The following is a 62,754-nucleotide window of genomic DNA, read 5'->3' as shown; positions in this document are numbered from 1 at the left end:
TTCCTACTCTAAGAAGGCACCAAAGTTAGGCTAAATTCAGGACGCTAGAGCACGTTTGGAAACCACAAATAAAGAAGTAAAGTTTCAATACTAGTAATTCAAATATTTGGGGCTAACACCTAAAGAAAACAATGTGAAAGGATGGCTAATCAGTAGCTGTATGAAATTTCTTAGTGCAATGAGTACACTGCTCTTACCCTAACAGATATTGTTTGTGATTTTCATGTTTGAAATTAAGATTAAAAGAGGCCAGGTTGTTTGTTATTGCATCCTTCTGCGGACAGTGTTGTTATTATTTGTGAATTTGTGGCTGCATTTGTGCCAGCAAAGATTCTGCCGCAATAGAAAATGTTAACCGTCGTAATGCTTTTCCTTTACGCTTTCTTGTTTTTCATCTATCATGGCAATGGAGTCAGCGGAGCTCTTCCGATTAGAGTATGCATGAGGGAGAGAGGTGAACTGGTAATGTCGGATGCGTGCATAGGAGGAGGTGGGCAGCTATTTGGGACAAATTTGTCACTCGATTCCAAAGCGAACTGTTTCGATGCCGCTGATAAAAAAACAAATTCCTACCATGGCGAGACGTAAAAAAAAACGATGCAAACTTTTCTGATATCACTAGTAACCAATCAAATGACCATGAATCCAACGCATAAAGTGATCATAAAAATTCAAATAATCCATTAAGGCTACGACTGGGAAACACTTTCTAACATGTCATTTCACAGAGGTTCATACCAATAGACGCATGCTTAGATATCATTGATGAGAAATTCGTACAAATAGCCATTTCTTTTATAAGCATCAAATATGCTTGAAAATAATGCTTTTTAAATATGTTTACTTCGTTCAATAATTATTTAGCAAATTTATTGCTTTTAAATATTGGATACATAGTTTTTAACTTCAATCATTATGATATATTGGTTTCAAATATTATTATATGTTTAAATAGTGGATGGTTTTATATATAAGTTTAAAGGTATTGTCTATAATTAAATTTTTAGAATTTTAGTAATGATACATCATAAGGCATTTTTGCAATAATTATTTAGGTGAGGAGTGTTTTTATTTAAAATGATATTTGATTAGTTATAAAAATAGGTATTTTTTTAACCTCACTTAATAGGTATTGTGTAAAAGTGAAAGTTAACTCCTTATTAATGGTACATTTGTCTTAACGTGTTTGCTCTAAAATCATGATATGAATCAGGTTATGATATATTTAATAGGTATTGTGTAAAAGTGAAAGTTAACTCCTTATTAATGGTACATTTGTCTTAACATGTTTTCTCTTAAATCATGATATGAATCTGTTTATATCGGTGGTTTGCAAAATTACGAGTGTTTATTATTTATTTAGTTGGTGTATTTATTTTAAAATAAAGTTTTTATAATTTTATGTTAATTATTTATCCACATCTATATTAATAGAAATGTGGTTGATAAACAATAATAAACATAATTAATATTAATATTAATAATATCAATAATATCAATAATAATAACAAGTTAAAATAATTTAAGAATTTAATAATAATACATATATTAAACACAATAATTAAAATATTTAAAAAATATTATAAAAAATAATTGAACACAATTTCATAAAACAAACATGAAATTAAATAAAACATATTAACAAAAATTAATAATCTAAATATATAACATTATTTATCATAGAAAAATATGATAAAATAAACAACTAAATTAACAATGAAATATTAATAATATAAATTAATAGCCGAAATATAAATACAAAACCATAACATTAAGGAATGTGAAATGTTGCTAATTAAAAATAAAAAATAATATCGCTAATTAAAAATCTAAAATAATGTTCGTAAAGTATTGAAAATGTAAAATATTTTTATTCAGAATACTATTAATATAATAGAAGATAAAATAAATTAATATAATAAAAGATAAAATAGTTTAAATTAAAGAAATGAAATTTTAATATAATTACAAGAAAATAATCTTAGAAAAAAAACAATATAAATAGAATTATTGAATAGTAAGTATAGCCATAGGAAAAACTAAATACATTGAAGAGAACATAAATTTTGACATCAACAACAATTGTTGTCAATCACTAACAAGCATTGATGATAATTAAGAAATGACGATTCTGAGAATCTCGGTCACAATGCAACAAAGAAATGAGATGAGATTTTAAACATTAAAGGACCAATGACAACAATGCAAAGTTTACTAACATTGAAAGAAATAATAATAACAATTGTGACACATTTGACAACAAAATTCAACTCTCAAAACTCAACCACAGCATAATCATTTGATAGCAGCCTTTTCAAAGACACACCCAACGCATTAGCAAAAGCAACACCAATTCAAATCAACAGGATAATGATCATGATAATTCATGCTTTCAAACCAATCCCTTCTCGTCTTCCTCCCTCATTCTCTTTGGTGCAAATGATATAAATTTCGAACATCTGATTTCATTCCACTCACAACATGTATATTCTCATCGACAAAATCAGGATGGAAGCCATGTCCTATATCAAACCTTGCACGAATAAAGGTAACAAAACTAATGGATTTCGTAATAGAATTAATTGCTCTGATGTAATAATTACCATCATTGTTCTCCATATCTGTGAATCATTGACAAAAACATACAATTAAAATCAGTACATTGAAAGAAAACAAATTAACAGAAAGAAAACTATTCATTTATGATTTTGGTTATTTCATATTCAAACATAAATATAAAAGGACTCAAAGAACGAGAGAAAAACGAAAACAACTATAATTCAAGAAAACAAAAAATAATTTCTCTGAAATAGTCAATTTACTTAGAAAAGAATTCTTGAACAGTAAACTATATTGAAGATAAATACCCCAAAAATTATACTGACTTTAGTCGCTCCTCCTCTTTCTTTCTAGGTGTAACATATGCATTATCTTTCATTTTTGCTTAACGTTGAAAAGAAAAAGGTGGTGAAATACGTAAACCATCTATTGTTTTCACTCTCGATATAGCTATAAATGTCAAACCATGCCTTTGTCTGTCTCCAATATCTACAATGGCTCGTTGCAAAGTCGTCCCCTTTGATTTGTGTATTGTCAACGCCCATTCCATTTTCAAAGACATTTGCCTCATATTCCCCTTAAGAACAGGTGAAATGGGTACAAGAATTGGAAAATCCTTATAAAATGGAATACCACAATACTTTTCAAACATAACTATAACAAATTATGGAAGTTGTGGTGGCTTTGAACTAGGCGCAAAGAAAATATTTTCAATATACTCAAGTGCACCATTAACAAGACTAGCTTCAACCCACAAATTACATGTTAACATAACACACTCTCCACGACATAACAATACTTCACACTCCAATATATCATCATCACTATCACTTATTTTTGTTCTTCTACAACTTTCTGCAACACATCTCGCAATAGGAGAATTTAATGCTTTAAGAATTTTCCGATTGTGAAAATTGACCAGATTATTCATTGCAAATAAATGAACATAAGAATCAAACAAAATCCTTTTCTGTTGATCCAAGCAACTATCAACACGGGTCATAAGAAAATCCCAATCAACAAGAGAAGGCTCTGCATTTCTAATATTGGTTTAAATATTACAAAAATATGCTTGTCTCAGATCATCTCCTTGCTACCTATAAATTTTGTCCAGAACCACTACAATGTTAAAGATTTCCCACAAAACATTCCCAACTATTCTACCTACATACAAGGTTTTATCCTAAACAAGAGACAGTTGGGCAAGGTCACCCACAAGAATGATGGACTTACCACCAAAAGGACAGTCCTTCTTTTCAAGAAGGCTTCTCACAAACAAAAATCTATTTGTATGAATAGACTTGGACCTATGAAGTTCATCTCATCAATCAATATATATCGAGCATGCCTCATTTCCTCTTGGAACACTGCCGAAGCCTACCCACACAGTGGCTTCATATATTTTATAGGAATTTTTAAAACACAATGTATTGTTTTCCCACGTATGTTAAAAGAAAAAATACCAGTTGGAGAAAGAAATAACAATGGACTTTTAACATTCGTTGTTGCACTAGAAAGAGAATAAGAAATACACCCAATGAGAGAAGACTTCCCTGTTCCAACAGTACCTTGAATAATCATTTTCAAAGCGCGATCATGTTCACCATTAGAAAAGTGTTAAAAAATAATTTCAAAAGAAACTAGTTGTTTTTCTGATAGAGAAAAAGGCGAAAAATATGTGTCCATAACGAACTCAAAATTCAAAACACCTACAAAGTGCGCATATTTTACAAAGTTGAACCCTTCTAAAAAATCATTTGACACCATCATTTCCTACCAATTATAATCAAAATCAAAGTCCCTTCTACTAATATTATCAAGGTCTGAAATGTTTACAAAGATTGGAGGAACTAACTGCGAAAAACCTGCCGCTCTTCAAAATCTCGATCAACATTTTTTTCATGTATAAACGGCTCCACATACTCTTCATCGCATTCATTTGGAAAAGGGCATTGATCAACATGCCACACACGATATCTCCAATTTCTCCAACTCTCAACAATACTTTTAGTAGACAACCCAATATCTGAACCAACGTTATGAAATGTCTTGTATAAAAGAAACTCACTCCAACAAAAAATTTCAAACTCTTCCGACCTCTCATTAGGAATAGCATAAAACCATGGCCAAACACGATTGATAGCATGCTTATCATGTGGCCTCCATTTGTCTTGCCTACGCTTCTCCTCAAAACTCCATGATCTTGTTGTTTCTATCAAGCATAAGTGTTCCAAACAAAAAAAGTCAAATTGATAAACCTGAATGAAATTGTTTCCACACAAAACTTCATCACAATGTAGTGAAACCCTTTGGTAGAATTTCTTGCAAGCATTCAACGAGAATAATTTCCAACAACATAAAACAAGAGGAAATTTTAGCAACAAATGACATGTCCCTTGAGCTCCAACGTCACACTCAACAAGCATCTCAACAAGGAACCTTCTATACGCAGATAATACAGGAGCCTCAGACCCACTCTCACCAGCAGCTCTGGTCAACATTTCATGATAACTTTAAGATCTTCTCTCTACCTTCAAAGCATATTTTGCAATATACTTTAAAACCTGATGTCGAGAACGAACTAGCTGACAATCAACATTTTCTCAACACATTGTTAAAATATCAACATTGTGAGCATTTAAACAGTCATCATTTCGTGTTGGTTCATATTTTTTCTCCGTTTTTCATCTATCGATAATGTTGATTCCACACGAACCTCCCATGGAGCATGATAGCGACATGAAAGAACATACCCTATTTTACATAAAAAGGAATCAACAATGCATTTTATATGCCTTTGCCCGTGATTAACTAAATGCTCATAATGTTCTTTTGCATTGCAAGAGAAAATTGTTTAGTATTCAAAAGACATGGATAATCATTTAAATTTTGAGGGATCATGACATTTCAACGATGTATGTCACTTAGATTCCATGCTGTAACATATTTGTCAAAGTATCACTTTGCTACACCAACAACAGTCGCATCAGACCAATCCAATGTTTCAACATATGGTGCTTTAGGCCACCAAAAAAAATTGTTTATATGGGCGAAACCTCTATGCTACCACCCGTACCTAAAGAGGTTGAAAATATCCAATTAAAATATAATAAGAAATCATAAGAACATACATTTTCCTTCAAATAATTGAAAAATTATCGAAAAGGAAGAACAACAAACCTATACCAAAAGTCTCTAGCACCAAGATATCTCTGCAAGACTATGTCACAGAAATATTGAATCTGTGTTGCATGTACATAGAAACTATATGCGAGTTTCAAATAACATTTTGAATCTTTCTGCCATGCTCACTTTGTCGATGAAAATATCTTCTTGAAGGCATAGCTCTATGAAAATCAGGCCACTTTGTGTCAGTTTCACTCAATGAAAAAAAACAAAGTAGGGAAACCCAAATGGTTGATCATATCAGTTAATTCAAAATGACACTTTGTCTAATAATCTTTGTACCCCTAAGACAAGATCTAAAATACATTAATTTCTCAGGCAACTTATTATTTGGAAAATCATAAAATTGTTGACACAACTCCTGAACAATTACAAACACATTTTCATGAATATTTTTCTTCAAAAACAATGAAGTTGTTCCCTGACTACGATGTCACATAATCATATTCAACAAGAAATATTGAAATCGAGGATGACTTCCAAATATTTGATCATAAAATCTCAATAGATGCAAACCATATTCATGCATCTAAACATTAAAAATTCGATGATGCAACCAATCAACATCACCTGTAAGTAATAAAGTGGGGAACACCATCTCTAATAGTCCTTCAATATTATATTCATTAATGGGAGATGTACCAATATTTGGCCAATCTATTGGTTCAATGGATGTGTTATTTTCATTCTCAATAAATCTTCTAATTCGATCAGCTTCTCGGGATTCATTAGGTAAGCAAGAAATAAAAGATGATGGGTGACAGTGCAAAAAATTAACCCCATCTGTTTCAATCTCTACATCCATCTTAGGTATATCATCAACATGACTATTGACATATTGTAAATTGCTAGAATCATTAGTAGGTCTTTTCGGGAGAGAAGCAACTAAATCCATGTCAATTTACACATCCATGTAGTACCTTTTCATTTCAATTTTATAATGCAATGCATCCATCACGTGTTGTCTCTTCACATAGCATTCATAGTATTGACATTGAACACCTTTCCTTCATACAATAAAAAAAATATAGTTCTTCAACACATCATGGAAGCTTCTTTGCAATTGAAGAAATATATTATGGAAAACATATCATGTGGCCTTTGTATTTATATTGACCACCAAGATCATGCTTCGCTTGCAATATTGGATTTACCCTCTTAAACTTGTTACGAAACTCTTAGAACCTCAGGCTGCTCACCTGGATCCATGTTGTTAAAGTGAGAAAATCGATGAGCACCTTTCTCATACTTACATATTTTACAAATTGGCCCCTCATGCAATTTGAAAATGTCTATACCAAGATAACATTCATTACATAAATGGCACATATGCACAACAGCCAAACTATTAATCCTCGACTGAAATTTTTTATGCATATCAACCATTTGTTCGCTAAAATGATATCGAACACTTTTATTTTCTATACGAAACACACTTCTAGCTTGGTGATCATGCGAAACAACTCGTGGAACTGGATTATTGGTTTTATCATTTATTTCCATAACAAAATGGGAAAGCATTCTTCTATATACATTACACTTGACCAAATTCTTCTTGGAAGAAAGAAAATAACGTTTGTAAGAATGAAATATCTAAAAAACAAATCAAATTTGTTAATGAAATAAAAGCAATCTACATTTTCTTCATTTTTGCATTATCTACGTACAAGTGGTCGAACGGATATTGCTTGTTCTTCTTGTAAATTTGTTTGTTGACCATTATTCACCTCAACATAATTCTGCAGAAAAACATAAAAAAAGGCATTCGTAAAACAATATAAATTTAACATTAACAACCACTAAACCTTTGAAAATAAATATGCATTAAGAGCCTGTGCTCCGCCAATAGGAAAATTATTCTGACATTCTTCGGCTTCAACAATATTCTCTGTAGAGCTACATCGAAAAATATTGGTTTTAACATTTCCCATAGACCAACCCAAATTACCAACCATTCTATCAAGCATATTGCTACCACCAAAAACATCATAGGAAACAACTTCTTCCATGGAATCAAAGTACCTATCTCCTATTATGATATTTGTTTCACCATTTCCATAGCCCCCTAGGTTCTCATATCTATCAAGGGTCCCTATGTAAACACAATTTTCCAAAACATACAACATCTAAGAAGTTATATGGAAGAAGACCAAAATTTCGAGAGAATTAACAACAAACCAAAGAAAAATGCAAACAAAATTTTCTCCTACGTACAGACAAAATTTTATAAACTTACGATCAATCTTATTGTACATTTCATTATTTCTTGAAATTTGACAAGTTGGTTGTCGACACTCGCATTCAGGAAAAAATAAAGGTTTGACTACTTCCGAATCTATTTTCTGGTTAGTAATGACTTTGACAATGTTCTGAAAAAACAATACAAGAAAACAAAGAATAGTAAAAATTTCAGATGTGGAAGAAAAGAAAATGAAAAGGAAAAAAAAATTGAACTCCCTACATTGTTCCAACAAACACATTACATACAGATTCAGCCAGGGTAGTTATATTAACAATATAGTCGCTACCAAGAAACAACTAACCCTCTTAGCCAACACAGTCTCCCAAATTTCCAACCATTTTAAGAAATTCTTCATTCATATAGTTCTTATCAACTCCAAAAATGACATTTCTTTCATTGTTTTCACAGAAAATACCATTGTTGTTCATATGAAGACTCTCTTTGGAAACACAATATTCCAAAAAAAAAAGAGAAAAGTTAGTAAACCTTCAAAAAGTATAAGTTCTTTAAAATCATAAACATGAAATGAAACAACCATCAAAAAAAATTTCACTACAGAAAACCACAGCTCTTTTCATACTTACGACTTATAGGTCCTCCTTCTTCATCATTTGCTAAAGCTCTTTAATTTCATTGATACACAACTCTTTTCCGTGCTTTAATGACTTACTTATTCTTTTGATATTGTTTTCATTAGTATTCACTTAATCGTTGTTGTGTGACAGCAGAGGGAGGTGTTTTCACACCACTCTTGCTTCTAATTTCACTCATCATTTCTATGATAAAGTTAAAGCTAGTTCAAAATTTGTTTCACATTTCTGTTTGATGCTAATACATACTCTTCAATCTTGAAATAACTAAAAACTAACAAAAGTGTAGAGAAGAAATATTGGAGAAATTATGTTTCCCACGACAAACTTGGAACACATGCAAAAATGTTCCCCTTACACATAATCGATACAATAACAAGTTGAAGAAATTAAAAACAAAGAAATACGAACCGCATTCGAATTTTTCCATACGTATGTCGTCAATATAACTTCAAAATGTGAATTACAATGATGCTAAAAAATATTTAAAAACCTATAAAAGGTCTTCTGTATTATCAAAAAACAAACATGTTCAAGACTAAAATGTTAAATGCATACATCCACACATATTGCACCTATGTGAAGAATACAATCTGCATTATGAATAACCAAAAATACATTTCCATTTTCAATGACATTATCAAAATCCTCCACCATTTGTAGATACAACCATGAGGTTATCTCCTTAATATATGTTCAAAATGTGAATTGCAATGATGTTCAAAAAAATATTTAAAAACATTAAACATACATAAAGTGTTCAGTAATATATATAAAAGAACATGTGCATGCCTCCAACGCTAATTGAACACATCCACAAGTAGTGGAGGTATGTCAATAATAGAATCTGCATTAGGAATCGGTGAAAAAAGATTTCCATTTTCTATCACATCATCAAATTGTTCAACTATTTGTAGTTTGAAGCATGATGCTTCAAACACGAACAATCCATGAACAATTGTTGTTTTGCACAGTCCACTCAATAAATCATACAACTTTAACTGTACACCAGACCAACCAAGCATAGGGATTTTTTCTCCAACTATGTGCAATTATACGTAACCTACACATTTAGTATTTATATCCAAATATACATATTGAAGAAATGACCATCTATGTCCCCAATAATCTTCAAAAATTCCAAATTTTGCTCTTTCGATAGTCGACCAAATTCATTTTTTTTATCTTTTCAAGTGACCAAATAGACATGCCACCATTATTAACAACACAAACAAGTTGATTCTTGTATAACCATAATGACATAAATCATATGTCAACAATAGGAACAAACGAGTAACCCCAATTATTTTTGTTCAATTCCAACCAGTGGATAGTGTAACCATAAGTAGGGTAATCTTCATAATCTTTGTCTAGATATAACCAAGAAAAATTTCTTCAAATAATATAGCCTCCTTTGGTGGAGTTACACCACCGTATGGAAGCTCCGTCCTCTTTCAAACATCGTCAACACTACTGCAAATGAGAAAAAGTGAGTCCATGTTTTCACAAACATTTTTCAAAAACATCCATTCATTATTTCATGGACTGTATTTTTGAAATAAATAGAAGAAGCCTCGCTCCCCAACACTATGAAATCCAACATTTATAAACGTCTTCATAAAAGGGTTGACAATGAAATAGTTTTTTATGCAAACAAATTCCAGGCATGCTGAAGAGAATCATTGATCCCATTATACATTCAATTTTGTATGCAGAATGAAGAAAATGAAACACCATATTTGACAAGTGACCACTATTTTTAAGTTATGATGCTAGGAAGAAATCATTGGGAAAATGAGTGGAGAAAGAAATAAATCCTAACTCTTTCTCACGACATCAATCAAAAGTCACAAGAAAAAACAGGTTTTCCAAAACAAGACATCATTGTCTACAAACCAACTTAAATTTCATCAACACAAAAAAGAAGCCAATGAAAGAGAATCTCAATAATGTCAAAGGGGGGAAATTTCTAAATAGCAGTATCCATTCCAAAAGAAACAACCGTTGTTGGAAAAAAATGAAAACTTCCCTTGTGTACTGCAAAGAAAAAAAGAAAAACGTTAAATGACAATAGCAACAACATTCATTGACTATTTTAATATAAAAATCAATTAGGAAAACAATCCATTTTCATCATTACTTGGTTTCTATATAATCCAATATTAGACTAAACAAAATAGCGCAACTTAAAAATCCAAAATTATTCAAATTTATAACCACTGTGCAAGAACCATTGTTTCAAACATTTTGTCAAAGATGGGTGTTGACAAGGTTAATCCTCTTTGTGGATAGAGGTGATCCCTCTAGCCCAATGAGTGGGTCTAGCAATTGAAGTGACAATCAACTAGACATCTTCGTAGATTATAATTGAAAAGAAGAATGAGAGAGATGACCTATCTCACTCTGATGCTATTCTGATTTCCTTTGTGGAGATCCTTGAACCGCTTGTGTCATGGACTTGTTCCTGCTTCTTTCAGTTCTTATGTTCCTGCACAAGTGACCAAGAGACAACAAACCATGCCAAAACTAATAGAAAATCCAATAATAACTTAGTTGATCAAGGACTACCAAGCCAATACATATATGAACATAATAGTAATTTAGATGAACACATGGTGCATAACCTTTTTAATATAATATTAAAATTGAGATTAACAATAAATTTATATTTGTGAAAGAGAAACTTTGTAATTTATTTCTTATACATTGCCATTTTGTTTCTTATACAATCTCAATTATTAAAACGCTATTGCTTTTACATAAGTATTTTAAATTTTTATATTAAAATAATAAATTTAATTATAAACATTTAGATTAATCATAAACTTTATAGTATTCAACTTTAATATAAATAATTGTTTTCATTTCATTGTACTGCTTAGTTATATGAATAAAACAAAACACTAATTTTAATTTTAATTTTATTATTTTAACTTGCTCAAGCTCTTTTGCCTCTTTGTTATTTTTATTATTTTAAAGTCAAAATTATTTTTCTTAAGAAACATTGATTTAGCATGTAATAAAGTGTATATATAATCTTAATTTTTTTTTAAATAATTATGAATTTATAGTATTTTTTTCCCAATTGGAATTATTGATGATCACTAATTGAACTTTAAATGTCACAAAGTTACACGTAGTTATCATTAAAAAAATAGTCTTTCTTAGAAGGTATAGTTACAAAGTTTTTATGTTTATCTCAAGGTTATGATAAATTCAATATAGTTACAATGTTTTATGATTATATGAAACTTATGATACCACTTGTAACATCTAAACCATCTGACATTAAAAAAAATTATTTTACTACACCTACTTGTTAATTCACGTTAACTCTTGGTAAGATCTTTTGCCACCTATTCATACATTTATTTCATTTATGGCATTACATAAATGTTTAATGGAAATATTACAATGTGATTTGATTTCATTCAGAAACATTAGACCCCTCCATGTGGCAGGATTCGATGCACCATGACAACATTTAACAGGATGGATGGCTCTCAAGACTACCCTTACGCTCTCTAGGTGTAACCCATTAGGTATGACACACAATAGCCATCCTACGCTTGATCCACCTCCAAGGAATCTGACAGCTCAGGTGCTCCAGTGCATGAATACACCTACTTGTTAATCCATGCTAACTCTTGGTAAGATCTTATGTCACCTATTCATACATTTATTTCATTTGTGGAATTACATAAATGTTTAATGGAAATATTACAATGTGATTTTATTTCATTCACAAGCCTTGGATCCCTCCCTGTGGTAGGATTCGATGCACCACAAAAACATTTAATAGGATGGATGGTTCTTGAGACCACCCTTATGCTATTCAGGTGTAACCCATTAGGTCTGACACACAAAATCCATCCTACAGTTGATCTACCTCCAAGGAATCTGATGGCTCGGGCACTCCAGTGCATAGTTAAGGTAACTACCGAAGGGTGAAAGGGTGAGCATGGTAATTTGTTGCTTCATTGTGTCGAGAAGGAAGCTCTTCAACTCCCTTCCACCTCTACCTCCTGCAATCACATCTTAGTCTATGTGCTACCACAGTCATCCACAGGTGTTCTTTTAATGGTCCTCCTTCAAGTTTCCTTGATTGCCGACACCGCTCACCATGTTGTCCTTGAGGTATACTCTGCGAAGGGTTACTCTCGATTCCTTTTCCCACCGCAACATCTCCAGCTTACCCATGAAGGGCGGCTACAACTTCGATGGGTTAGGGATTTGTTTGCTTGAGACGGTGCCTTCCTTGGTGGCTACCTTTCTCACAACAAGTTCAGGTAAGGGTATTTTCCTTTACTGTATCGAAGTTACATATTTACTATCATTTCATTTTTCATGAAACACTTGACCCATGTTACACTTTGTGGCAAGTAGCTCAGTTTCTCTCCTTGTTGTTGGTCATGGAGGACAATGACGGGTTTTGATAGTGACCAAACTCGAGGGTCTACCAGGTTGGTTTCTGGCTAAACTACCCTTAGAAGTGTTAAGAGAATTCCTCTGGTCTTCGGCTAAGAAATGTTATCGCTAGATTCGAAGTGCTTGGCTCATTCTGGAACCCTCTTCTCTATGTTGGTTGTTTTATTAAATTATATGTAACTCAACTTTAAGTTTTAGATAAAATTAATTTGCTCCTAGTTACAGGTCATGGTCTATTCCAAGTTATAATATGGTATAGTTTTGTGGAAAGAACCCTTGTTAACTATGAAAACAATATATGTCTCTGTATGTTATGGGTTCATATAGTCTGCAATTAATAGTTTTGTAATTTTGATGGAAATTGTTTTCACTCTGCTAATCTCCTTTTTCAAGTTAGGATACCCATATTGGAATAATGTTTTTCTTAACAGTTAAAGTGGCAGGTTCTTGAATTCTTATTTTATACTTGTAAAAGGAATTATCTGTAGCCCTACAGGAAGGGTGTGATTTAATTGTTGCACAATTTTTACAGGAAACTTAAATCTTGTTGTGATAAAAGAAGAAGCCATATTATTATGTGATGTCTAACTCAGCTAGAAGTTTTGTGCTTACTGTATGAAATAGTAAATCATGCAAAATTACTTTGCTATGAATTATTTACTGCCTCAAACTAAATACTGTGTGAAACTTTGCTCATTTCAGCAAAGAGAAAAGTAAGGAACAGGAAAAACCTCATCATATGTAAAATGAAATAATATAATGAAAATAACAACTAAAGGAAAGTGAAAGGTTCTTCTCTTTTGAAATTCTTTATTGTTTGTTGATTACTAAAAGAAAACAAGAGAATTAACTAAGTAGTGGATGGGATATTACTTCACTTTTTGCGAGTGCAAACATGTCACGGTATAGGTTAATGTGAGAGAACGACATTAGGCCGTTGCAGTCGAAGACTTACTTATTGTAGGGTCTCAGAAGAGGGAACCCTCGTCCATTAATGGAGAAAAGGGTCGGCATTCTAGTAATCAGTATAGAAAACAAAAACTATAAGAATAACTCGTAGAGAAAGGTTCATGCAACTAATTCTGCTACCTAGGTTAGTTAGATGCCAAGCTATTGCAGTAGCCTCCCAACAATCCAAGGTCAGAGACCAATTCTACGTGTGAGATAAGCCTTTAAAAAAGTTGACAAATTAAATGGTGCACCATTAAGCCACAGTTATCATAAGTGTCATATAAACATAAAAAAATTGTCACTATATAGAAGTTACTTTGTAACTTTGTAACTATATTTCCACAGGCGAGGGCGCCTCCTGGCTAGCTTCGGCACTCCAGGTGTGGTACTTGTGTAAACTCCTGCTCACAGTAAGGGGTTCTTAATTTTCGGCTTCTCGTTAATGGAAGCAGCAGGGATACAGACATTATGGTTTGGTTTTTAATGTTTTCTAATTATTATATTTTTAAAGGCTTATGTAAGATCCACTGAGACTCCTAATTACAATTTGGAGATGGTTCTTCTGTGAAGAAACCAGTTCTTTCATTTGCACTAATATTGTTATTCTGTGAAAATATTATTATATTCATGCGCACATAATGTTTATGGTTTGTTATTTTGAATATATGTATACTTTTCTTTAAATTTTTATAATTCGTTGCTTGAATTCTTTGCATTCGGGGTTCCTTTAGTTAGGACCATCGTGGAGAGTCGAAGGTATTTGACCGACACTGTTAGCTTACCCGAGTTATTTTATAGACTTTCAAACATGACTTATCTTTGAAAATATACATATACCTCATCATAAATTACTAACCAATTATTTTATATGTTTTTTTTAATAATAACAAAATGTTAATTCACATTAACAACTAGTGCACTAAAGAGCTAGTCTTATCTTATAGAGTTAGTCGTTATAGCATACTATAGCCTCAATCCACTTAGGCATGACCCTCAATCATTCCTACATGTAGGAATCACCCTCTTCACCTCAAAGCACGAGTTCCTACAACACCTGCCCATCACCACATGTCAGAGATAGGAGAGGAATCCTACAGAAGGGAAGCCTTGCCGAGCAGAACCAGTAAGAGCTAGAAGCACTCTAATCAAAACCCTAGTGCATTGCAGGAAGTGCTTTAGTGGATGCATTATTTTACGGCGAATAAGAATGGACATTATCGTTTTGATTTAGTTTACTATTATAATTTACAACACTTGTTATAATCATTACCGTTCAACTATTCAACTATTTCTGTATCTAATCTTGTGTTATATCTTTAATTAAAACTTTACATAGGAATTACGAGGAAATTCATACTTTCAATATAAAATGTCGTTCATTTTTCTTACTCATTTAAAGAGAGACGGCCACTCTAGTATTCCTCAGCATCTCTAGTATTCCTCTGCAATGCCAAGATTATGAATCACACCTCACCCACACAATTCTGTTGTGGAAGAAAAGTCCAACAAACAAGAACTCAACAACCCAACCTTCCATAAAATATGAAATTCTGCAAGCATGCAAGTGGTCTCAACATCCACGATGATGGCAACCATTTTGCAATCCACCCCCACCCCACCCGTTTTAGCATCCATTTATAGAAACAATAATTAGTAAAGACCGGTACAAGTAGTCATTAACCTTTACAAATTATTTTTTTAACTTTTAATAACTTTTACCATAGTAAATTACTTTTAATAATTTACTTGTAACATAGTAAATTAATTTTTTAAAGCCTAAGCCTAGCTCGAATGCTTTACGAGAGGTATTCAGGAAATTGTGGCTTCCAATAAGGAAAAAGTTTGTTTATTTGACCTTGGTCATGGAATTCATGGAAGCCAAATATAGTAAGATTTGTTTCAAAATAACTTCTCACGGATTTTCGTTAAAAAAAAACAGTAACATTTAACTTTAACATATTCTTTTTAACTTTGAATAATTTTTACCATAGGAAATTACTTTTAATAATAGTAAATTAATAATACAGTAACATTTAACTTTAATATGTTCTCTTTAACTTTGAATAAATTTTATTACAGTTCGAGACTAAATCTTGCCACCTATTTCATCCTTTGCTTTTCCCTTTTCGTAGTCGTTGATTAAACACTCAGACGAAGAATATGCTGGGCATATTCGATCTTCAATATGCTGGGCATATTCGATCTTCATCAAATCTGTCTATCGATTATCAATACAAAACAAAATTCAACCAACCCTCTTCCACAAAAAGTTCACATATATCTGCCTATCGGTGAATTAGGTGGATGGTAGGGATTTAACCTCCAAGGAATATTTTTAATAGTAGTCAGTAGTCAATATAGAGGGTTGAGATTTATATCAAAAATATTTATGCTCTTTTTCTTATCATATACACAAGTGTCACTAACTCTTCTTGCATTGTTGCTTTATTATATTTTACTTGTTGAGTTTTCTTTTAAATGTATATATGTTTTCTTTTTGTAAGTTGTCTTTACATTGCAATAGAAAATATTTACATCAGTTTAATAAACTTACTATCTTTGTCCTGCCACTTTGGGAACCAAACCAGAGGTAATAAAGCAGAGAGTTAAGAGCTTTAAAAATTAGAGGAGAGTCCATGAAAAACATATACCAAAACCTTTTGTTGCCCCAATCAGGGGGGAGACCAACAAAAAGAGACAAATATAACAAACTTGTTGAGCTACAAATTATGTGCTAACAATAAAGTTAAACATAACTATAACCAAAATCCATTTATCTCATTGCTTTCCACCCACATCAAGACACTAATCTATTGAGTTGTTATTTCCTAGCATTCATGTTTTACTGGGGAAGGGGGGAAGAAATACCAAGAAGAATGGTTGAACATAGAGAGTGTATCACAACCTTCATTGGCTAATAGATTTGTGAATTGATTAGACAATCTACATATATGTGAGGGAATGAAACTAGATAATTGAGGAAGGAATTGATTGGTGAGATTCAAGGAGCTTTTGAATCTCCATCTTTTGGTTATTTTTAGATAGGAGGATCCATGGAGGAGTTTAGTAATCAAAGAAGTAAAAAGATAAGATTCACCTTCGAGGATAAGGCAAGAGAAATTGAGGGTAGAGGAAATCTTCAATACCATTTCAAGAGATTTGATTTTTGTTGCATTATTACTATTATGGCGAATTCAACCAAAATATAGATGAATGTTTCTATTATTTTTTAGAAAAATACTCCCCCATAACCTACAAGGATAGTGTTTCCCTTAGAGGCAACATCGATGCTTAGTTTCATAAAAATAATAGGGGAATACTAGTGTGAGGGGTAGGAGGGAGTTAATGAGGGAGGGGGGATGGGAGTTGAGCAGGGGAAGCGAGCATATTGAAAGTAGAAAGACTAAGAACCTCAATGTATTGGAATTTCGAGTCTGAGGCTGACCAATTAGAGATAAGGATTGTTTCTTTGAGATTACAAAGAAATTTTTTCCAAAGAGAGAGGATGAGGTCTTGAGGATTACCAAAAATTCGTTCATTGTGTTATTTACATAGAATCCATAAGAAAAATCCAAGTGAAAGAATCTCAATTCTATTGAAAATGGGATTGGATAATGGAGAAAGTGGCCAATTATTGATCAATTCTAGGGAAGAAGTCTCCAATTAGGAAGGTTGTCTAAAGAGATTGAAGCAATGGTTCCAAATATCATGAGCTAGAGGACAAGAGGAAAATATATTCATGATTTTCTTTACTACCTCAACACAAGCAATAGAATGAGAGATCATCATAACCCCTAGAGGAAATATTTTCATAGGTTAACATTTTTTTATATAGGACAGATGAGAGAAAATAAGTTATCCTAGGTCAAATCTTCTTCCACCAAAGTTTAGACTATAACTATTTATTCAAAGTCTGAATGCTATTGGCCACAAGGAGGTAAGCTTATTTAATTTTGAGATAACCCTATGGCCAATATCCCCAATGAAGTTTATTTAAATCTTTAGAAAAATGGATTTTCTGTTGCAGAGAGGTTTCCTTGAACTGTTCAAGGACTTGGGATGATAAGGGGATGTCCCAGGAGGAGGGAGAATTCCATTGTCGATTATTGGTCTATGGGGAGATGTTTTCCCAATAATTAGATACAAGAATTCCCCTTTGAGATTCTATATCATAGTGTATATCTTAAAAATGTTATTAGGAAGAATGTTTGGAAAATTGATGCCAAGAATCATCCAAAAGTGAGCAGTTATTTCATCCTTGAATTCTTAGAAACAATGTTCTTGTATTAAATGTTTTTGTTTACAAGCCAGATTCCAAATAGATGATCCTATTGGAAAAATAGTTGTAGGGATGCCCTATTCATTAGAAATGTGGTTGTTGTATTTACTAGATCATATTTTCTTCCATAAGTCTTGACCTTCCTATATCCAACACCACCAAAGTTTGGATCCTATGGTAGTGTTCAGAGATTCTAGATCTTGGAAGCCCGGTACTCTTGGTTTTTTTCTATACATACTTTCTCCCAAGAAACTAGTTCGCATTTTTTCTCTTTTATTGCTTCTCCCCATAAGAAATTTCATTGAAGGACTTTAATTTGCTGAAGGATGATTTTGGGAGCTACAAGGAAGGAGAGAAGATACATGGATAAGGAATGCAAGATAGATTTAAGGAGGATAGTTTTGTCATACATGTTAATTGAGTGGAAATTCCAGCTGTGCATTTGGTTGGTAAATTTTGAATGAGGTTATACCAAATTTTGTTACATAGGGAATTGGGATCTAAAGGGTCATCTAGATAGGTAGTGGTTAAGGTGCTTTTATTGAAGCCCAAGATATTACTGAGATGAAAATGAATAGAAAGGGGAGTATTGAACAAGATGACCTCAGAATGTTGAGAGTTAATATCCATGCCTAAGGTAGCCAAGAAATCATCCAAGAGTTTTCAAAAGGGAAATGCTTCTCAGATAACTGGAACATCCATGAGCATCCACAAATTTCTAGTGCGGGGATTTCATATTAGAGTTGGAGAAGTGTAGACCATTGATGGCACCAATAGTAACAACTTGTTTTAGGGCCCATCCCAACCCTTTCCTTGATGAATTCCTCTAGGAGGGTTGAAGGCCTTAGAAGGAGAGTCATTAACTAAGATAGATAAGAAGGAAAAGGAGATAAGGGAAAGAATCTAGGTGATCCAGGCTTCCAAGAAACCAAACACTCGGAGGATTTATGAAATGTAATACTAGCTTAATATGTCAAAATCCTTAGATAAACTGAGCACGATGAGCATACTTTATTTTTCTTAATGATGAATGGAATGAACCAACTCTTGGGCCACTATTATCCCATCCAAAATTTGTCTTCCTTCAACATAGCCTATTTTCTCCAAGGAGATGAGTGATAGAAGAATGGGTTTCAAACAATTGGAAATAACTTTAGAGATCATTTTTTAGATAGTGTTGTAAAGGGAAATAGGACAAACACCATTAGGTTCCTATAAATTGGATTTTTATGGCACAAGGGTAAGAAGAGTAGAAATGAGGGAAGGTAGGACAACGTTTGTTGATCAAGGTTCCTCAAGACCTATCTAGACATCCTCTTTTATGAATGACTAACATGCCTGATAGTATTTTAGAGGTAAAGCCATCAGGCCCTAGTTCTTTTCTTTTAGGCATTCCAAAGGTGGTTGCTTCAACTTCTATGATAGTAGGCAGAAGTAGAGCCCTATTTTTCTCCATATTGACTAAAGTAGGGACGCATGGGTGATTTTTCTAACGGTTTCAACTATGGAGGGGGGAGAATCCAATAAGAGATGTTAGTAATATGAAACAAGCTTAGATTCAATATGGATGTGAATTAGAGCTTGATGCCTACCGAAATTTTTAGGGAGGAGATTTTATTTCTACTTTTATGATTAAGCATGGAGCAATCGAAAGATTTAGAATTTTTCTCGCCTTCTTTCAGCCATCTCATCTGTAATCTCTAATGCCATAGAATCTCCTCTTGATTTATATGATCTTTGAGATGAGTGACGAGGGTTTCTTCCTCTGCTACAAGGTATTTTGATATACCGTCCAGGATGATTTTCTGTTTTATTTCTTGGATGCATTCTTCAAGAGCTCACTGAGCTTGAAACATGCTCCCAAATTTGTTCTTATTCCATATTTTTATGCATCTTTCAAGATATTAGAGGCTTTTCTAATAAGAATTCATGGGAGAGCTTGGATATAAAGGAGCTTCTATCCACCATGTTTTGGCATTGTCCAAGAGGGATAGGTTCGAGAGCTAAAACATATCAATATGAAAAGGTTGATTCATAGGCCAAGTTTTGATGTGAATACTTAGATAGATAGGCCAGTGATCCGAGACTCTATAAGGAAGGATGGAGGCTTCTAAAAAGAGATCAGTTTCCATTATGTTTTCAAAAATAGCTAAGTTTTTTGTTCTAGAGGAAACCTGGTGCTTTCCTTTACATCAATTATTCTAAGTGAAGGTGTTATTGATGGCCTCTATATCCACTAGTTTCAAGACATGCATGGAATATTTGAAGTGAACTGTCTACTAATCGAGCCTTCAAATACCTCCCTTTTTCTCAAAGATGGAATTTATGATATTAAATCCTCTCCTAATTATCGACAGGTGATATTTCAACATCTGGTCTAGTCTCAATATAGAGCGAACGTAGTTCTATGTTTCACCAAAGATGTAAAATCCATAGACATTGATATATATCTCTCTAGATCTGAGCCTACAATTCTAAATTTAGTTGTTAAAATTAATTCCTTTTCCTAATAATTTGTGAGCAAAACCTCTTCAAGATGCCAACATATAGCTAGACCTCATGCTTGACCATTTGCATCAATGGCCAAGTTTTGGGATTCTTGTTAACATTTATAGATAATAGATGAGACTATTTCGTGAGAGAATTTTGTTTCTTGCATAATGATTATATCATGTTTATCTTAATGAATATGTGTCTTGAGAAGCATTTTCTTACCTAATCAATCTATGCCTCTTATGTTCCATGAGATGGTTTTCCTTGAGAAGAAGGGAGAGTTGACACAAAGGGCTTAGTCATTAGAGTAATTATGCCTTAATTGGCCAATAATTCAACTAATTATTTAAAGAGATTCTTTTTGTTATGTCTGCCTATACATCTATATTCTTTGAAGGGTCTATGTTATTATTTTAGGTTTTGAAGATTGCCCCCAATATTTTTTTGGGGAATGGTTGGAGTGAGCTCGTTATGAGTGCAACTTGGCCTTCTCTTTGAGGAAAAATCTCTTTAAGATCTAGATCCTTGTTCTTGCAATCAGTTGCCATTTCTTGTATATCTAAATAATTTAGTTCCATACCCTCACCTCCAGTTGGAATATCTTGAGAGAACACCTCTGTGATTAAGATCCTAATGTTCGTAGGTGGTATTGATTGGTGGGGATTAGAAGGGATGGAGGAGATTGTAGGAATTATTGAGTCGTCTTGGTGTGACCTAATACTAGTCAAGGCTAGATCTAGTTGAGAATACACTTGTAACATGAAAGATGTGTTAGAGGTTTAGCCAGTGAGGGATTCAAATTTTTTTAAGGAGTGGAGTCCAAGATTAGTTTCAGAAGAAATTGAAGCCTTTATATACTTACAATTAGAATTGAATGGAGTGAAACCTTTTCAATATTTGTGTGGGTCCTTAGATTGTTGCATTGTTGTGATGCGAAGAGTGTATTATTTGAAGAGATTACCATATTCATGGCAATGCTAAAAATAAAAGGTGATGTGTTCATAGTCTAGTGGTTGTTGCCAAAGATCATACCTGAAACAAGGATTAATGGAGGCTATGAGAGGCTAAGAAATGTTTGTTTAGACACATATCCATGCATTAGATATATATATATATATATATATATATATATATACACCTCATCTAGTGAATTCTGAAGATTTGACAAAGTGACCTAGAATTCCCTTGGTAGAGAGTATAGTTTGATACAAAATTGGGCATGCATAAAGCTTTATTTATTTGGACAAAAGCATTCAATCCAAAAACATAGGTAAAGTCCTATAAAATTCAAGAAATATGGACCTCCTTCAAATACCTATGTTCAGTTCTCAAGATTAGTAAAGATCAATTGAAGAATCCTTTGGCCCCTATTTTCATATCTATTTATCCTTTAAGCTTCCATTTGTTTGAATCAAATTGACTAGCATGTTTAATGGAAAAAAAGACCAATTTTTTTCCAATTAAAGAATGATCTTGCATGAATTGGATGTAGTGCTCTATTAGGGAAGATTTGATCTTGAATTTAGGATATTTTGTTTCTTTTGGAAAACAATGGCCTAATCTCCTAGCTTGTCAGGTTGCACTTGCCAACAAATTTGTGGAATTGTAAAGAGGAGCATTGATGTTTCAGAGTGATGTCGAAAGATTGTTTTCCCCCATCTCCATTTGTGATGCCACTTGGCTTGGCATCACTAGAGACTATATTGTAGGAGGAGAATGGGATGCCACTTTTTCCACCTAATGCATAAAGGAAACTAGGACTAGAGATAGATGGAGGAGAACCCTAACTACAAAATTTCCAAACCCTAAATCATATATTAATTTTTTTTATAAATAATGATAATTTAATGTAAAGTTACAATTTAGTTAATTTTTATGATTTTTTAAATCTTGGTAATGTGACAATAGATTATGAGATAAGTTTCTTGATACCTACTATAAATTGATTCTTATATATATTTACCACTCATTTAATTTATAAGGTTGTTGTAGTAACTATTCTTAAAACAAATTAAGAGTTAATTTCTGATAATTTTTATCACCATATTTAAAAAATTACAAAATTTAGAAACAATATTTACAAATAATAATTAATAATTACTATTTATACTATAGACTAATTATATTATATAAAAAATTCCATCATATATAAAATTAATTATTATATAACTTTTAAAATGTCTTAAATTTTTAAGGTAATGATATTTGAAACACATTATATTCTATTTATATAATAAAAAGAAAATAAAATTAGTTTCAAAAACAACATATAGCATAACGTTATGAAAACGGGAGTTCTATTATTTTTAAAATTTTCTTTTTAAAAAATTACTAAATACGTTGTTGAAAACTCTAGATTTTTGTAACCTTTCTCAATTGCATATCTAAAGAAATCATTTGTTAAATTAAATTGGCATAGTCGTAATCTATGATTTTGAAATTTATATAAAATATTTATGTAATTTTTTTTTTGAAGTTTTAGTAATTTGAAAACTCTAGATTTTGTAACCTTTTTCAATTGCATATCTAAAGAAATTATTTGTTAAATTAAATTGGTATAATCGTAATTTATGATTTTGAAATTTATATAAAATATTTATGTAATTTTTTAAAAATTATTTGTTAAATTAAATTGGTATAATCGTAATTTATGATTTTGAAATTTAAATTAAATTGGCATAGTCGTAATCTATGATTTTGAAATTTATATAAAATATTTATGTAATTTTTTTTTTTTTAGAAGTTTTAGTAATTTGAAAACTCTAGATTTTGTAACTTTTTCAATTGCGTATCTAAAGAAATTATTTGTTAAATTAAATTGGTATAATCGTAATTTATGATTTTGAAATTTATATAAAATATTTATGTAATTTTTTAAAAATTATTTGTTAAATTAAATTGGTATAATCGTAATTTATGATTTTGAAATTTATATAAAATATTTATGTAATTTTTTAAAAATTTTGGTAATTTTTAATTTTTTCTTTTTCTTTAAGATTAGGTAGTTATTTTATATTAATTTAAAAAAGGAAATAGATGTAACAAAGGTCATGTATAAGTTATTGTCTTACCACATAAGAAACCAAACCAGTAGTAGAGACTCAAAATTTTCAACGTTGTATTTTTTTTTAGCATTGAGACTATCATCTTTAATAAAATCATAACTAATTAAAATATATTGTTTGATATTAGTAGTCACGACCAATATATTAATCTGTAAATATAAACATAAACCTAATAATATTATGTACCACAATTAAAAATTGAAAATCAATAAACGGATATTAATCAAGCCACATTCTTATCCCAGCGCTTGGCCATTATATGTAAAATACCGGCTTCGAAAGGTCTCTTATTTCCGCGCGATATGAACGTTATACAAACACGATAAACATAGAATGTTTGTCTGTCTGTCTCACCTATTTTATTGAAATATAAAATCAGAGTACGGAGAGTCGAGGAGTTGGAACAGCCACGAGTTCATGCGCCCGGGGTAGTGTCAGTCCATTAAACCTCTCAGTCATATCCAACTCCTCCTGCCCATCCATTTTCTCCGGGAGCCTCCAGTTGAAACAATGCAGCAACTGTGCCATCCCAAACTCTACAACAAGCATTCCCAGTTGCTGTCCGGGGCATCCTATCCTTCCCGCTCCAAATGGAATCCACTCAAAGTTCTGGACATTTACATCCACCTCTGCCGCCCCAGTTTTTTCCATGAACCTCTCTGGCTTGAAACTTTCGGCATCCTCCCACGACTTTGGATTCCTCCCAATCGCCCAAAGGTTCAGCAGAACACAAGTGCCACCAGGGATTTGATAGCCCGATACACTGCAATCCTCCAAAGATAAATGGGGAATAGCAAGAGGCCCCGGTGGGTGGAGCCTAAGCGTTTCTTTGACCACAGCTTGTAAATAAACGAGAGACGACAGATCAGATTCTTGTACCATACGCTCCATTCCAACCACGCGTTCAAGCTCCTCCTGAAGCTTCTTCAGCACTGGCGGGTTTCTCAGCACTTCGGACATTTCCCACTCTATCGCAATCGATGACGTGTCCGTTCCCGCGGCTGTCGGGAATTTCTGGTTATTCCAAACAAAATACAGTGGAAAAATCCTCTGTTTCCACTGTTGAGAATTTTCTGATAAATTCTGAAACAACAAAAATATGAACAGAGAGTAATACTCTGTTTTCTGATAATTCAAAAACAAAAGAACAGAGCATAAAATAATACTCTACTTTGCCTCAGGATCAAAAATTGATCAAAATAATACTCTGTTTTGGACACAGAAAAATACTCTGTTTTTAACTCAGAAAAACAGAAAAATTCGTTCTCTGGAAACGGTGTTGCAGCAACACAGTTTTTTTTCAGTTGTTGTAACTTGTGTTGCAGCAACGCTGTTCGTGGTGTTGCAGCAACGTAAATTTTTTCAGTTGCTGTTCATGGTGTTGCAGCAACGTAAATTTTTGGTGTTGCAGCAACGTAACTTTTGACGTCAAGTATTTTTTGAGTTACGGTGTAACAGCAACAGGCAAAAAGAAACTTCTATTTATGAACGATAAACTAACTGATACAATAAGTCTTCCTCACGTAGAGGGATCTTCACAAAATATTATGCTAAAGAGCATCTTCCTCTTGACAGAGGGATTACAACAGGAACGCTTCAGTTCCACAAAACAACTATCTCAAAAAATTTCAGCACTGCTGTGCAATACAAAAAAAACTCTCTTGTTCTACACTGCTGTGTGTTACAAAAGGACTTTCAATCTATTTCCTCTATTTTCTACTTCTGTTTCTGTTTCTATTTATAGTGCGGGAAAGGGTCTTCACCGCTTTAACTTGCTGATGAAGTCTCTACTACTCATGATTAACAGATTTGATCTTTTGCTGTATTTCTTGAGTCGGTGGTGATGAAATCTATGACTAATAAATGCTACGTCGGCTCGAGGCTGGTTCTTTTCTCTTTCAGCCGTTCTGCTCATTAATATGATTGTTGAGAAGTAATGATGTAGTGCTGTATCTGATCTTCATCCTTCGGGAACTCAAAAATAATTAAAGAGTGAAAAGATGGTAAAGGCGGTGACATAAAAGATTGGGAGAAAATGTGGGGCGCCGGATCACGACAAATGAATAAAGTAGCTGCTGATGTTCTGTTCACTGCAGTTGAAATTATAATTTCAACACTCCCCTTTAATTTCAACTGCAGGGTTATCAGTCATACCCAGAAGTTTCCTTAAAAACTCAAAACTTTTCTGATCCAATTACTTTGTCAGAATATCTGCAACCTGTTCCTAGTCCTGCAATGTTTTAAAATGATTTCTCCATTGTTCACCAATTCTCTGATGTAGTGAAACTTTGTGTCTATGTGTTTCGTTCTCTTGTGGAATACAGAGTTCTTGGATAATGCAATAGCTGAGCTATTGTCACAAAAAATAACTGTTGTTGTTGCCTGCTCCTGGCATAGACTTCTCAACATTCTCCTCATCCAAACCGCTTGACATGCTGCTGCTGTAGCTGCCACATACTCTGCTTCTGCTGTAGACAATGCCACAATTGGCTGTTTCTTGGAAGCCCATGAAATGGGTCCTGAACCTATGTGAAAAATGTAACCAGATGTGCTTTTCCGGTCATCTACACTTCCAGCCCAATCACTATCTGTGTATCCAACTAAATCTGAATATTCTGAAACAGTATAAAATATGCCATATTTTTTGTATCTTTAACATACCTCATAATTTTCTTTGCTGCCTGCCAATGTGTTTCTTTTGGCTTCTCCATGAATCTGGAAATTAAACTAACAGCATACATTATGTCTGGCCTAGTTGCAGTCAAATACATGAGGCTGCCAACTATGCTCTTGTACACACTAGGGTCAAAATCTTTTCTGCTGTCCTCTTTGCTGAGTTTTAATCCCATCACTGTGGGAGTGATTGTTGCATTGCTGTCTTGCATGTTAAATCTGCTCAACACTTCATTTACATATTTTGCCTGTGAAATAAAAATTCCATTTTCATTTTCATTTACTTCTATTCCTAAGAAGTATCTCAGCAAACCCATGTCAGTCATCTCAAATTCTTCTTTCATGACTGATTTGAAATTTTCAATGAGGTAGTCATCATTACCTGTAAAAATCACATCATCAACATATAACACAACAATTAAAATTTTACAGTCTTTTTCTTTGATGTAAACAGTGGGTTCTCCCTCACACTTCTCAAATCCATTCTCCAGTAGATAGGAATCTATCCTACTGTACCATGCTCTTGGTGCTTGCTTCAGCCCATAAAGAGCTTTCTTCAATCTGCAGACTTTGTGCTCTTGGCCTTTCTTCTCATAGCCTAGAGGTTGCTCGATGTAAACCTCTTCCATTAATACTCCATTCAAGAATGTTGACTTCACGTCCACTTGGTAAACTTTCCATTTGTTTTGTGCTGCTATGGACAGCACTGCTCTTACTGTTTCCATTCTTGCAACCGGTGCGAAAGTCTCCTCATAATCTCTTCCATACTGCTGCTTGTATCCCTTGACAACAAGTCTTGCCTTGTGCCTTTATATCTTGCCTTCAGCATTACTCTTGGTCTTGTAGACCCATTTAACTCCAATGACTTCTTTACCTTTTGGTAGATCAACTAAATCCCATGTCTTATTTCTTTCTATGGCATTCATCTCCTCATCCATAGCTTCTATCCATTTCTTATCTTTAATTGCATCTTCGAAATGAACAGGGTCATCAACATGACAATACAAAGAAAACAGAGAATTCATTCCTTCATCATAAATATCACTTAAATTTCTGAATTTCTTACCTCTTTCATTCGGTGTGCAAGTGCTTGTAGATGCACTTGAATTTCCTCCTTGTGGTGTGCTTGGAGAAGCACTCTCATTTCTCCTCAAGGGTGTCTTTTGCTGTTCTGTTGTTGGCGCTACTGTTTGGGGATGTGTTTCAGCCAACTCATCATCATCATCATCATGAGACAAACAGTTTTTAACATTAACTGTTGGGAATTTTTGGTGTTGCAGCAACGTAACTTTTGACGTCAAGTATTTTTTGAGTTACGGTGTAACAGCAACAGGCAAAAAGAAACTTCTATTTATGAACGATAAACTAACTGATACAATAAGTCTTCCTCACGTAGAGGGATCTTCACAAAATATTATGCTAAAGAGCATCTTCCTCTTGACAGAGGGATTACAACAGGAACGCTTCAGTTCCACAAAACAACTATCTCAGAAAATTTCAGCACTGCTGTGCAATACAAAAAAAACTCTCTTGTTCTACACTGCTGTGTGTTACAAAAGGACTTTCAATCTATTTCCTCTATTTTCTACTTATGTTTCTGTTTCTATTTATAGTGCGGGAAAGGGTCTTCACCGCTTTAACTTGCTGATGAAGTCTCTGCTGCTCATGATTAACAGATTTGATCTTTTGCTGTATTTCTTGAGTCGGTGGTCATGAAATCTATGACTGATAAATGCTACGTCGGCTCGAGGCTGGTTCTTTTCTCTTTCAGCCGTTCTGCTCATTAATATGGTTGTTGAGAAGTAATGATGTAGTGTTGTATCTGATCTTCATCCTTCGGGAACTCAAATATAATTAAAGAGTGAAAAAATGGTAAAAGCGGTGACATAAAAGATAGGGAGAAAATATAGGGCGCCGGATCACGACAAATGAATAAAGTAGCTGCTGCTGTTCTGTTCACTGCAGTTGAAATTATAATTTCAACAGCGCCGAACATATCCTGCAAATACAATGTACATCATTTGCCAACAATGTATAAATCTTTACATTTTAAAGGTCACTGTTATTGAATGTTTCAATGTGAAAAAACATTTAACGTACGGCAATGACGCCTTTAATATGTTTTCGTTTAATTTGGAACTCCGTATCATTATCTTCGCAGATTGCCAGCAAAACGTGGACAAGATTAGGTGTGACGTTGGGGTCATTCCGCGCAATGTGTTCCTCTATCACATTGTTGAAGAAATGGTCTACCGTCTTGTGTATTTTCTTGAATCGCCGTCCCAAACCTTGCAAATCTAGCCACGCCAAGTATGGTATATAATCTGCGATATTGAAAGTACCGGCTAACAAAAAACTTTCTTTGATGCTTTCAATTAACTGTTGATCCGAGTACTTTCTGCCGAAGGCCATCCTGCAGATAATAGAAGTCGCAAGTGTTGACAGAGCTTTGCTAATGCTTGCGGGAACATGAGAGCCCTCACTGTCTTCAATAATAGAACGAATCATACAACACACTTCCTCCTCTTTTATGAAGCGGAAGGAATCCAAGCGTTTGGAGCTCAGCAACTGTAAAACGCAGATCTTACGCATTTGTCTCCAGTAAGCACCATATGGAGCATAGCCCACGTTAGAGAAATTATACGACAGATACTTAGCAGCCATGGATTGAGGTCTGCCAGCGAAAACGCGATCATTATTCTTGAGAAATTCCTTGGCCATATCTGCGGAGGAGACGACTAGGGTGAGGGCAGAGGACCCCAGGCGCAGAGACATGAGAGGCCCGCATTTGAGAGAGAGAGTTGCTAGGGCTTGGTGTGGAAGGTGTCCGAGCAGGAGGTGTAGGTTTCCAACGATCGGCAAAGGAAACGGCCCCGGTGGCAACCTCCGCTTTCTCACTTGGAACAAGAAACTCCATGACACCACTAATGTAACTAGGATAGCAGCAGCAAATTTAATGTAAAACTCGGCACATTCCAGCATTAGGCGCTCAGAATACCACAAATTCGCCATTGTTAGCAACTTAGCCACCCACAACGAATGAGGTACTCCACAGGCTCCTCACATCTATATATAACAAGAATTGGATCGGGGGCTCTTCAGTTTATCTTCGAAAGTATACTGTAAAATGATGTGATTGACGGTAACTCTGCACCTGTAAACCAGTAGGAGGAACCGCATTTTCAAATAAATAAATAAATGTTACTAAGTTCGTACGTTTCCATACGCACACATTTCCCAATAAAAAGGCGCGACGACCTTCATAAAATTAATGATATTCTGTTCACTAATAAGCACACATTAAACTGACAAGATTCTCGGCAGTAGATGTGTCTCTTTTCCTGAAAGTCAAAGTTGCGAAGGAAAGAAGAAAATCAATCGTATCCAAGAAGCATGGTTTGTGAAATATGTTTTACTTAATATATATGATTTAACGGTCAATTCATAATATAAACATAGAACATATATTTGGTAAATTGGTATATGTTTTTGTATACAGGAGAAGAAAAATAATGATATAGGAAATGTTTTTATTTATTATTATTTTTATTTTTACATAATTTAAAAATTTATTATAATTTAATTTAATATTTAATAAGCAATAGAGATATTTATCACTAGTTACTTTTATTTAACAACATATATTTCATAAAAAATAAAAAGTAAAAAATACATTTTTTTAGTGATATAGCAGTAAATATGATAACTTAAAATTATATTTTATAGGAAATAAAAAGTATATTTTTTTAGTGATATAGCAGTAAATATGATAACTTAAAAATTGAGTTGAGAACAAAATTTCAAATATATCTTACATCTTAAACATATCTTGAAGCTTAATTAAATTCTATTTGAATAGGATCAAACAGATTAAAGGACAAAATAGATAACACATTACCATTAGACTTGAATAGGATCAAACATATTAAAGGACAAAATAGATAGCACATTACTGTTAGACACCTCTAAGATGGATACTAACCCGGGATCTAATAGCAAAGTTTCTTGGATAACATACCCCCAAGACATTATTTACCCTCTATGTCTGAAAAAATTGCACATCATTATATTGCTCCTATAGCTAAAAGATTTTCCTTAACCACAATTCTGAAAAAATTGCACATCATTATATTGCTCCTATAGCTAAAAGATTTTCCTTAACCACAATTCTGAAAAAATTGCACATCATTATATTGCTCTTATAGCTAAAAGATTTTCCTTAGCCACAATTTTAAATAGACACTTAAGGCAACTCTTCCATTAAATTACTCCATAAAAACTTTTGAATCTCGTACAATTTGAATACTTTTACTTACTTTCAACAAACCATCCTTATCAAATACTACACATTTTTTTTCATATATATAATTAATTAAATATTTAAAATAAATATTATTTCTTTATCTTAACATAGTGTTAAAATCAGTTATATATGTAATTAATTCTTTTTATCTCATATATAAATAAATATTGTAACTTACATATAAATATTTATATAAAGATGTTTTAAGTATATTAATTTTTTAGAAAATTGTCATTTTAGATTTTTATATATAAAAATTGAATATATAAATTTAATCATTACTTAATCTTAATAAAACAGAATAAAATAAATAGGAAAATTATATAATAAAATAAATAAATAAATTACATAATTTAATTAGTAAGTGTTATTTATTATAATTTTATTATAATTAATATCTTTTAATGAAATCGAAAAACAATGTAAAAAAATATAATAATATAAATATACCCATCCTAAATTAAACCTTATTTGAAAAACACACATAATAAACCCCAGCAAAAATATAAATACATCAGTATGTGGTATTCAGAAGCCTTTAAAAATTCACAGTAAAGAGGACAACAACAGAGCGTGGGGTGTCAGTTTGTCTTTATCTTTAAAGATAAGAAAACCAACTACTTACCTTCACGTTTTAAGCTTCCTACTGACACCATTACCATACAGTGGGGAGGAACCCATCAACCATCTCCATGACCTGCTACCTTCACTTTTTAACGGAAGCCAACACAATCAACGTCACTCCATACTCCATGAAAGTCGTCAACCAAATGATAGCTGAACTGTCTATGTTTATGATAACTACTTACTGACTATCAACAGCAACCTCACATTGTCTAAGTTGTCGCAACAAACTAATCAACAAACATAATCCTATGCTAAAAGATCAGTTAGGATCCATTATAAATCTGTTTGGTCAAATAATAATAGAGATCAAATTTGGTAATGCTTAATTTTTTTATATAAAAAAATTGATATATAAAATAAATAAATGATAATGAATTTATATATTAATAAATTTTAAAAAATATTAATATATAAAATTAATAAATGATAATGAATTTATATATTAATAAATTCAATATTTAGTAATGGTTATTCATTTTTTAATGAAGTATATTTTTTGGAATTTTAAATGGGGACATTATTAGTAATATTGTGCAGAATTTGTATTATCTTTCTCTAAAAATGATGTTAACTATTTTTTAATTAAAATTAGATTTTGATTGGTTTCCAATTTTTTAAAGTTCATCTTTCTTATATATAAATTTAATTATTTATTTTTATTTAATTTAATTTTATGATTTACTTTAATTTTATATGAGGTAAAGTAGAGTTGATTTTTTTTTTTATAAAATGTTATTCTTGTTATTGAGGGTTGTATATTATATTTATATATATGAATAAAATAAAATAAAAAAATTTAAATCCATGTTAAACTTAATTTACTAATTTAAGAGGGGTTAATTTAAAAAATGTTTTATAAAAAAATAATATATAAAATATATTGTTATTTCATGAGAGTGTTGGAACAAAGTATTACAATTCATGTTTTCCTTATTTATTGTTGCTTCTAAGGTCTCTATTTTTTTAAGTATTTATATTCTAAATGATCCTTCACATCCAAGCTCTCTGAGGAAGTATTTTTAGCAAAAACTCAAATATCTCGAAAGTTGTATCTAAATATGGAATAAGAATGAATTTGGGAACATCTTACATGATCACCGAGCTCTTGAAGAATGCATCCAAGAAATCAAACAATAAATCATCATGGATGATAGATCCAAAGACATTGTGGTAGAGGAAACAACCCTCATCACTCATCTCGAAGATCATAGAAAATATGATGAGATTCTCTCGCATCAAGAATCACACATAAGATGGCTCAAAGAAGGTGAGAAAAATTATAAAATTTTGCATTGCTCCATGCATAATCATAGAAGCAAAAAGAGAATCTCCTCCCTAACAATTTCAGATATATGTTTGTTTGCTACCAACATCTCTTATTGGATTCTTTCCCCTTAAATCTTGAAGCAATTAGAAAAATCACCTTTCCATCCCTACTTTAGTCATTTTGGAGCAAAATCAGGCTCTACTTCATTCTACCACCATATAAGTAGAAGCACCCAACTTTGAAATGCTTAAAAGAAAAGAAATAGGGCTTGATGGCTTTACCTCTTATTTTTATCAAGCATGTTGGCCATTCATAAAAAAAAATGTCTAGATAGTTGTTGAGGAAAGTTGATAAACAACATTTTCCCTACCTTCCCTGGATGCTACTCTTCATACCCTTTGCAAAAAAAATCCAATTTATAGGACCCTTATGGTTTTTGTCCTATTTCCCTGTACAACACTATCTACAAAATTATCTCTAAAGTCACTATCAATCATTTGAAACTCCTTCTTCCATCACTCATCTCTCCGAAGAAGATACGATATGTTGAATGAAGACAAATTTTAGATGGGATAATAGTGAGCCAAGAGTTGGTTCATTCCCATCATCATTTAAAAAAACAAGTATGCTCATCACCCTCAATTTATCTACGGATTTTGATAAATTAAGCTAGTCTTACATTTCAAAAATCCTTAGCATGTTGGTTTCTCAGAAGCCTCTATCATCTGGATTACTTCCCTTGTCTCCTCTTCCTTTTTCTCCATATTAGTTAATGTCTCTCCTTCTAAGGCCTTTAACATGCCTATAGGAATTCATCAAGGAAATCATATTTCCCTCTTTATCTTCAACCTTAGGGATGAAGGGTTGTGATGGGCCCTAAAACAAGTTGTTAATACTTGTGCTAGCAATGTTCTAAACTTCTCCAACTCTAATGAGAAATTTTCGCACCAAAATGTTTTGGATGATACAATGCTTATGGGTATTCCAGCTATCTAAGAAGCATTGGTCTTTTGAAATTTCTTGGATGATTTCCTAGCTACCTTATGCATGCACATAAATTCACAATATTATGAGGCCTTCTTCTTGAATACTCCCCTTGCTATTAATTCTCATCTCAGTACTATATTGGGCTTCATGAAAAGCACCTTACCCACTACCTATCTAGGCACCCATTTAGATCCCAATTCCATGTGTACCAAATTTTGGTCTAACCTCGTTCAAAGTTTACCAACCAACTATATATATGGAACTTTTTCTCAATTAACATATTTGACAAAACTATCTTTCTTAAATTTGTCCTGAATTTCTTACCCATGTATCTTCTCTCCTCCATTATAGCTCCCAAAATCATCCTTCATCTAATCAGAGTCCTTGATTGAACATTTTTATGGGGAGAACTGAAAAAAGAGCAAAAAAAATGGGAACCGGTTACTTGGGAGAAAGTATGTATCTCCAAAAAATCAGGGGTATTTGGCTTCCATGATTTAGAAACTCTGAACACTATCCTAGAATCCAACCTTTGGAGGTGTTGGCTACAAGAAGGTCAGGACTATTGGAAGAAAATATGGTCCAATAAATGAAACAACCACATTTCTAATGAATAGTGCATCTGTAAAACTATATTTCCAAGAGGATCACATATCCAGGATTTGGCTTGTAATGGAGAACTTTTTATACAATAGCATTGCTTCTAGGAAGTCAAGGATGAAATAAGTACTCACTTTTGGGATGATTCTTGGCATCCATTTTCCAAACGCTCTTCCTAAGCGCATCTTTAAGATATACACTATGCTATGGAATCTCATGGAGGTATTCTTGTGTCTGGTTACTGGAAAAACATCTCCCCATAGTCCAATTATCACAATGGAAATCTCCCTCTTCCTGGTACATCCCCTTATTAGCCCAAGCCCTTGAGCAGTTCAAGAAAACCTTTCGACAACAAAAAATCCACTTTTATTAATATCTAAACAAACGTCATTAGGGATGTAGACCACAAGGATGTCGACCACAGGTTTCTTTCACCATTAAATAAGCTCCCCTTGTTGTGGCTAATAACACTCACATGCTGAATTAGTATATATAGTCTATAATTTGGTGGAAAAATCTTTGGCCCTAGATAACTTATTTTCTGAGGCTTGCCCTCCATAGAAAAATGTTAACTTGGGGGAAACTTCTCTCCAAGGGTAATGATGGTCTCTCACTCTATTAATTATGTCAAGCTTGTGAAGAAAACCATGAACATATTTTCCACTCTTGTCCTCTAGCTTAGGATATTGGGGACCATTTCTTCAATCTCTTTAGACAACCTATCTAATTAGAGACAATTCCCCTAGAATTGATCAATAACTGACCTCTTTCTTCATTCTACAATCCCATTTTCAATAGAGATTGGATTATTTCACCTGGCTTTGTCCTATGGATTCTTTGGAAATAACATAATGAACATATCTTTTGTAACTCTCAGGACTCCATCCTCTCTCTTTAGAGTACCTTTCTTTGTAATCTCAAAGAAACCATGCTTATCTCCAATTGGCTAGCCTCAAATTGGAATTCTAAGACTCTGAGGCACTTATTCTTACTTCTCTCAGTCTTCCCTCTTCCCTTGCCCAACTCCCATCTCCCCCTACCTCATTTACTCCCTCCCCCACCTCACACTAGTCTTTCCCTCTTAAATTTATCAAACTAAACATGGATGGAACCTCCAAGAGAAACATTGGTCTTACACATTATGGGGGAATATTTTTCTAAAAAATGGTAGAAATATTCATCTATATTTTGGTTAAATTGGCCATAATAATAATAATGCAGCATAACTCAAAGCTCTTGAATTGGGGTCGAGGATTACCTCCACGTTCAATTTCTCTTGCCTTGTCCTCAAAGGTGACTCTTATCTTGTTACTTCTCTGGTTACTAAGCTCCTCTATGGATCCTCCTCTCTTAAAATCACCAAAATATGGAGACTTGAAAGCTTCTTGAATCTCATCAAACAACTCCTTCCTCAAAACTCTGTTGTCATCCCTCACATATATGTAGATCATCTAATCAATTCACAAATCTATTAGCCAACAAAGGTTGTGCTACACTCTCTATGTTCAACGATTATCCTTGATCTTCCTTCCACCCTTCCCCACTAAAACATGAATGCTAGGAAAGAGAACTCAAGATATTAGTACCTTGATGTGGGTGGCAAGCAATGAAATAAATGGAGTTGGGCTATAGCTATGTTTTCCTTTACTTCCATGCTCAATTTAACTTGCTTGTTATCATGGACTCTGTAGCTCGACAAGATTGTTATTTTTGTCTCATGTTGCTAGTCTCCCCTGATTTGAGCAACAAATGGTTTTGGTCTATGTTTTTCAAGGACTCTCTTCTAATTTTTCAAGTTCTTAACTCTCTGCTTTAGTGCCTCTGGTTTGCTTTCCAAGTTGGGTGGCCAAAGGTGGTAAGTTTGCTAAACTAATGTAAATATTTTCTATCCCAATGCAAATATAGCTTATAAAAATAAAACACATACATTTGAAAGAAAACTCAACAAGAAAAATATAATAAAACAACAAAGCGGGAAGAGTTCAATGACACTTATGTATAAGATATTTTTATAATTAAATTAAAGATAAAAATGGCATACACACTTTTGATATAAATCTCAGCCCTCTATGTTCACTATCGACTACTATTAAAAATATTTCATGGATATTTCACAAAAGTTAAATCCCTACCATCCACTTAATAATTATAGTTAAATAACTTAAAATTATAAAAGTCATATTCCAAATTAAATACACCTATTGACTAAATAAACACCCCTATCAATATAATTAGTAGTTATTGTCTACAAATCACAAATATTAGTTGACTCATACTATTATTTAGGAAAAATAAAATTGACTCATACTATTGCTTAAGAAAAATCGAGTCTCATCAAATAACCCACTAATAAATACCTGGCATAATAATAATAAAGAAAAAAAAAACATTTTTTTTTGTAAATAACCAAAAATAATTTAAAATGAAAAACACTTCTCAACTAAATAATAATTGCAACTTCAAAATCACTAAAATTACAAAAGTACAATTATATACTTTTAAATAACATTAACTATAACCTTTTATAAACCATGCTCTATTTAACCTATAATCATTTTAAAAACAATATATCATAATAACTGAAGTTAAAATTTATGAAAAGCAATCAATAAATTTGTTAAATAATTATTGACCGCAATAAATAATATAAAAAGAATTATTTTAAAGCATATTTGTTCCTTCCCGGATGCGGGTGGTTATTTGGCATAGCAGATCCGTGGCTCGTCATAAGGGCATCTGTACGCCCGGACGAGACACGTATACCAGGAGGATTTGTATTAGGTGTAGCAGCGTGCAGCATTTAAGGTTGCAGGTGATGGTTCATGGCAGTCGAGTCCTTTCGGCATTTACTGCCCTTCTTGGTAACTGGAACATGGCGCTTCAAAGCCAAAGCTTCTCGGTCATTCTCCCGCAGTTCATGTTGGCTCATGCTCTGGTCCTGAGGGAGGTCGTGGTGGCTCATTGTATTGGCTCCTGCTCTGGTTCTGACGGTGGTTGTGGAGGTTCTGAGGTCGCGAGGGGGTATTCCTTCAATTCGAGCAATTCGGGGATGTATGTCATTCTCCCGCAGTCTGGTATAAGGATTGGGTGCTCGGCGGTGGTGTGGGCTCATTCTCTGGTTCAGAAGGAGGCTGCGCGAGAGTATACCTGCTACCCGCCCAATTCAAGGATGCAGCGAGAGCGCCAACGAGGGATAAGTCGGCGCGGGAGTTATAGAGGCCGGGCTTCGATTCAGAGGCAAGCCCCCTCCCCCTCCTCCTCAATTGAGGTTTCTTCCGAACGCAGACGATCCAGGGGACGGGCAGTGGGCAGAGGAAGAGCCGCGGAACACCAAGAACGGATGGAATGTGGGCACTCTGAGCATCCTATGGTAAGATACCGCATTCCATGTACACTGTCAAATTCTACTTTCTTTGTAACGGTTTCGGTGGAGCACTGCAGAAATCCTCGAGGTCAAGATGAGGCTCTTCATGCCAGCCCTCCGCGGATTCCTGGGTTGGCTCCCTCAGTCGATATGCAACTTCCCGCCGTTGACATGCTGCGCCCTGTTCAAGACAGTTTCTCCCCAGATCCTGGGGCAGGCCCAAGTGAACCTGTGCAGCGCAACATTCCCACCGAACCGGACATCCACCAGCCTCCCAGATGCAAAACGGAGGACGACCCGCACACCACTGATGATGACTAGTTCGCTCTGCAATTCGCCACAGGTTTCTGAGCAAGGAATTTTTTCACTGTCTGCTCTCACCGCTATCTTATATGTGTCAGGTCTTTGTCATTATGTAATTCTGTCCTTCTCTGTTACAGTGACGGCTATCTATAGTTGTTTCAGTCTCCATGTGTTTCAGTCTCAGCTAAACATGTATGTCGGTCTCATGAATGTCGATTTGGTTCAATTGTCAGTCTTTTGTAATTTTGGAGATGATTATTCCTGAGCTTACTGTCAGTATTTCGACAGGAATCACAGGGCTTCGGCTCTGTGTAACACTGATGTTGTAATTTTTGCCTTTTTTGTAATATAATAGCATAGTCTTATTCAGAAAAAAAAAGAAAAAAAAAAACAAAACAAAACATAAAAACATATTTGTTACTTGTAAAGAAAATAGCTATTGCTCTGGATCTCTCTTAAATGATAGCTAAGCATGCCGCTATTGGTATGAACAGTGTTCGTCTTAATGGATTATTTGAATTTTTATCATTACTGTGTTGGTTTACTAGTCATTTGATTTGTGACCAGTCACATCAAGACAGTTTCATTTTTTTATATTCTTTTAATGTCTCGCCATTTTAGGGATTTGATTTGTGATCAGTGATATCGAAACAGTTTGTTTGGAATACAGTGCCAAATTTATTTTTTTTATTCTTTTAATGTCTCGCCATTTTAGGAATTTGATTGGTTATCACTAATATCGAAACAGTTTGTTTTGGAATCGACTGCCAAATTTCTCCCAACTAGCTGGTCACCTTCTCTTATGCATGCACACAGCATTCCCAGTTCACCTATCTTACTCGCATCCTCTGATCAGAAGAGCTCAACTGACTCCATTGCCGTAATAGATGAAAAATAAAAGGAAAAGCATTATCATGGTTAACGTTTTCTATTGCAGCAGAAACTTTATTAGTAGAGACGCAGCCACAAGATTCACAAATAACAACAATATCTGCAAAAGGATGCAATAACAAACAATCTGACCTCTTTTAATCTTTAATTTCAAACATTGAAATCACAAACAACATCAGTTATGGTCACAGCAATGTATTCTTGCACTAAGAAATTTCACTGCAACTGACTATAACTTTTACGAGAATAACAAACAACATCAACTATGCATAAGGCAATGTACTCATTACACTAAGGAATTTCACTGCAACTGATGGTCAATAAAAGTAATAAGTAGATGGAAATGGATCTGACTTCTTTATCTTAATTGTAGAGTTCAGGAAGATTTCAGAATCCGAAGACTTGATAGCTATCTAGCTAATATAAATTCAACACAAACGAAATGGCTTTCTACAAGCTATTAGTGAAACGAAGGCCTTGATCGCTCAATTTCTGCTCGATCTCTAAATAAATACGCTCCTCCATCTGTGGCGTGAAATGCTTCTTCCACTCGCCCACTTTGCCCTCGCGGAAGAAGAAGGCGTTTTTCATTCCGTATTTAAGCGTCCCTACTTTTCCTTTTATGTTCACCTGCAGATTGCAGAGGGTATCGAAACTGCACTTGTCTGCAATTCTCTGGGCGTTGTCTTCCAGAAGAGGAGAAGAGCAGCCTAAGAAAAGAGCCATTCTTTTAACCCATCCCACGCAATCGGCCTGCAGGTCCTCGTACGTCACAAACATCACCTGATTCGGATTGCGCCTGCTTTCATGCCAGTAACTCAGAACGTTCTCGGCGAAGGGGCCGCCGTAGTAGAAGCCAGAGCAAAATGCATCAAACACCGTTTCCTTGCCGAGATCTCCGTCCAAATAATGAGACCCCGCTCCACGAAGTCTGGCGTAGAATTGCCAAAGGGAAACGAAGGAATCTCTGGGGTTGCGGGCAATGTAAACTATCTTGTTGCAATTCGGAGAACATCTCACAAGCAGAGGCAGCGTATGGATTGGCAAATGTGTGTGGAGCACACGCGGAGACGGAAAATCAGAGAAACAGGAGATATCATAGCGTTCGCTGTCAGTTGAATTGAAGAGATAAGTTTCCAGGGTTGGGACCAAAGCATGCGGATTTTTCTCATCCACAGCAAATCTTTTCTCATCCGCAGCAGAATTACCATTCGGGCCTGTTGGATGGTTATTGCCCGTGGAAGCAAATTCCAAGATGGTATACAGCAACGCCTTACCCCATGTGGTTCCAGTCTTTGGAAGGGAAGCGAAGAAAATGTCGTCAGGGCGTGGTTGAAATTCGTTTTGGATGAAATTCACTGCGGGGACTAAGTTGGCGTCAATCCAAACACTCTGGTACTTTTGGAACCTCATCCCGCAGCTGGACACAATATTGGGATGAGACAATGACGCTTCTTGCTGTTGATCTGCTATCATCGTCTCTGCCTCCTCTTCACGCTGCAGTTGTAGAGAATTGGAAGCAACTACAGCCATTGCCCTTTTCTTTTCTTTTCTTGAATGAATGAATAAGGGTACAAGTAGAAATGCACGGGAACACAAAGATCTTCCAACGAAACAACGATAGATTGGGAGTGAGGGAGTGTCTGCTATATATACACTAGGAATTCCGGAACTTGGGAGAAGTTGCATGACTAAGTACCTTCTTGAAAACCTGAGAGGAACATTTGGTAGCACCCACGGAATCTTTTTCTTTTGAAACACGGTAGGGTATAGCCCATTGTAGCGTATCAAGCCCATCTCAATCTTTATCTTTTGAAACACGGTAGGGTATCAAGCCCATTGTATGGTATAGCCCATCTCAATCTTGATCTTTTGAAACACGGTAGGGTGTAGCCCATTGTAGGCTATAGCCCATCTCAATCTCTAAGTCTATCATTATTATTAGGAATATCAACTAGGAAGTTAAATCCTTTCCAAATAAACATGAAATTAAATAAATTTTCAAAATGTGAATATACGTTTGAATTTGGTTACCAAAATTTTAAAATAATTTTGAATTGTTAAAAATTGCATATACATTTTGGTACCCAAAATTTCTAAGATAATTTATCTTTTACATACTTAAGATCTTTGGTGTAATTTGACCAATAAATATTAGATAGGAAGTTAAATCTTTTCAAAATAAATATGAAATTAAATAATTTTTCAAAAATGGAATATACACTTAAATTTGAATTTGGTTATCAAAATTTCAAATAATTTAATTTTTACATGCTGGAAATAATTTGTATGAATTATCAAATTTGAATGTACGCATGAATTTGGTAACAAAAAATTCTAAAATATTTGAACTTTTACATATTTAAGATCTTTTTGTAAATTTAACCAAAATTTTAGAAGTAATTTACATTCTGGTTATACAAATTTATGTGTATCTTTGACCTTTTAATTTTATGGATTTGTAAAGAACTTAATTACCGTTACGGATCAAATCAAAACTTAACCTTTTAATGAAAATCAATTTTGTTACTTGTAAATATTTAACGAGGTTTTAAAATGAGAATCAGTTTTGGCAAATGTGATTGCCCAAGTCTTAATCGGCTATGTGGTGTTCATCTTTATATTGATTATTGATTTTGAAATATTTTTAAATTTTATAAATAAAGTGAAGTAGAAGTTAATTATTTAACTTGTAAAATAAATACTTCAAAATGTAAAATTTAGTTAAGTTGAAATAATGTGCGATCAAAAACAATGATTTGGACAGACCCGTCCACACCATGCCGGAGAGGCGGGGAAAAACCTCACCCTACCCTATCCTAAGAGACTCCGAACAGCCACGGGAAGGAGACGTTGACATCTGAAATTCTCTAATTTATTGGACTTAAAAATATTTTATACCATAGTAAATGCCGCTTCTGTGCCGGTTGCAGACAACATTTTGTCCAATTCTTCTTCCCACGATAATTATAACGACAGGTCATGCTTTTCTAAGGCCATCATGTGGCTACGGAGGGAGCAGGGAGAACTTGCAACTTGCAAGTCAAGACCAGTGTGAATGCGAGGTTGCTGTTGATAGTCAGTAAGTAGTTATGATAAAAGTGGAGAGGAATGCGAGGTTGCTGTTGATGGTCAGTAAGTAGTTATGATAAAAGTGGAGAGGTCATAGTCACTAAGTAGTCAAGATAAAAGTGGAGAGGAATGCGAGGTTGCTGTTGATACTGACTATCAACAGCAACCTCGGAGAGGCCACTTTTATCATAACTACTTACTGACTATCAACAGCAACCTCGCATTCCTCTCCACTTTTATCATAACTACTTACTGACTATCAACAGCAACCTCGCATTCCTCTCCACTTTTATCTTAACTAGTTACTGACTATGGCCTCTTCACTTTTATCATAACTACTTACTGACCATCAACAGCAACCTCGCATTCCTCTCCACTTTTATCATAACTACTTACTGACTATCAACAGCAACCTCGCATTCACACTGGTCTCGTCGGATCGGTGGATAGCCGTTGGAATCAGCAAAGAGGGAGATTTTCTAATTTTTGCTTGACTTGCAAGTTGCAAGTTTTCGATTGCAGATTCCCGAAATATTTGGAAATCTTACAAACATCTGACCGCGTCCATGTCCGTCGGATCCAAATATTCCGAAATCTGCAATCCTCACCGGTTAAGTGCTTTATGAGAAGGTTGTTGGGAGACAGTAAACATCCTTAATGTCGGCGGGTTGAGTTGCTTCCAGCCGTTAAAATCGAAAGTTGGAATGGAAAGTGCAAACCATGTGAAAGTTGGAAATTGTTGTCTGAAACATATTGAATTTGTCGCAATGTAATGTAATTATTAATATTGAATTTATCACAATCAAAACGTTTTAAAGCGATTATTAATGTTTGAATTTCTTCTTGCTTCTGTATCAGGTTAGCTGTACACTTTTAATACTGTATTTTTGTAATAATTTAGAAAATATTATAATATGGAGAACTTTATGGGAAGAATATCGTTTTCAATTAATTTTTAACTACTCAATTGTTGAGTTTGAGTGGATTTGAAGGTTGAGAACATAATATTGAACTTTAAACATTTTTATTAACTTTTTAATCATTAAATTTTTAAAAGTTAAATTAATAAAAAGAATTTCGCATATGTCAATTTATATGATATTAATAATATTTAAACCTACTTATTAGGGTCAAGGCATTATTGTACAACCCACTGCTAGGACTCCTACACCAAACGGTTTAAGGTTTAATTGGGACTTTTTACCGAGGAGATCACCTGACATGTTGATGGGTCTAGCATCGTCAAAACTTTTCAATATGCCTCACCTATGAGTTTTTGAACTCTTTTCTTGGGGTTTTCATCCCTCTCTATTCCACAACTTATTGATTAAGTTTCCCGGAGGTCACATGCGTTACCCCTTATTGTTGAAGTGCAATCAGCTATAGGTCCCCCCTTGCATCTCCATGCATGTCAACTGCCTCATCACATTATGTTAGTGTGGTTATCTTGACATAATGATTTTGTAAGCATATATTCATTCTAATCAATCACTTCATGAAACTTTACTTGTGTCTATAAAATTCACATTAAAGTTCCTTAAGGTATTGATCCGGGTAACATTGACTGGTGGCATGATGCACCTTCAATATCAGCACGTAATCTTACAACAAGCATAGGTAATTCTTGTGCCAATATGCTACCAACATTCTCTTTACCACAACGTTAATTTTCATATGATTATGTGCCCCATTTCTTTGGTTACCTTACACAGCTAATCATTGGTTTCTGACCATATTCTGTCTATTCACTATATATTCTTCAAGCCTTGTTAATACAACAGACTCCTAGAAGTCATAATATACATGTTCATTATTATGTGTACCTAACTTATATATATATATATATATATATATATATATATAAGATATATATATATTTTGTTGAAAATGCAACAAGATGATGGATCTTAGTGGAAAGGAGTCGCCTTCACTAAGTTGGTGCGCAAGTTATTTTTGGCACAAAGTCTATTTTTAGACTATGTCTATTTTTAGACATATGGATCATGGTCGATGAGTTGCAGGATGTTGTTTATGGATGATTGGTCATGTTGGTAAAAATAGATGGACTTCTATTTTTGGTTCACAGCGGAGTGATCAGAGTCTATTTTTAGACTGTCAGGCTAAAAATAGAAACAATCAAATATTATTAGCCCTCAGTAATATTTGGAATCTAAACATTATCTTATTCTCTTGGAGCACTTCAGTTCGAGCTACGGATGTGGCACATGCAGCTGACAAAAGGAATCACATGGTTTCTTATGTGTTAGTTGAGCTATTGCATGGAGGACTTTAATTAGAACTCATGCATGCGAGTTCTGTGGAGTTGGATGTGGAGTTGATGGAGTTGTGTTCAGTTTGACTTAGTTGAACTAGTTGTATTTAGTCTAACTAAAGAATACACTAGTGATGAGTTGTGTGAATTGATTGTTAATTAATTCACTAATTATTAACTCATAAAGAAACTAAAGAATACATCAGTTAACTCAGTGCATGGACAGTTCAACAGAGACAGGTGTTAGAGGTAAGTGAAAGGGTGAGTTGTGACTATCAGTTGTGCATGAGATTTTGCACATGCATGGATTTAGTTATGCCAATGAGGATTGCACAGTGTGGGCCAATAACAAGGCAATTGTAGCTTGTGCTCACGTGATTTTCACAGGGCATTGTGCAGTGGAGGCAGGCAAAGCAGCGGAGGAGATTTGAACCTGTGACTTGTTCGGATCTGAGCTAGTTTTGTGTATAATAGGTGGAGATAGTATTGAGTACTTGTGGGGAGTGTTGTACTATGTATTGTTACATGTTCTCAATCATTATAATATACAGATAGTGTGGGTTTTTCAGTTGTATGCTTTCCCCGAGTTACATACTGTGTTAATGTGCGCATGCGATTGATGTTTCATTGTTTTTAATTCCACAAAATTGATGATCAACGTAGAGGAGGTTATGTATTATGCATGTATTCCGCAATAGTGTATAATCGGGATAATCTCTATGAATAAGTGTCATATTATTCAAAATTTCTACATGGTATCAGAGCTCTTTGATTTGTAGAAAAACTTTTATAGGATATCAAAGTGAGGATTGATCATTAGATCTATTATTCAAAAAGTGTTTACATTTTATTTCTTCAGGCAGAGTCTGTAATCGAGCTAGGTAGCCTCTGGATTCATCCTTCTTTTGGAAGGTGAGATATCCGGTGAATGCCCATACAGTCGATCTCTGTACAAGAAATACTTTGTTCTCACGAATTTTAGATCAGAAGCGGTTGAGTTTTGAGCTGGTGGAATGGCGCTCAAGGATAAACTCAGAAACATCTAAGTGTGAGAATGGAGACAGTATGCCCCAGTATCTCACGAAGTTCACCCAATGTCGGGATGAGCTGGGAAGTGTGGGGGTGACTGTCGATGATGAGGACTTGGTGAGCTTGGATCTCCTTGGTCTTCTGAAGAGTTGGCATTCCTATCATGACTCTGTCAATGGTCGGGAGAAATTGCTAGGATGGGAGAGACTTTGGTCAGATCTTGTGCAAGAGGAGATCAGACAGAGCACCAGAGATAGTTCTTCATCCATGCATGATGAGGAGAACTGTGCCTTAGTGAGTAAGGTGAAGAAGGGGAAGGAGAAGGGTTCTCTTTCCGAATCCAGTTCTTCTAATGATGGGAAGAAGGTTGACAAGTCGAAGGTGAGATGCTTTCGTTGTCATGAGTTGGGCCATTATGCTACTAATTGCCCAAAGAAGAAATCCAAGAAGGGATCCGGGGAAGGATATGAAGGTGAGGCACTTACTTCACAGTTCGAGTTGGATTTCACACTCTTCGCATGCATGGTTTCATCCATGGTGCGAAGTGGTTGATTTCTTGACAGTGGAGCTTCTTTCCACATGACCGGTGACAAAAGTTTGTTCAGTACTTTGGAGGAGAAAGATCTCCAGATACTCATAGCGATTGGTAATGATGAGAAGTATAGTGTCTCAGGTGTAGGCACAGTTATTTTTCAGAGGGAGTATGGAGCTCGCCTTACCTTGACCAATGTCAAGTATGTACCAGGACTGAAGAGAAACTTGGTGTCGATCGCGATGCTGGAAGATAGAGGCTATGATGTAGTCTTCAGTAAGGGAAACTTTTTCCTTAGACACATCATCACTAGACATGGGAAGCAGATTGGTTCACGGGTCAAGAACCTGTATGCTCTTGAGGTTCAAGATGCATGCAAAGCCTTGAGCAGCGAGGCAACTGAAAGAGACTTGGTGGTTGAGAGGGAGCGTATATTACCTCTCAACATGCAGAGCCAGAAGAAGTCTCAGATGATTTTGGAGGAGCCACGATTGGTGCAGCAGCTTCAGGAGGTTGTGGAGCAGCCACAATAGGGGAAGCTGAGAGGAGATCGAGTAGAGACATCTACTCATGCAGAGACCTCCAGTAGGGGGAAGCTTTGAGCCAGGTGGGCTAAGGGATCGCATGCAGCCATACCTCCAGGTAGGAGGTGGGCCGATATAGAGTGATCGTCCCAAGGAGGAGGGGTAGGATCCTTGAGTTACCCAACCTCTTGGATGAGACCTTGCTACGGGAGCCCCGATGTGGAGTAGTAGGAACTGACTGATTGGGTAGAGACAGATGCGGATGGAACGGTAGAGAGAGCGGCAGTGCAGGGAATCCCAGGACAGCGCATAGCTAGCAGGCTGCAGCAATGTGAGAGGCACAAGTGTTTTGCACAGTGCTAGGTGGCACAAAGAAGTGTGTAATGGTGCGAGATGCATGGAGATGTTGCAGTAGTGTAGATTTCAGAGAAGGAGCACTTGTCAGCAACAGGTAGAGCTTCAGCATCAGAGTATGTTCCTAGCCCAACAGAGTGGTCAGTGGGGAGTGTTTTTGTTCCAAGTGTTGTTGGAGCAAGTGGACCGGGTAAATGTGTTGCATGCAGAACTTTCTAGAGTTGCAGGATAGGGGTTGCAGATAATCCATATCTTGTTGAGAGGGAGTGTTGAAAATGCAACAAGATGATGGAGCTTAGTGGAAAGGAGTCGCCTTCACTAAGTTGGTCCGCAGGCTATTTTGGCGCAAAGTATATTTTTAGAGTATGTTTATTTTTAGACATATGGATCATGGTCTATGAGTTGTAGGATGATGTTTATGGATGATTGGTCATGTTGGTAAAAATAGATGGACTTCTATTTTTGGTTCACAGCGGAGTGATCAGAGTCTATTTTTAGACTGCCAGGCTAAAAATAGAAACAATTAAATATTATTAGCCCTTAGTAATATTTGGACTCTAAACATTATCTTATTCTCTTGGAGCACTTTAGTTCGAGCTACGGATGTGGCACATGCAGCTGACAAAAGGAATCACATGGTTTCTTATGTTTTAGTTGAGCTATTGCATGGAAGACTTCAGTTAGAACTCATGCATGTGAGTTCTGTGGAGTTGGATGTGGAGTTGATGGAGTTGTGTTCAGTTTGACTTAGTTGAACTAGTTGTATTTAATCTAACTAAAGAATACACTAGTGATGAGTTGTGTGAATTGATTGTTAGTTAATTCACTAATTATTAACTCATAAAGAAACTAAATAATACATCAGTTAACTCAGTGCATGGGCAGTTCAACAGAGACAGGTGTTAGAGGTAAGTGAAAGGGTGAGTTGTGACTATCAGTTGTGCATGAGATTTTTCACATGCATGGATTGAGTTATGCCAATGAGGATTGCACAGTGTGGGCCAATAACAAGGCAATTGTAGCTTGTGCTCACGTGATTTTCACAAGGCATTGTGCAGTGGAGGTAGGCAAAGCAGCGGAGGATATTTGAACCTGCGACTTGTTCGGATCTGAGCTAGTTTTGTGTGTAACAGGTGGAGATAATACTGAGTAATTGTGAGGAGTATTGTACTATGTATTGTTACATGTTCTCAATCATTATAATATACAGATAGTGTGGGGTTTTTAGTTGTATGCTTTCCTCGGGTTACATATTGTGTTAATGTGCGCATGCGATTGATGTTTCATTGTTTTAATTCCGCAAAATTGATGATCAACATAGAGGAGGTTATGTATTATGCATGTATTCTGCAATAGTGTATAATCGGGATAATCTCTGTGAATAAGTGTCATATTATTAAAAATTTCTACAGATATATATATATATATATATATATATATATATATATCTATCTATCTATATATATATATATATATATATATATCCTGCATTTCTACTCATTTTCCCATGAAATTTAGTGCACATAGCAACTTTTACCCAATAACAAAGTCTAAAAAAATTTCAGATGTCTAAATGCATCCAATTCCTTGTTGGTAGATCTTCATATTATAATATCTTAATGAAACATGTCTAAAAAATGATAGAAAGCGTATGCGGGATTTTACTAAAGAGATTCTTGTATGCATTTTTCATTTAAATTTGAAGGATGGTGGAACCCAAATATTTTGCAAGGGATGCAACCTAAAACATTCCTTGCATATGAGATATCAAAAATACATACTAATACTGGCTAGGGAGAATTTCATAATTATAGAGAATTGTCTAGTGAAGATGAGCTTTGAGGTTTGGAGTAATGTCATTTATCTGACAACAAAAATATCTGAACATTAAAGTTATCCCATAAAACATATCTAACATGTGTGAAGAAGCTAATATAAGTTTCTCAATCCCATAAATCTAAGGTTTGAATGGGTGATTTGAAATTTAATTAGATATAAAGGAATGAATTGGGAAGATACCAGTGTTTGGAATGCATATCTATAATTCTATTAATTTGGGAACTTTTTGCTAATTTTGAAATGGGGAAGATAACAGTTAAAAATGATCCATCCTTATTTTGCATTCAGTCTCCCATTTTGGAATTACTTTTTATTCTTTAATTTTTTAACAAGAACAAAAATAGGATTTCTATTGCTTTAATTGTTCCTCAATTGACTGCTAGCTGAAGGGGGGTCTCAGGAATTGCATCATTGACATGACAAGAGTATTATTTTCTCTCTTTTTGGTTATTGGTTAGTTAGTGTAGTAGCCAAAGGGTGTAAGTAGAATTATGTATCTTAGTCAAAGAGGGGGGTCTTAGGAATTGCATCATTGGCATGACAGGAGTATCCAGAGTATTAGATTCTCTCTTTTTCGTTATTTTGTGCAGTTGCTAAACAATGCATTGTAGAGATAACAAAGATCTCTATCCTTAGCAATTATTGACCAACTATTTTCTTGTGGTTTGCATCCCTCTCTATTCTGTAACTTGTTGATTAAGGTTCCCAGAGGTCACATGTGCTCCCCTTTGCTATTGTAGTACAACCAACTATGCCCCCCCCCCCCCTACCATCTCCGTGCCTCTCAACTACCTCAGCACACTATGTTAGTGTGGTTATCTTGACATAATGATTTTGTAAGCATATGTTCATTCTAATCAATCACTTGATCAAACTTCACTTGTGCCTCTAAAATTCATATTAAAGTTCCTTAAGGTACTCATCGGGGATAACATTGACTCTTGGCACACTACACCTTCAATGTCAGCACATTACCTAACAATAAGCATAGGTAACACTTGCTCAAATATTCTACCAACACTCTCTTTACCACAACATTAAATTTTTTATGATTATGTGAACATTTGTTTGGCTACTTTACTCAGATACTCGCCAGTTTCTGACCGCATTCTATCTATACTCACTATCCATTCTTCAAGCCCTGTTAAGACAATAGACTCTTAGAAGTATTAATATACATGTTTGTTGTTGTGTGTACCTAACACACACACACACACACACATATATTCTCTTATGTTGTCTTTCTCAGCTTATGATATTGTCCAAAATGTTTAAAGAAAAAAGCATCAAAATAATAAGGATCTGAATAAGATTTTCCCCATCATAATTTATAGTTGTATCATTTGATCTTATTATGTGTGTGTGTGTGTGTGTAATTTTCTACAGTTTTACTAAATTTCCCATGAAATTTAGCATGCATAGAAACTTTTGCCCAATAGCAAAGTATGAAAAAAAATTCAAATGTCTAAACGCATCTAATTCCCTACTAGTACTATTCATATTGTATTATCTTAATTAAACATGTTTCCAAAATGATATAAATCATATGAAGGATCGTACTAAAGATATTCTTGTATGTGTTTTTCATTTAAATTTGAAGGATGGTGGAACAAAAATACTTTGTAGGGGATGCAACCTAAAGCATGCACTGCATATGAGATAACAAAACTCCATCATTCTATTGGTTAGGGAGCATTGAAAAATTACAGTGCATTGAAGTGAAGACGAGACTTGAGGTTTGGAGTAATTTCATTTATTTTACCATAGCTAAATCTGAACATGAAAGGTATCCCATAGCACATATCTAAATTGTGGGAAGAAGCTAATCTAATTTTCTTAGACCAATAAATCTAAGGTTTCAATGGGTGATTTTAAAATTACTTATATATAAAGGAATGAATTGGGAAGATATCCACGTTTGGAATGCATATCCAGAATTCTAATAATTTGGTACCTTTTTCTAATTTTGAAATGAGGAATCTATGTGTCAAAAAGGCTCCATCCTTATTTTGCATTCAGTCTCCCAATTTGACATTTTTTTAAACAAGAGAAAAAATAGGATTTCTATTGCTTCAATTGGTCCTTGATTCACCACTAACTGAAGTGGGGTCTCAAGAATTTCATCATTGACATGGCAAGAGTATCATGTTTTCTCCTTTTGGTTATTTTTTATTTAGTGTAGTTTCCAAAGGGTGTAAGTAGAGTTATGGATCTTAGTTAAAGAAGAGGGTGTTAGGAATTGCATCATTGACTTGACATGAGATCCAGAGTATCGGGTTCTCTCTTTTTGGTTATTTAGTGTAGTTTCCAAAAAATGTACTGTACAGATAGAAAATTACTCTATCCTTAGAAATTATTGACCAGAAGACCCTGATTTGGTCTTTTGGTTAAGGATCCATATATTTGTGTAAGATATTTCAAATTCTATGATTGGATCATGTTTTCCCTCCTGAGATCTAGTCAATAAAAACCCACATTTCCATCCTTGTTTTCATTGTGAGGGCATCCTTGATTTCTTGGAATTTTGTCGTAAAGAGGATAGCACCCAGCTTTGAATTTTATGAGTGGTGGTCTAACAACATCCACAAAGGCTCACTTGCTGCATTCAGAATGGAGAATCCTAGTTGGTCAATGTTCGAGCTCAAAAACCCGGATGTTGCATTACAGTAGGTAGAAAATGATATCGGAAAGAATGCCTACTAGTTGAAATTGGTGTTGATTCTTAAGGCTCATTACATTGTGTGGTGCCTTGTATTCCTTGCTACAAGACCGTGGGGTCTTCTTGGCATGGCGAAGAAAAGGCAAATTTTCAGGCAAAAGGCTAGTAATGGAATCTGAGAAATCCAAAAAAGAGAAATTATTTATGTTTCGTAAGGAATTTTTTGTATTTGCACTGGAAACACTTGTGTTCGGAGTATTTGCCTACTTAAATGGTTGGAATTTATCCACACCCTATTTGTATATACCAAGTTCATTTTGGGATTCAAGATTTCCTGCAATTCATATAGCTCTCTTGGGTTTCATTCAGATTCATTTACATTTTCCCCCCAATTCAAACTCTCGCAAACATTTGCATCATTCTCTTTTTCATGAGTCTGTGGACTGAATCATAGTGAACCGCATCGAATAATTTTGGATAAATTATAAGAAGATCAAGATGAAGCCAAAATATTTATCGTTTAAACTCAACGATGTTGAAGAACAAGGGTCTACCTATCTTATGGTCCTCGTACAAATTCTCATGCGTATTGAGGGAGAGGTATTAAACTCATGACCATTTTCAATGAGTTTATTTGGAAGGTGTTTTCTCAATGTTAGCATGTTTGTGTTGACATATTGAAATTGCTTCCATGGATTTGATTTGTTTGTCTATGATTTGGATTTTCATCTTATTTTGAAAAAAAGAATGAAAATGAGCTTTTAAATCCATTATTAATCTACTATAGAAGTTCCATTTGTGTGGGGTTTTAAGATGCATTCCTTGAAATTCCAGATCTTATCATTTTTTCTCCTAGATGTTGAAACTGGATTTTTATATTAGGAAAAATGTATGTTTTTCTTTTTGTGAATAGTGGTCTCTCACCATGTCAATGGAATTGGAGATATTGAAAGTCATTTCAGAAATTTTTTGAGTGCCTTTATTTAGGATAATTGATTTTGGCTTTTATTATTAAATTTTATTATATGTTATAAGTTGGGTTAGAATGAATTGAATTTTCTAATGTTGCCTCTTCTCTCAATTCATGATGACAAATGAAATCTTGCAAAACACTCATATCCCAACTGCAGGATGACATGGCTGAGATTGTAATACTCTGGACCCATATGCATTATGGTTTCAATTTACTGATTTTCTGTATTTTTCCCTTTCGGTTTGTGTTTGACTTATACCACAGAGGAACCCAATTCTTAATCTTTGGTATGCATTAACAATGTTTCAAATTGTTGAATTGGTTTTGAGTATTAACTGCATCCATGATTTTTCCTTCAGATGTTTTAAGTGACACTTTCACTATCATCATGGAAGAGTCACAATTTAATGCTACTCTCTCCTATGCTACTACCTTATGGTGTTTCCTTTGCAACATGTGGTGCAATTGCTAGTCATTATTGTTGAGGAGAATAAGAGTCATCAGATCATATCTAGAACATATCTTGATTGCTAGATGACAATGCAACTAATGCACATTAGACAAAGTTGAACTTAACCAACTCCGAAATATCTAAATATCTTAACAATTATAAAGTGAAAAGACCAAAAAATTATATTTTAAAATTCTAATGCAAAATTAATCACATTAAAATATATATCTACAACATTTTTGAGGTAAATATTAAATGTAATCATAAATAATTTACATAGAAACCAAAATATGTGCATTGAATATGTAATTTATTCAAACTTTCTCTATATCACATTCAGTTTATTATTTAAATATTTAATAACACTATAAATCTAGTATACTGTTTTCATATTATAAACCATATATTATATATTTTTAATATTTTTAATAATAAAAATAAGATAAAGGAATTTTTTTGAAAATAGTTATAATTTTCTTATTTAATTAAAAAAAAAACAAAATATATATATATATATATATATATATATATAAAATAATTCTGTATAATTATAAACACACACAAAAAAATCAATTAAATTAAAAACATTTTATTAAAAAAACATAAATCCTCGTTTTTGTTTATTTTCTATATGAAGAGTAAATAAAAGTTAAATGTCCTAGGTTCCATTTATTTTAGATGTTGATCTACCTAAGTGATGACTAAATTTGATAAGAAACTTATCAAAATCTTTACATAATAAATTCATGCGGTAATAAAATTATTAATATGTTTCACTTTAGTTTATATTTGACGAGATAAGAAATGTTTGCAACAATGTCAATTTAATTAATAATTAATTTTATTGTCCACTAAAGGGTAAAGATACTAGGAATACCTTTGTGTAAAAATTATACATATATTTCCCATTTTCATGTATTTATTGTCCACTAAAGGGTAAAGATACTAGGAATACCTTTGTGTAAAAATTATACATATATTTCCCATTTTCATGTATTATGAGCTAGGAAAGTTCAAAACAACATCATTATAATAAATAAGTAATCATCAATTTTATTGATAATTTTATGATTTTGTATGGTTTAGTTAATTTAATTAAAAAAAGTCTGTTTTTTAATCAAAATCAAAATAAATTTTTAAAACTTGAATTTAAGTTATTTAATATATAAAATTAGGGGTGGTGTCTTATTCATTTATATATTCAAAAACATATTTTGAATAATAAAAAATCATGATATACTTAAAATTATATTACTCTATTATAATGAGAAAAGCTATTTCTTAAGACATTTTATATTAAAAAAATAAATAATAAATTATAATTGTGATATCCCCAAATCTTGTGAATATTTTATTTTTACTGCAGAACAAACAGACTATTTAATTTTATCTAGAAAAGTTATTGTTTTGAGTATTTTTATTGTGTTGTAATAAAGCAACAGTTATTGGTAAATATCCTTTTTTTTTTACTTGAGAATCAGTTGAGAAACAATTACCTATAGAAACTGATTTCTGAAAAGATTTATTCCAAGGATCAAGAGGATAAGGGTATCTGAGATCTGGAGGAAGGGAGGAGACTGTGTTGAAGAGTCAGGTAGTATGGAAATGGCTTTGTCTGGTTAGGACCAGATAGCACTGAGGATTGGAAGTTCTCATAGCAGGAGTTCCTGAATTTATAGGAACAACTCGGGGGAGACTGTTGGACTAATAGTCTCAAGGTTGGGTGGAAGAGTAAACTAGAAGTCAAATTCTGGTGTGAAATAATCTGGAAGCAATGGTCCAGATAAGTGGATGAAATCTATTTCTGTACTAGATAAATTCTTAGAAATGGATATATATATATATATGATGTAGGTCCTAATCTCTGGTAAATAAGTTTCACTTATCAAAATTAGTATGCAGATGTGTTAATATGCTTATTTAATAGCTTATAAACTGTTTAGATCAATCTTGAAGAAAACTTGTATCAGACAGAATGTCATAAACATTATAAAAAAACAGATAAGCAAATCTTTGCGTAATAGAACTGAACAATAGTGCATTATTATTTTCTTTTGTAGGAACCAAGGGTAAAAAACAAAAGCATTATTAGTTATCAACAGGAAGGAATGACCATTTCCACATTATCAACCCTAGGATATAAAAGTAAATATGTAAGGAACAACAGAAAAGGGGCAAACCAAGAAAACTGCAACATCAGGTTAAGCCTCACAGTGTCATATATAATATGAAAATACAAACTTAAAGGGGCAAGCAAAACCGTAATTAACTAAACAGAGAGATGTTCTGTAATTCTGGAAAAAGGAAAGATAACAGTCGTATCTACCAATACGACAAATGAATTTCTTTAAATTAACGTAAAAGATGTAACTCTACAGTATTAAAACAAGTGCGAAGGGAAAATCCATGAATCTAGAAGAATGTCGAACAAGAAGAGAAAAACTCCCTTACTTCCACTTTAGCAACAAATGCATTATATAACCCAGACAGGGGCTTGACAAGTTATACATGGCTGAATCCAAACATAATTAGTTCATAAAGAAACAATACAGAGGAGGTTATGTCCCTCATAGTCTTAAAATAAATTTAAGAAAAAGAATAGCCAAATAGCAAGATAAATTGCATTAAATCCGAACATTTATAACAAAACTGCCAGACAGAGTCTAGGGTTTGTAGGGTTCGAACCCTCATTAAAAACCCTTCTGGTCAAAACCCTCTTAACAAACAATGTGTGGAAATTCTCATTGTAGATCACCTGATAATGCAATGTAACTAAAGAAAAATACTTGATCTACTTCTACAAACAAACTTGCAGAAGCTTAATCGATTTTGAGCAAGATCAAATAGAACACATATAATAGATGAAGAAGAAATCATGAAAACAGAAGAATACTCTTGCGAAAGCCTTAGCTAAAAACCCCAATCTCTGTATTATCATACAGGTGGAAATATTTCAGGATTACACAAAGCTTTAGCTCACAAGCTATCTAGCTCTCAGTACAATCCCTCTCTACTGCTCACAGACATAATAGACAACAAATTTATCTTCCTTCAGTCCTCCAAGCCTCCTATTTCCTTGCGCAATTTCTCTTGGGTCCTCAAGCTGCCACCTATGTGTAATAATTCCTCACACACTGCTCAAACCTCTGAAATAACTGCGCAATCCTCAAGGAATGAATTCCTTCTGCATGTAAGAGATATCCTCATGGGAATATTCCTACAACTGATAGTACATTGTCCCATCCTTTGATTTCAACTGGGTCTCTATCTGAACTGACATGCATGAGTTATTTATGAGAGAATATTTAGTTATCTGAAGTACACTAGTTGCATGCATGCATACATTGACTAACTGAGCTCACAATCAGTTCCACAAACTGTTGGAACTAATCTGACTGGACTTAACTCAGTTAACTGAGCTAACTAATTACAATTCAAAGTACAACTCATCCCGATCTCCTTAATTAAGGGATAACTTCCTCAATCAAAGGGATAACTGTTGCATGTCTTCACATAGACTTCATGTTTGATTTTCTCCAACTAATTAACTCAAGATGAATTAATTAATTATTTTACAAACAACTCCTGAGATCAAATTCGAATTTTAATTCTCAATTTTAATTTAGGGACTAATTAAAATTGGAATGTATCACGAAATGCTATCTATAACAATGTTATTTTTGGCATTTCTATTTTTAGCATTTCTTGTTGCTATTTTCAACACTCCCTCTCAACAAGAAAGGGATTATCTGCCACCCTGATCCTGTCTCTATGGAACTCGAATTTGCATTTTGACAATGCCTTAGTCAAAATGTTTGCATCCTACTCCTCGGTCGAAACATACTGCAACAACATGATCCTCTTCACCACACAGTCTCAAAGATGATGATACCGAATATCGATGTGCTTGGACCTGTCATGAAATATTGGATTCTCAGAGAGTTTGATACAACTCTGATTATCGCAATAGATCATAGTTGGATCCATCCTCTAATCAAACAACCCAACTAGAATTTTCCACTGCAAAATGGCCTCACATATTGCTTGGTTTGCATCCGTGTATTCAGCCTCTATTAAGCTAAGTGCAACTGACCTCTATTTCCTGTTGTACCAAGAAACTGTAGCTGAACCAAGGTTGAAAATTCCTCCTGAAGTGCTCTTCTGATCTGATGGACTCCCTACACAATCTGCATCTGTGAAGCCCTAAAGCTTCACTCCCTCTATCCATCTGTACCATAATCCATACTGAGATGTGCCTTTGAGCTATCTCAGCACATGCTTAGCTGCCTTCCAAAACATCTTGGTAGGCTGAACCATAGCTTTACTCAGCTGGTTCACCGCAAAGCACAAATCTAGTCGTGTGTTCACTAAATACATCAATGAACCCACAAGCTGCCGATACACGGTAGTAGCTAATACCTCACTTGAAGTAGCATCCTCCTTCCTCCAGTTACCTGTTATAGGAGTCTGCATGGGCTTTCACTTCTCCATGTGGAATCTCCTGAGTATCTCATTGGCATACTTGACTTGAGACACAAACACTTACCCATCCTTCTGCCACACTTCCATGCCTAGAAAGTAGTGCATGAGACCCATGTCTTTCATCTCAAAATCTCTAGCAAGATCCTCCTTGCAAGACTTGATCAACTGATCATCACCTGTTAATATTAGATCATCAACATAAAGAACAATGATCAATGGCTTACCTTCTACCATGATGTGGTACAGGTTCACATCTGCTTCACTGTTTGTGAAGCCAAACCCGATGAAGTAGCTTTCGATCCTAGTGTTCCAAGCACAAGGTGTTTGTTTCAACCTGTACAAAGCTCTCTTGATTCGGCACAGATGTGACTAAACGATCGAAGGTCTCAAATCCTTCCAGCTGCTCTATGTACACCTCTTCCTCAATCTTTCCATTGAGGAATTCAGTCTTCACATCCATCTGATGGATCTTCCAACCCATCTGTGCTGATAGTGCCAACATTGATCTGATAGATGAGTACCTTGCTACAGGATCAAAAGTCTCATCATAGTTGATCCCCTCGACCTGTGAGAAACCACGGGCAACAAACCTTGCCTTATGTTTCTCCACATTACCGTCAAAGGCATGCTTTACCTTGTAAAGCTAATGGGAACTCACAACTGACTTGTTCTCCGGTCTTGGAACAACATCCCAAACACTGTTCCGAACTATGGATTCATACTCCTCCACCAAAACATCAACCCAAACTGGCTGTCGCACTGCTTCCTTAAAGGAAGATGGTTCGGTCTCTACACATTCCCCAACAAGGGCCATGTAACCAGTGTATCGCTCAGGTGGCCTCCTCTGTTTGCGTTGAGAAGATGGCTCTCCCACATGATCTCTAGCATCCAACAACAATCTGTCAGCCTCCCTTGTGCGTTTCCACCCATCTTTGGAATACTTTGCATGAGTGGATGTCTCCACTCTTGGAACCTCTGCATGCGGCTACTCCACATCAGTCTGAAGCTCCTCCTCCTTAGGAACCAAAAGTTCCTTCTCTGCATGCATCTTGAGCTCCATCTCAAGGGAAACTAACATGGCCTTCAGCTCATCAAACTTAAGATCTCTATGAACCATTTTCCTCTTACTGGTAGGAAAATACACTTGATAGTTGTGGGGAGTATCAGTATACCCCACAAGTATCCCCAACTCTGTTGTTGGCTCTCGCTTATTTCGGGCATCCTTGGTCACTTGGCAATAAAGTGATGAGCCAAAGATCTTGAAGTGACTCACATCTGGTCTCTTCCTGGAGAAAGCTTCCTTTGGTTTCTTCATCCCAAGTATGTGATGCAGGCTTCTATTTTGCAAGTAAACCGATGTGTTGCATGCCTCAGCCCACAATGAAGTGGTAGGCCTTGGTCATGCAGCATCGCCTGAGCTACTCCCACAATCGTTTTGTTCTTCCTTTCAGCCACCCCATTCTGTTGTGGGTTATGAGGTGTCATCAACTCCCATTTAATTCCTTCTGCTGCACAGAATTCCTTAAACTCTTGAGAGACATACTCTCCACTATTGTCGCTTCGCAAGGCCCTGATCTTCTTTCCTGATTCTTTCTCAACCAAGGCTTTGAACTCACAAAACCTTGAGAAGGTTTGATCCTTCTTCTACATGAAATAGATCCAGCGTCTACGAGAAAAATCATCAATGAAAATAACATAGTACCTTTGTTTAGCGGTGGATGCTGTTGAGAATGGTCCACACACATCTGTACGAACTCGCTCCAAGATTTCTTCAGCTCGATTGTCTCAATCCTGAAAGGAGGATTTTGCATACTTACCCAAGGTACAACCTTTGCATGTGTCCACTTGCTCAAGTTTACCTTTGGGAAGTCCGGTAGAAATCTACTGCATGATCTTCAAGGCCCCATGATGCAAGTGCCCCAACCTTCTATGCCATAATTCGCTAATATCTTGGCTTTGCACCAACTTTTCTTTGGAACTCAATGCAACACAGTCATCTACCTCCAACTTGTAGAGATTCTTCACTCGAATCCCAATCCTCTTGGTCTGACCCGTGGCGATGTGTCTCAGGAATGCCTTTCCTTTACTGAAGACTACATCATAGCCTTTTTCTTCCAACATTGCGACAGGTACTAGGTTATTTTTCAATCCAGGCACATACTTTACATCAGTCAGGGTGAGGGGAGCTCCATGCTCCCTCTGAAACACAACCGTACCTTCACCTGAAACACGATACTTTCCCTCATCGCCCATCTCTATGCGCATTTGGAGGTCCTTCTCCTCCAAGGTACTGAATAAACTCTTATCGTCGGTCATGTGGAATGAGGCTCCATTGTCCAAGTACCAAACACAATCGACCATCGATGAAACCATGCATGCGATGAGGGTAAAATCCAATTTGAACCGTGAGGTCAGTGCCTCACCATCTGATCCTTTTGAGGATCCCTTCTTAGATATCTTCTGTGGACAATTTGTTGCATAATCACCCACCTCATGACAGTTAAAGCATCACACATTAGATTTGTCAATCTTCTTCCCACCAAGGGAAGAACTCGATTTGGAATGGGAAGCCTTCCCTTTCCCTTTCCTCACCTTAATTACTAAGGCTATATTTTCTTCATCATCATGCTTTGATGAAGAACCATCTCCCGTGCTTCTCCTGATCTCCTCCTGCATCAAATCCAACCACAGTCGTTCCCAATCTGGCAGTTTCTCTCTTCCATTCACTAAGTTCTGGTAGCTATGCCAGCTCTTAGGAAGACCGAGGAGAGCAAGACTCACCATGCCATCATCATCTATCGTGATTCCGACACTTCCAAGCTCATCTCTGCAGGTGGTGAGCTTGTTCAGATATGTAGAGATCGTGTCGCTCTTTTCACACTTGATTTTTCGAAGCGTGTCTTTCAGCGCCAACTTCCTCTGGTCGTTGTTGTTCTGATATAGATCCTTCAATGTCTTCCACATTTAAAATGGTGTCACCTTCCCATGGAGGCTCGAGACAATATGGTCTCGAACTCCCTCCAAAAGAATTCTCCTCGCTCTCGCCACACATTTCTTCAATTCCACCGATTCTTGGGCATTAAAGGAGTTTCACGATCTCCGATTAGGCCAAATGACCATGGACGAATTTATAACCAAATTCACATCATTACTTCGGTATGTTCCTTACATACGCGAGGAAAAAGCAAAGGTGTAGTGGTTTATCAGTAGTCTTTCGTTGTTCATGAAAGAATGGTTGGAGTTTGACAATTAAAAAACCATGGATGAACTCATTTGTAAAGCTCGCATTTGTTACCAACATAACAAACCAAAGGGTGACCCGAGCAAAAGGTTGACTGATAAAAATTGGAGTAAATTTGTTTCCAATTACAAGGGAAATAAAGGTCTAGGAAACAAAGGAGTATTTAAAGGATAAGCCAATAGAAATGCGAATAAGAATCAACCTCGACTTAAAGTACCAGGTGAAACCAGAGTGAATGAACAAGCTAGTAGAACTGAAGTAGAAACAACTAATAGACCAATTGTACAATGTTGGGGATGTGGAGGCCCTCGTTACATAAAAAACTACCCACAACGTAGAGGAGTCGATCAATTTTCACAGATACAAGAAGCATCTACAGTGGGGGAAGTAGCAAGAAGCATTTCTAAGATTAATTCTACCCTTGAAGACCATCAAGCAGAATTTTAGCCAACCATGGTTGAATTTGAAGGTAAAATTCTTGACTGCCCTATTTCCATTTGAATTGATCATGGGGCTACCTTAAGTTATATCAACCCCAGGATTGTGGAACAATGTAAATTACAAACTATTAAATCTAAAAATCCTTGGTTAGTACAACTAGCCACAAGGGCCAAAATAAGAGTTTTTGCTAAAATAAATAATTGCTCTTTATTGATATTTAACCAATCTATTATGGAAGATTTGAACATATTACCATTAGGGTCCTATGATATTATTATAAGCATGGACCAGTTGGAAAAGCACTGGTCGCTTATTAACTGTAAAACTAAGACCATGAATTATCAGGATGAGAAAAGTGAAAGACAAGAAATGCAAAGTATTCAAAAACATCTGCAGATAAGACCTATAATAGCTTCCCAATTAGCAAAATGCATCAGAAATGGGTGCCATATTTTTGCAATACAAGTAGGATTCACTGATTCCAAGGATAAGTCTGACTCTTTTGAAAACATACCATTGGTACAAAATTTCCCAGATATATTTCCTGAGGAAATCCGGTGTCTACCCTTGAAAAGAGACATCAAATTTAGCATTAAGTTAATCCCGGGAGCTGCTCCAGTCTCCCAAGCCCTGTACCGCATGAGTATTCCAGAGCTTACTGAATTAAAAATGAAGCTACAAGAGCTGCTAGATAAAAAGTATATCCGATCGAGTGTGTCCCCGTGGGGAGCCTCAGTTCTCTTTGTTAAGAAAAGGACGAAACCCTGCATATGTGCATGGATTACCGTCAGTTAAACAAGCTGACCATTAAGAATAAGTACCCTCTACCCTGTATTGATGAGTTGTTTGACCAAGTCAAGGGAGCGATTGTTTTCTCAAAAATCAACCTCTGCTCTGGGTATCATCAGATCCGAATAAAAGAGGAGGATATAGCAAAGATAGCTTTCAGGACTCATTATGGATATTACGAGTTTGTAGTTTTTCCTTTTGGATTGACTAATGCCCCAACAACATTCATGTGTCTCATGAAATATATTTTTCATCAACACTTAGCAATTTCTTATTAATATTTACAGATGACATATTGATATAATCTCGGAGCATAGAAGAACGTAAGGAGCACCTCCGTCTTGTTCTTCATGTCCTAAGAGAACACCAACTGTATTCCAAATACAACAAGTGCGACTTATTTAAGAAGCAAATCTAGTACCTGGGACACATCATCACCAAGGATGGAATCGCGGTAGACCCAGAGAAAATAAGAACCATCATAGAATGGCCAGTACCTAAAGATGTAGTTGACATAAGATCCTTTATGGGTCTAGCTGGATATTATAGACATTTTGTGGAAGATTTCTCTAGAGTGGTTTATCCTATTACCTCCATTCAGAAGAAAGGGATAACATTTATATGGACCCCTAACTGTCAACAAAGCTTTGATCAGCTCAAACATCTACTCACCACCGCACCCATTTTGAGCATTGTTGATCCCAATAAAGAATACATAGTTTGTACAGATGCTAGCAAGGAGGGTGTTGGTGGCATACTAATGCAAGAAGGCAGGGTGGTGGCTTAGGAGTCAAGAAAGCTTAAAGAATACGAACAAAAGTATTCGGCTTATGAATTGGAACTGACAGCGGTGATTCGCGCCTTAAAAATGTGGCGACATTATTTAATGGGTAAGAAATTCCTACTAATCACTGACCATCATAACAAACTATTTTAGGCAGCCCACCTTAAATGCAAGACAAGCTCGATGGGCAGACTTCCTAAGTGAATTTGATTTTGAAATAAAAAATTTAAAGGGTAAATTGTGGGACACTGGTACCCAATCATTTCCATTGATTTCCATCAGAATTCTATGACCGGTATGATGGTTTTGAGGCAAGGATATTCCTTGGTTTTTGTATCATCCGATGTGAGGAAGCGTTGACAAGGGATGGAATTCCCAAGATGGGGGTTCCAATGGAACTTGGAAGGTGAGTGACTACATGAAAGGGGTCACTGGGCTGCCTGAGGAGCTGTGTAGCAGAGAAGGGAAGGTAGAGGATGCAGTTTTTTTGGTCATTAGCATTGC

General features: G+C 34.8%; 1 protein-coding gene and 1 pseudogene across 1 annotated transcript; both read right to left on the bottom strand.

Moving 5' to 3' along the window:
- Positions 1 to 24,168: 24,168 nt before the first annotated feature.
- Positions 24,169 to 29,530, bottom strand: LOC149233228 (cytochrome P450 71AU50 pseudogene; annotated as a pseudogene).
- A 9,728-nt stretch (positions 29,531 to 39,258) lies between these two features.
- Positions 39,259 to 40,341, bottom strand: LOC149233227 (cytosolic sulfotransferase 12-like). The gene has a single exon (XM_089382125.1). The coding sequence runs from the start codon at positions 40,339 to 40,341 to the stop codon at positions 39,259 to 39,261; it is 1,083 nt and encodes a 360-aa protein (XP_089238251.1).
- Between the last annotated feature and the right edge of the window lie 22,413 nt (positions 40,342 to 62,754).

Source organism: Pinus tabuliformis, chromosome J, assembly GCF_031772625.1.
Source record: "Pinus tabuliformis cultivar Carrire ecotype Pingquan chromosome J, CPIR1, whole genome shotgun sequence".
NCBI classification, from domain to species: domain Eukaryota; kingdom Viridiplantae; phylum Streptophyta; class Pinopsida; order Pinales; family Pinaceae; genus Pinus; species Pinus tabuliformis.
Note: the sequence above shows the minus strand (reverse complement) of the source record. Positions and strands in the feature narration are given on the sequence as shown.

Bases quoted from the DNA above. Each gene is read 5' to 3' on its own strand.
- LOC149233227 (XM_089382125.1), bottom strand. From the start codon at position 40,341: ATGGCTGTAGTTGCTTCCAATTCTCTACAACTGCAGCGTGAAGAGGAG.